The sequence below is a fragment of the Chelonus insularis genome, unplaced genomic scaffold (genome assembly GCF_013357705.1).
Source record: "Chelonus insularis isolate UGA/USDA-ARS -01 unplaced genomic scaffold, ASM1335770v1 contig_88_pilon, whole genome shotgun sequence".
NCBI classification, from domain to species: domain Eukaryota; kingdom Metazoa; phylum Arthropoda; class Insecta; order Hymenoptera; family Braconidae; genus Chelonus; species Chelonus insularis.
Window position 1 is genome coordinate 68488 of NW_023276776.1, and position 72089 is coordinate 140576.

The window sequence follows — 72089 nt, forward strand, 5'->3', positions numbered from 1 at the left end:
GAGTCTCAATAGTTGTTTACATGCCGCGCCAATTACCCGCGAGCTACTGATTACCACTGCTCCTGCCTTCTCTTTATAGTATCAACTACCAGCTTTTATTTGATGATTGGATAGTATATAATAACAGTCAATGTTTATACTAAAGTCGTTAAAGTACAAAAAAATCAAAAGTTTCTTTTTATTTCTTTTATTATTTTTGTTTTGAATTATTATTTGCCGTTATAAATTTTTAATTAATTTTTTTTTTACTACAACAAATATCTCTTTCTTTCTGACAATCAATAAATCTTTAATTATTTATTTTTAGCTAAATTTTTTTGTATTTAAATGAACTTGAGATTTAGATTTTCATTGCCATATAATGTAATTAATTATTTTTTAATGATTGATTGAAATAGTTTCTAAAAAATGTCTATATCAATAGATACAAATTTCTTTCTTACGTACAATCAACAAATCTATATTTCATACTTACGATGTGATTTTTGAATGTCCTCTCTTCATCCTTACAAAGTCAAGGATTTATATTTTTTGATCCAATAATTTTTTTTCAATGACAAAAGAGTTTCCCTCAAGAAAAAATTATTATTAATAATAATAATTTATAGACTAAAAATTATTTTAATTGATTCCTAAAATAAAATTAAATTTTTTTGAATAAATTTAAAGATTTGTATTATTATGTTTCATAAAATACTGATCTAAACTGATGCAATATTACAGAAAATTATAGGCATTTGAAAAGTTTTAAAAAAAATATACTCGTCTGAAATAGTGAAAGAATCGTTCGTGCAGTATATCAGATACATTGTACGTTAGAACGACACATAAACGTGATATGATTATATTTATTTTATTTTTTATGCAAAAGTCATATGGTATTTGCAATGTTCTAAGCCTATAGATAATCCGAGTATCTCTGGATTCGTGACCACTTTATCAATTTATAATTGTGTATAAAGAATTGATAGTGAAACTGCACGCTACATAATCACGTTCGAGTGGTGATTTTGTTTGAACATAAGAGAATAAATAGGTAGTGTTAGCACATGTATAATTATGAGATATCTATTTATATTAAAAAATAATGATGAGTAATTAAAAACGATAAATAATACTAAGGAATTTGGAATAATTAATTAATAACAATATTGTTAATTTTTTATCAATAACATCGAGATTCATTTTATTATACTATATATTATTTATAATTGAGTAGGTATTTGGAACAAAGTTGGACACGAAGTTTATGGTAAATGAGTTATGGCACATGATATGTACAATAAAAAGGGGGTGGGGGGCGACAAAAATTCACTCATACATTTTTTAAAATTTCTTCACACTCTTTTTATATAATTTTTCCCCCTTTTCTTAACATTGCGTGCAGTTTTGTTATTATAAACTTTTTTTCTCATCAATTATTCACCGAAATTGCAACGAGATATTTACTGTCCACGTGAATTTGATTGTAAAAGATAGTTATTATTTATTTTTTTTTTTTTAATAACTTTCTTTAGCAATCAAATATAATTTTTCAAGACTTTCGGTAGCTTTATAAATATTTTAAAGCCCAATTAAGATAAATTTTAACTAGTAAAAGAGCAATGTTAAAATTGCTGTTGACCAAAAGAATTTTTATTAATTACTTTTTTTGAAAATTTTTTTTTTTTTTTTTTTTTTTTTAAAGTTTTCTTTACATAACAATTTACAATAAGTACATTTACATTAGCCGAATATGTACAAATCTGAGTAGATTTATTTTATTATTTTTATATTCCACTCCAACTTTGAATTCTATTTATTTTTTCTAATTTTTGATAAAATTAAATTTTTGCACGCAATGTGTTCACACAAATCCTACTATCTTCAGGCAATTTATCTAATATTTATTTCTTTATTTATGATATGTCTTCGTTACATTCTTATACATCGCTTATGTCCGAGATTTACTCGCCAACAATTTGATAGCCATTACCTTTTTTATTATAATAGAATTATAGTTGTAATGAATTTTAATAAATCATTTATGTTGAAATTGTTCACGAGGAAGACCCGAACATTCAACAATTCGTTTGGCTTTGGTTTGCGAGTGTACGTGTGTATATGTGTACATTTCATTTATTTATTTCAATTAATTTAATCTGTATAAACATTTAAATTAAATGTATATAATTTAATGTTTATTTATAATTGATATTATTATTATTCTTCTTTCATCCTTCATACAAAAAATCAAACTATCACACACTTTCTCTTTTGCAATAATACTATTTTAATTCTCTATTTTTTTTCACAAAACATTTGGAACTATTTTATTAATTTAATTACAAGAAATATATACCTATATATTACAAAACAATTATTTGTCCACAATTGTGGGTGCATTTTAATTCATTTTTAAATGTCTTCCAAATTTTAATTGATAAACAAATTTAAAAATATAATATTAAATAAATACTGTAGATATTGATTTTTTTTTCCTAGAAAAATGATCATTCGAGTAAAGATTTCTTTTCCTAATAATTTTTCCGATAATAATTGAATTGATAAAATATTTCCAATTAATTTTTAAAAGTAATCAATAAAAAAATATTAAACTGACTAAACAACGTATCATTTTATTGTGACTATCAAGAACAATCTTTCCATTTTAAAATTATAATTGGATCAAATAATTAATTGCATTCAGATCATAAATAATTGACTTTCATACTTCTGTTATTGCTTCAAATTTTCGAAAGATTTTATTAATTTATCAACTTAAAAATTGTTCAGCATTCTTTATTTATTATAAATACATATGAATTATATACACATGTATTTGCAATAAAATAATAATCATATTTATCACTCAAAACATATTGTGATATGACTTGTTACCCTGTGTCTGAATACCTACGGAATAGATGCTATGAAAAAAGAATCCACTGATTCTCTCAAGTATTTTATATACAACCACTTGAATAAACAAAATAATACTGCAAGAAAAATTAATTGATCTTTCAATAATAATAAATAAATATTGTACAACTAAATAAATTCTATCTTTAGTATATTACTATCTTCTGCAATATTTAAAATAAATTGACAGGAAAATGTCGAATTATGTTTGAGATACATAAAAACATTTAAAACAAAAATCCAGATATTTCACTCTAAAATTCACTATTAATCAAACTTACAAATGTCATTTAAATGAAGAATTGTTTATATTCGTTTTAGCTTTACTAACACTGCTGTTATCATAAAAATATAAGAAATAAATAATTCAAATATTTTCAAATTATTTGGGATTAAAAGGGATAATATGAATTCTGAATATCACAAAAATGAAGTCGTTTCACAAATTATTATTAAAAAAATATTTAAATAATAAATAATAAATCATTTAAAAAGCAAACAAAAATATATAAAATAATTAATTCATTCAATGATGATTTGTTAATTAGAATCAAATAAAAAAGAATTATAACATATATTGCACTATGAATTCCCATTCATCCTTTCAGTTAAAGAAATTATAATAAATAAACCATTCAATAAGTCTATATAATCTCGCTAGAAAATTACTTATCTATTAAATTTGTACAGCTTACAGATAAATTATCTTGCATTGTATCAATTAAATTAATTAATTTTATTTTATTTTTAATCTCATAAAGTTGTTTTATCTCACATAATATCAATGTGACTTTCGTACTTAGTTTCGTACGATTTACGTTTATCCTCCCTCTCATCTTCTTTTGTTTTTTTTACATATAAAGACAATCAGAATAGTTGAGGAACTTAAATTAAAAATAAATAAAATGAATCACTGATTGTATTCGTTTTGCTGTAAATTATAAACAATAATTTTTGATGCATTGAAATGATGATAGATATTCGTTGATGATATTTTTATCGATGTATTTAAATTTAATGATTAACAATTAAGTAATAATATTGCTCTGATAATGTTTGTATAATACAGTCTTGTCACTGATTGTCCAGCATCACTAGATAACACTTGTCTTTATAGTTTTATTTGTTTTTATTCCATCACTTTCATTTCCAGTATCATCTCCAACGTTTGTTCTCGCATACCTTTATTTCTTTCATAATCAATTAATCATCACTAATTTTATCCAATACCGTTTATTATTATAATGAATATCACTTTTTATGCGGAAATAATTTTTCATCACGCTTCTAGTCTAATATAACAAATACATATTGTTTAAATTTTTAATTTTCATTTTCTTTTATTTTTATTAAAATTTTCAAACTTCCTTATTTTCCAAAGGTTATTTTCCTCCACTCTCTTTATTTTTTTTTCAGTTGTACTTTTTTCCAAATGATTGTTAATATTAATGTGTAATTTTACGTTTATGTATATATCTATATATATATGCAAAATACATATATAAATGCTTCCTCGTACATCCGTCTGTTTTTTTTCCAAAGGTTTAGAGTTTATAAAGCAAAGAAAAGAGCGTGGGAATAATATTTCTGTCAGTCTGTAATGCGCGTTTATTCTATTTTTTTATCAGTTTTTTTTTTATTTTAACTTGGAGATACATTTTTCTGTAACTTCCGGTAGTTATGATGGGAAAGGGATAGTGAGCTTTTATTTTGCTCATCGAGCTTTGTATTTTAGTTAACCCAACCTGTCTGTCGTTTGTGTATAAAATGACTCTATGGACGAGTAAGTGGGTTATATGTTTGATCGATTTGACCGCGAGTGTTTTCCTGCATTGGGAGAAGAATGATGTAAAGAAAACGAGAGGGAGAAATGGAGATGAAGAATAAAATAAAAGAGAGAGAGAGAGAGTGAAAGGCAAGACAGACGGAGGGAGGAAACTATCATCTCTCTCTTCTCAAACTATTTTATTTTACTTATTATTATTAATTAATTCATTAATTATCAATTATTACTTTTACTTAAATCTTTATCAACAATTGTCTTTCAAAATAATCACTTTCTTTCATCAACTCTGCACTGAATTGTTCACTAAGAGCATTCAAGTTTCATTTTCTAACTCTAAATCAAGATTTTTTAAGCTGTCTTCTTATGATATTTCTTGATCAATTATTTTATTACAATTAAACGATTTGAGGCTGCGACAACAATCTCATTTACCACCACCACCACCAGATCATTCGACTATTAATGTTTCACCTATGGCCATCCTTGATACTCATTGAGAGGCTCAGGTTTTGGCTCCAGATTGGTGGTCGAAGGTGGTGGAGGGTATAGTCAGTTTTGTTGTCACAAGCTGCTCTCTGGTCAATGTTGAGCGGCAAATTTCATACGTTTTTGCTTTTGCCGTTGATTACAAAACCAAACCCTCACAACATTTTTCTTCAAATCAAGCTTCTCAGCAATCGCTGCTATTTTTTCACCTGAAGGTCGTGGTTGCACTGCAAAAAACGCTTCCAATGAGCGTTTTTCCGGTGCAGCAATACTTGTACGTTTTCGTTTTTTTTCTCCAGCAGGTAAAACCGATGGAGCATCTGGATCACGTCTTTTATTTTTAGCTTGTGCTTCAGCTTCTTCTAACCATGCTTGAAGAATAGGTTTCAACGCGATCATGTTGTTATGTGAAAGAGTAAGAGATTCAAAACGACATATCGTCGATTGGGATAATGCTCCTACACCTGGTAGCTTCAGATTTGCCAATGCTTTCCCCACATCCGCTTGGGTTACTCCAAGTTTGATGCGTCTCTGCTTAAACCTCTCAGCAAAAGCTTCGAGCTCACGAGGGTCTGTGTCAGCATCCGGATGAAGTCCAGCTGCAGCTGCAGCCGCAGCAGCCGCAGCCATTGCTGGGTGGTGATGGGGATGAGGAACACTTCCTGCAATATTTGCATGATGATGATGGCTCATCATACCATTCATTCCACCGTAAACTGATGGCCCATGGATACCACCGTGATGACCTGGTGCTCCTCCTCCACCTCCACCTCCTTCAGACATTGGAGTTAACGTCGTCATGGAATTGGCTGGATCCAACATATCCAGACTCTCCATCCCTGGATGACTCATCTGTAAGTATTAAAATAAATTTTCATTTGAAAATGTCTTTATCTCATTAGAATTTTTTTTAGCAGAATAAATAGTATTTCCAAACTCAAACGAAGTTTAAGATTAAAAAAAATGGTGGATACCAAAAATTACCTCATTATTAAACGTAATTCTAAAGCATCTAAATTCATCATCGAACATGTGGACATTTTTTCATCATTTGAAAATATTCCTGATTCATTCTAAGTCAAGGTAATTTTTTTCATTTTAATTAAAAATTAATCATTATTTATTCGACTTTTCAAAGAGTAACTTTCAATAATAAAAAGCTGACAATCATTTTGTTTCTTACTCTTAAAATTAATTATGAACTTGCTTGATTTACTATTTTTATTCAATAATATTTATTACAAAAAAAGCATTCGTCAATATTTCTGTAAACTTCATCTAAAAATAATTCCTTCAGTACCTTATTATAAAAGTATCTTATTAATAGATGCTGATTGATGCAAAGCACTTAAAGATTTCTATTTTTATTCAATCGCAATATTCACCAAGAATATATCAACTTCCTCTATTCTCAAATGAATGTCTATTATTTGCTAAACTTGATTATCAAGTATATCCGGGAAAATTGTCATGCTTTCATGTGTAAGAGACGAATTTGATTATATAATTGAAATGTTATTCCCTTCGGATTAGTATGATACTAATTGTAAGTCTAAAAACATGAGTGAATTCGACTAGCCTTTTCTCCCAATCCCCATGACCCTTGGCCCCCCTCTATCAATGGCACGCGCCAATTTTCGTATTGAGAGGGGAAACAGTAGAATAAGAGATATTAACTTGCTCAACAATCGCGACAGTGTTTTATTATCTGATTAGTCTATTTTATTATTTCCAATCTCTCTTCACCATCTATACCTGTTTGTTTATAGAAGTGTTTAAAAGGATGGTAAAAAATGTAAAAAGCACAAATATTGAATTCCTCAGTTGATAAAGTTGATAAGGTCTAACAGGAGACATGAAATAATAATGAAAAAAGCTTGAAATATGTAAAGACATACGAGCTGTTATATATGTAGGAAGCAACGTCATAGCAGAGAAGTGCACACAATTATACTTCAGTGTGAGGCACGTGCCGTGACCGTAGGTAGTACGCAAACCCCCTTTACAAATTATTTATGAGCTCTCCTAATATTTTTAAACCCGCCAACTGGCAAAATGGAACACTTTGATGTTAGAGTCGTGATAAGAATTCACACTTTCATTTTATAAATCAACTCAATTATTTTCTGCTCTCTTCTACATTACTTCTCAATAATGAATCTCCTAACAAGTGTTCATCTTTTTTGTGATAAAAATTTACACTTTATTTAATTACGTTTTATAATAATTAGAATTCTTTTTCCAACACTCTAGAGTTAAAGTTAATAAATGAATAAAAAAATAATTGATTAATTTAATTGATTGAATTACAAGCAATTTATTTGGTTCAAGGTTCTTTAATCGAAATTAAATCTATCTCTTACTGACAAAAAAAAATGACAACCCCAAAATATTTGGCAAGTCAAGCCCTTGATGTTTTCTTCAGTCCAAATGGCACAATATGAATCGAATTGAGCCTGGGGTGAGCAATATAGTGGAAAACATGACCGGTCAGAGTGGTTTAATATTAGTAGTTGAAGGCAAAAGAGTGAGAAAGTAAAAGAAAGTAGAACTAGTGTTTGGACCTATGGGAAAAACCCACACAATATTTCATCATTATTCTGACACTATTTGATAGGGTTAGGGTGTACATTCTATCCTTCTTTTGCCCAATTCTTGGTTTTCTGTGTCGATCCTTCATCATGTCCCCAGCAGTCATGAATCGAAGTATCAAAACTCGTTACTGGAATCCCTAAACTCATGTCACTCGCTACGTCTATCGTTAGGTTATTGAATTCGTCAGCATTTCGACATTAAAACAGAGTTTATGCGACATTTAACTCTCTGGCCATCTGCGAGGTGAAAATATATAAACTCAGGGTGGTAAATAGACTAACCGAAGAGTTATATTTGTCCCGCTGGATTCGACTGCATGAAATTACAGTGAGAGGGTTCAGCTACACTCGTTTAAGGGTCGTAGAAACATACTAGGGTAGTAATATCATGCAGAGAGAATTTAATGCATGGTTAACGCACCCACGAACCTGTTCACAAGTCAACTCTTAGCTTAGCATAAGTTTGATGGAACATGTGATGACTGTTCTTTTTGATCGGTTCATTTTCTAACATTAAATTAATTATCAACGATTACTTTCATTTCCTTTTTTTTCTATCACAATAAAATAAAGGATAAATTATTTTTTTTAATATTATTTTTTGATATATTATCTCAATGGATCCATTAGCATATTTGATCAAAGTTGATGTTCATTTAAAAATAAGCTCGAGTTAAATCTACTTATTAACTACAAGCAGACTTACAGTTGCAGTTGAAAAGTATTTATTGTATGACAAAAAGCAGTTGATATATCACTGAAGTTTATTATATTATAATTAATATTTAATGTATTATAGCTTTCTAACAGTTACAAAAATGTATTAAACATCTATCTATTTATTTTAATATTCATAAATGACGTTTTTTATAATTCCTGAGTAGAATTAGTTTTGAATCAAATTGAATTGAATGGATGCATGCCATATTTAATTTGGAAAAAATGATTAATTCTAACAAAAGTATCTAAATACACGAAATTAAATATATTTATTGTTTAAAAAATTTTTTTATTGAAAGTAATTTTTCATTTAATCATGCAACGACAAGTCTTTAGAGTATGTATCAATAATTAATTTTAATAGTGATCAATTAACTCAGCTAATGTTAAATACTAAATCATGCCTAAGGAAATAATTGATCAATTTAAACTCACAAACAGGTGTGATTGTACCTGATGGTGCGGCCGATTATTGGGATGTGGACTAGGCATATGAGCTCCATGGTGGTAAACAGATACAGGATCATGCTTTAATGGCATTGGTGTGCCAGCATTGTGCTTCCCAAGATCTGCAGCTAAAGCTTCTGCTCGTGAAAGCAATCCATCCTGAAGTCCACTATTCAAGCCACCAAATAAATCACCCTGAAACACAGGTAAAACTTGATGATTAATTATTGAGTATATTATACTTAGTACATTATTAATAACATATACAATTCAATTAGCTATTGATATTTATATGATTAATAATTAAACTTATTGAGGTATAACAGTGTTAAATCTGTTTATATTAAATTATAGAGCTTATTTTTTGCCAATTACAATCTCTTAAGAATATTATTTAAAAGTATCTATTTGTTTCGGCTCAAAAAATACTATCAATCGTTGAGAAAAAAATATTAATGAAGAATAAATATGTAATAAGGGGAAAAAGATGTTAATCTCTTGTCATTCACTGTCGTTGATGTATAAACTGATGACTACAATTATCCTATTATTATTTTTAATCATACACAAATCAAAAGTATGTGGTTGAATCTAAAAGAATTAAATTCATTGCATATGAAGTGCTATAACAGCGATATATTCATTACAGTCTGTAACATCTATGTAGAACGATCAATGTTTTATGTGAAAAGCACTGGTATACCCAAGAGGTTTAGATTATTTATGAATTCTTCTTTTCTTTATTTTCTTCATTCTTACCTATTCTTTATCTAGTTTCTCGACATATACTCTACACCTTTTTTCAATTTGATTTCTCTATTTAATTAAATATAAATAATCCGATGATTATGCAACCCTTGAAATTATTTAATCATTTATTTTATTTGAAACTGACATATTTATGCAGTTTTAATGAAAATCACAGTAATTGTGTATTAATTTTTTATTACTTCACTTCTATTATTAGTGTTACTTTGAATCCATTATATAAATATAAAGCAATAAATATTCAAGGTGAAGAAAATACATTTAAAGAAATTGATTTTTCTGTATTTATTTTCATTGGAAAAAATGAAATATTAATGGATGATATATTTACTTTTTTATTCAAATTATCTTTCGTTCTTATTTCGAAAAATTAATTGTTGATAATTAAAACAATTTTTATTTAAATATAAAATAATAAATGATACTTATAAATAAATAAAAAAAAAATCAAATTGTCATATTTTCCACTCTAGAAAAATTATATTACTGTTAGAAAATTATTATTATATTTTATTCTACAAATATTCTGTATGCAAAAAATGAAAAGATAAAGTGTAGAGATGAAGAAGATGTATAAAGAATAATTTACTTTTTATAAACTTTAATTCGTTTATGAAAAATATAAAAATTTCGAATTTTATAATAATTGAAATTTTTTTTAAATTTTAACAATTTTATTATCTTTTAAGAAGATTTAATATATTTAATTCTTATCTTTTATGACAAAAATTTATCTAAAATTGATACACAAACAAAAAATTTGAATGAAAACATTATAAATCAATATTTAAGGAAGAGATAATTATTTATAGAATGTTATTTAATTTTTTTTGTTTCAACAAAAAAATTGCTGAACTAAAAAAATATCGTTAACGTATCGATAACGAATCTTAACGACTCAGTGATAAAGATAAATAGTATTTTTGTAGCAAAAATTAACTTTGCAGATAAGAAGAGTCGAAAACAAATATCAGTTGAGTTGGATACAAATGACCAGTATTAGAAGTTGTAGTTAACAGTCTAACAGTCTTGTTTAACAGACTTGTTGCTGTGTTTCTCTATTGCTCTTTTCATCTCTCACCCTTAAGCATTCAACTTGATCTCTCCCCACGTGTAAGGCTAATAGAGTCATTTTTCCCCGACGTATTTTCGTTTGGATCTTCATGCTTCTTCACCCCGAGAGAGTCTTGTTGTTAAGAATTAGCCAATTACAATTGAATTATCTACCGCAGTTTACTGGGATTATTTATTACCTTATTTACTCTCCAATGAATGAAAAAAAAATGTGAGAGTTGAGAAAAATTAGACTGTTGAAATATTATGGTAATTAAGCAGTAATAGATATAAATAATGGGGAATTGAAGACACATTCATTTCACAGCTTTACAAATCAGAACATTTTTGTTAAGTTTAGAGTTTAAAGTATGTTCTATAAATATTAACACTGTAAATCGATATGAATTACTTATAATTGAATTTCCCATTAAACTAGTTTCATTTTAATATTCTTTTCTTATTTATCTCCTGAAGGATTTGATAAAAAAAATCGTTCAATTAGATATAAATTGTTACTTTCTTCAAAAAAAAAAAAAATTAGAAGAATGCAATGAATTTTTTTTCTTTCTTAATTTTATGTATGATAAATTTATATTATATAATCACACTCAGTCTACAAATAGAAATTGTAAAAAATGAATCAACTAAATCATATTCTTTACTTATTCAATCTAAAAATTTTATCGGAAGATATAGTTTGCAATTTGATTACAGGGGAAAGTACCATGATTTTTATTATACTATGAATTTAATATATTTAGCATATCTCTTTATCCATGATAGATTCAATAACCCTGAACTTATTCTTTACGTCAATTTTACTTGATACTAATAAAAATTTAAATATATGCGTAAGCCTTGCAAATAGGATAATCGTATTGGAATATAAGGAACATCAAGTATGTTATCAAGGATACTTTCTTGGTCGACGACGATCATATGATAGTCTGAATGATGAATAAATGATAAAGTAATCTGGAAAATGTGACAGATGACATCAAAATGAACAGACTGCATGTCGTAGTGGCTAATGTCTAAGGACGTGAAAGAACGTAGAAATGAATAAAAAAAATTATAACAAAAGGAAAAAGGAAACCAATAAAATATTAAAGATAAAAAAAAAGATACAATGGTATAATGACACGGTTTTAGGTATTCAAATAAGTTAAAGATAATTTTAAATTGACCCGAGACTGTTCGATTATACATATTTTAATATTGAAAGACGTGAATAAATTTTATAGAGAAATTAAAAAAAGATTCAGACATCCAGACAACAGCTCTTACTCTAATAACCACAAGTTTTATCGATTATTTCAGTCAAAAAGTTTCTCTAAATTTGATTAATTAATTTTTGTACAGACATTCACGAGTTTGATGTAATATAATTAGTTTATTGGATTTTATTTCATGTTTATTTTTTCTGTGTGTTTATATATTGAAAAAAATGAAGAATAAAAAAGATAAGAATAATTAAATGAAAATAATTGTCACAAAATTAAAGTAAGCTTTCATTTGGAAACAAGAAAACATAAAAAAGATAGGTTGGTTTGTTGTTGATTGACAAACATACTTAGTTTGAGAGTAGAAATAATTATGATGTCAATAAAAATACGGTAACTTTGGGAAATAAGCTAGAAAAAACGAGTTTAATTGGTAAAACTCGTGAAAAAGTCAAAAATTCAGGAGTTAATTGAACTAACGAAAATTTTAGGGTAAATTTGTCGATGTTTAAAAGTATGTAGTTGTGCAGTAGCTCAGCAGATGTGTCCAAGTAATACAGAAAAGACACAAAACTGACACTCAGAGTGTTTTTACGGCTTACAAACCATCCTAGTAAACTGTCTTATCGTATATCTAAATAATCAATTTACCTCTGACCATAATCGTAACCACGAGTTAGTCAGTTTATGCCGGTCACACTGCAGTAACTACGTGCTGGTTTCGTAAAACATGGATGTTACGGTAGAAAGCGCATTTCGTACATGTATTAAAGCTCACAAGAACCTTTTGCTCTTCTTATGTACACGTACATATGTATCCAATATTTTTTCTCTTATACGGTAGTTTTTTTTTTTGTTCTTAAGCTGGGTTTTTAGCTCCAAAGCTACCATTTTCGAGTCGTCTGTGAGCCAAGAGCTTCAAAATCACCTCTCGTTAAACGAGTTTTCAAAAAAATTTACAGAAAATATGATAACAAGAGTTGAATAGCAATTTTAAATTTTCTTTTTTATTTATCTTCATTTCGAAAATGTGAAGACAAAATTTTTAATAACTGATCTGGGTGCTTAATATGATTTGTTTTTGTTACTGTAAATGCAACTATTCTGGACTTCTGGATGATAATTATTTATTTCTGTTATTGTAATACAAGTCATTAATTTATTTTATGATTCTATGAAATTTTATTAAACAATTTTTTTTACTTACGTTATGCCTTGGCGACCATGAATTGCACATTATGGAGGCATCGTCAAGTATTCGACTCTGAAAAAATATAATTATTTACATTAAAAATTCTAAATATTCAAAAACGTATTTTAATATTTGATTCAAGAACTTCATGACGATTTAAATACTTTTATTTTCCATTGTAATTTTTAAGAGTGATGTAATGTTATTTAAGATGACATTTAATGTAAGAAAAATGACTTGGGAATGGAATAAAGTATGAATAGAACACGGTAACCTTTACATAAGCTCTAATTTAAGTTGACAGTCAATATTATTGTTGTTCAGATTTTGGATCAATAGTTAAATTATGTTTAGGCAAATAACTCCTATTCACATCCTGTTGTAAACATAGATTAAGGTTAAAAAAACATTACTGTCATTGTTTATTACGTTAATGAAAATATCAATTGTATCATATGATCGATTGCAGTGAATTCTGATTATTAACCGGAAAAAAAAAAATAATTTCTTCTTTGATTTGGACATCTGCACCATAGGTTGTAAACAAATGTGTCGGTCAATAAAGATAATTATAGCTACACTGAACTAAAATGGGGTGCAAGTGAATTGTGATGACCTGCTTGTCGATCATTCACAAGCATACGTCTATTTGATATTTTATTAACAATGATGGTTATTCTTGAATAAATACTTATGAATATTAATATTTTTTATCATACGAAATCTCATAGGTATTTGTGAATTAAAGCTGTTCTATTTTTTTTTAATGCATTGAAAAACAAAATATCGATTTCGAATAAAATAAGGAAATGAATGCTAAAGTTTGTAAACAAATATTAAATAAAATGTAATACTTATGAATCATTAAAACATTTATGTCCGGAAATGAAGTTAAATGAATTAGCAAATTGTCGAGACTGTACGATGAAATATATATATATAAATTGATATGTACAGTGAAATTGATTTTATATGTTGACATAAAACTATTATAACACATTTATTCATATTGAATAATAAAAAAGATCGAATCTATTATATATGTATAAGTATATAAATAAATGTGTATATGAATTTAAAATGAATATAATAATCAAAAGATCGACAGAATCAGGACACACGACGTCGCGACAGTATTTCCAATTAAACTAGTTACTTTAGGAATCGCATTTATATCGGATTCGTTAATTTAATTCCAACATCCTCGATGTCTGACTGCGCTTTTCGCGTCGCAAAAAATTACTCACTATGGATCATCCAATCAAGTTTGACCTAGTAAAGTAAAAATGGAAAAAGTCAGCAAAGAAAGAATAGTTCAGTAAAAAAAAAAAATCTTTTTGTGTCAATTTTCGATTTTTCATTATTGCTCTAATCGTTTTTATTGAAAACTTCGACATTAGTTCATTGTTTTTTTTTTTTTAATCAAAATTACTTTACTAATTGCAAATCCAAATGTTTAACGATTACTTAAAAATTAAACACTTCAAGTGTCTAATGAAACATAATGAATTAATTAATTATGAAACACTTGAAAAATAATTTTATTAAGTGGAAAATATTTAATAAAATAATAAATGTTGTGAAAGAAACATTTTAATGTTTTGAAAGAGATTACTACTACGAGAGTAATAATATGGCATGTGGCATGCTAGCTTAATTACTATAATACATCATCCATATTGTATTGTTTCATTGAATCATTAGTGATATTTGTCTTCTTGTATCGAATGTAACCTTGTTGATATTAACCAGTGAAAGTTAAACATATGCTTTATAATTTCATCGTATAGTCAGCAACTGTATTTTATTTCAGTTGTTCACGCCACGTTCTTTTTACTTTTGTACGTACTACATATATGATTCTCTCTATTTCTTGACGTACGTGACCGATTAACCAACCGTCGGTGAACATTGATTGAATTCTATACTCGTATGCAATATGAGAAATTGCATCGACTTTGTATTATCCATGTATCTATGTGCACATATATATTTGTTCTGCTACGGAATATTTACTCAAGAATATAAGAAAATCCATACTTTTCTGTTACTTCTCAGTTTGAGTTTATTCTTGTCTGAATGTCTGAAAAAATATTAGCTGTCACAGTTTTATAAAATTTTTGAAAAAGTTTATGATAAAATAAATTTACTTAAGCAAATTTTTAATAATAAGTGAAAAATTTTAAAGAATAAATTTTTTTATAATTTGTAAATATAAATGATAAAATTTAAAGAACAAAATTTTTTTTTGAATTATTTTTAGAGATCTGAAAGTAGAATTATTTTGTTTGACTTTAAATTTTGTTCTCAATGTGGAATAATAATTTTTAATTATATTTTGAAATTAACTATTCTGATTAGAATTTTTTTTTTGCAGGGCCATCTTGAGGCTTCCATTCTTTATCTCTACATGATTAAAAATCGAAGGCATACATTTCTCGGAAATGAATGACAATAATCTAATGGTAATAATTTTTAATATTTTAAACTAAAAACGATATTGCAAATTTTCATATTAGACTGCTTCGAGTTTCATGTGCTTCCAATGCCCTAGAACTATAAACCATTCTATAATGACGTTTTTTAAAAGAAAACTCATTGCAAAGAATAAATTTTTAATTGAAATTAGAGTGCTTAAGACTATAAAGTTCACGAACAAAAATAAACAAACGAACTAAAGTTATTTTCTAAGAAGCTGTTAGATCATTTAAAAAAAAATAATAATTTTTCTCAAGTTAATTTGAAAGAGTTAAAGTAGTTATCCATGATACACACAAGAGAATCCAGTGGCGCGTAGCCGAGACTCGACAGGTGTTCAAACTTCTTTAAACGAATCTGTTGAATAATATAAACGGGTTGACAGTGACGATAAAGAGAAGTTTCTTCGATTATAACAAAAGTGCGAGGAAACAGGCTGGGACTTCATTTGTTATTAACGTGATAGTGATGGTAGGAGGTGAGATTGAGGCAAAAAGAGAAAGAAAGAAAGACTGATAGCTAAATAAATGGCAACAGAAAAAAGATAGAGTAAACTGAATTGGAAAGAGAAGTGTGTAAAGTGCAGGGGACCCTGAACACGACTTCACACTTTGACTCGCACGACGCCCGTAAATCTAGGTAATTATCAGTGAAAGTTTGCACTCTTCTTACTCATGAAAACTTCTCCCAGTTACTTTTCTTCTTCTCATTCTCTCGCGAGATTTGTACGATTCAAGGAAAAAAAAAAGATCAGATGAATATTTAAGACAAAAATTTCAACTTTTCTTGATGCAATATTTCTGGAGCATAAAGAAATTTAATCAAATTCCTAAATGTCTTTGAGATTAATTAATTGAATTCATTGCTTTATTAAATATTCATCAATAGAACTCTACTCTCAATCCTATAGAAAATAAATTAATTAAACAGTTATTTGATATAATGAAGCTAATGGATAATAGCACTCTCAAATTATTATGAAGGACATAAAAGCTGACATTTATTAAATATTCATTGATTATTCATATTCGACATAATTAGTCTTATATTTGTTTATTGAATTTCAAATGTCTATTTTTTCCACGCAACATGACTTCATCTATTGAACATACATGGTGATAAAAGTGAGATACCAGGAAAACACGATATGCTTGAAAGATCGAAGAAAAATATTTTTGTTTTCACCAAAGATTTTCTAAGTTCATTCAACTCTTGATTAAGTAATTGATTGATTTAAAATTATTATCTCCGAATTTCTTGATTTATTCATTAATCGGTTATTGGGCTAAGAATAATCTTGGCTAGACATATAATTCCAATAAGATAGATATAATATACTCCAAAAAAAAAAAACTCATTTAATCAATCATGAATTTATTTTCCTTTGTTATTGTTAATTACTACCATTGTACGAAAAAAACGTGAATTGTTTTAGTGAAAATAAATTGAATTTTTGATAGGTAACGGGTAGATCATGGAAACTAGAAACTACCAAGTAGTTGTTGCAGTACTTGTATATACAGACCGACGGATTTATATTGGAGTCTGATGCATTACTATTTCACGAGAAAAACACAAGTCATGACTAGAAAGACGAGAAGTATGTAAGAGCCCAGCTAAAAGGAATTTATGAAATTTTTTAATGTAACATTCTGATTTGCAAATGCCACGTGCTTTTACTCCACTTATATATCACATGATTTTTCAATTCTTTTTTATTCTGTTTTATCTTATAAAATTTTTAATAATATTTTCCACTTTTATTAAACATTTAATTAGATTTTTCTTTTAATAAAACAAAATTTTTCTCTATTTGCTGAATTAAAAATTTACTTTGTGACATGTAAAACATTAACAACATTTCTAAGAGCTTTTACAGAACATATCTATAATATTAAATTAAAATGACACTTTGTTTTTAATTAAAGAAATGTCATAAAAGTTGTATGACAAAATTTTATTTTGTTGCATAAAAAAAATTTTTCATTTAAAATTAATGTAAACGTTGAATGAATTGAACAATCAAATGAAACTTTCATTGGATGATTTATTCCTCATTCTTCTTTAATTACTGTACATTTCGTGCTCAATTTGTTTATAGAAACAAAACAAATTAAAGAAACTTGCTTAAAATTCTTTCGAGTTTCAAAGTTTTTATTGAATAATAAAGTTGTAGAAGAAAATTGTTTAAATACCGTCCATAGACTAAATCGGTTGAATGAAGAAAAATCGGTAATCGGTTGTGTTTTAGCAAGAGAAAAAGTGGCTGAAATGATATAAAATGTGCGATTTTTTACACAATGGATGAAAAAAAAACCGACAAGAAGATTTAGTTGAAAAAAAGAAGGAAACAGAAAACGTGTAAAAATCAGTGATTTTGTAGTCACTATTGAGGCCACCAACGCTGATTGGCCACATTGCGTTCCGCCCCCGCAGCCCCGCCAATCAGATCCAACGCTCTCTCACATCGATCGCATACCATCTACTATAGTCGGCCGCCATACTCTCAACCAACTTGCATGTGTCTCTCCATACCTTTTCCCTATCCTCTCAACGATATATAGAACCTTGTATCTACACTTGTAAGTACATAAACCATAGATAGATCCACACATCCCTCTACAAATTTCCCACTGTAGGCATCGCTTTTCTTCACAGACAAAGATGAAGCAGTCATTTAGAATGAAAAGTTACCATGAATAAATAAATAATAACTTTAAGATAGAAAAATGTACGAGCTTTAGTCTTTTAAGCTTTTTTTTTTTACATTTTTGAGTTTAAAAGGGTTTTTCCATTTTTTTTTTTTTTTTTTTCAGAACTTATACAATAATTCTTTTGTATATAGTTCAGCAATAATTTTTAAATTCGAATGATAAAACTCATTGAGGAAAATAACAATGTTTTATTATATTTAAAATCTAAAATTGTTAAGAAAATTTATTACTCTGATAGATAAAATTTTTCTTGCAATTCTATGCTTTTTTCATTTCTTTATAAACAAAAAAAAATTGATTAAAATAATGTCCCAATCGATCCTTTGAATATTATTTTTAAATAAATATTAATATTGTAATAAATTTAAATTTATACTCTACTAAATGAGTCAGTGAATATTAACTGATTCTCGGTGGTTTTCACTGATTAATTGTTGTTAATTAAGACATTTATTCTTTTAAAAAAAAATTTTTTCTCTAAAATGACATAAAGATTGTAGCATAAAATAAAGGAAAATTCTCGATTTGGTCCATTAACTTATCAACATAATCCTTTTTGTTTTGGTTTTACAGAAATAAGAAGATCGCAATTCATGGAAAAGTGATAATGATAATGAGTCGAGCGGAATAAGGGATAATAGGGATGATCGTAAAACCGTCATGACAGAACTGCTTTTGCGACCTTAATTGAAGAAACTGAGTGGAGTATTCTGGGGAAAATCTAATGCTCCATCAGGATACTCGGCAGTCTCGTCATTACTACTCCGCAATAACGACAAAATTCACTCTTGTGATGGTAAGTAAATACATATATACACAAAGTTACTTAGCTTCATCTCTAATGGACTCTTCTTTTCCTTTTATATATTTTTGTTGAAAGCAAAGAATTTTGAGAGTGACGATTTTCATATAATTTTAAACAGTTATAAAATAATTCATCTTTAGACCGTTGACTTTGCTTTACCTTACTTTATTCATTCGCATTCATTTTATATTTATTCTAACTGTTATTACTGTTGAGCGATTAAAGTGCTGAATTTAAAATTACTAAAAATATACTTGAGCAAAAAATTATTAGACCTTAACTAAGGACCATTTTAGGAATTATTTTATTTTTAATCATCTTTATCAAAAATCAGATTGGCAATTAATCATGGTTGGTCCATTTCTTAATTCCCAAAATTAGGCCAATTTAACTCATGTTGGTTCAATGCTGAATCTCAGATTGATTTGAAAAAAAAAAAAATTGATCAACATCCTTATGAAGATAAACATAAATTTTACATCAATGACTATTTTCATTTATAGTGATGAATAGTTTCATTATTTATTACGCAAAAATATTTTGAAAAAATCGCAAATTAGATAAAAAAATAACAATGTTATGATATTTAATTAATTGAAACGAATTTTTAAATTAAATATTTATGTAAACGAATGCAAAAAAAGAGTAATTAAATAATAAAATAATCAGAAAATGTGAATAAAATCAGTTATTCAAGAATGTTCAACCACAATCGTGTAACAAAATTGGCCGCCGTTGAATCATCAATACTGTATTGAGTTTGTGGCTTTTTTCCCTTTCTCTCATTTATTGAATCGGTCGAATGGTAAACTCGATGCCCACGCGATAGGAAAAGTTAAGTACATACTTATTACTCCTGAATTGTGGGAATCCTGTGAAGTCGACGTACTATAGATTATATAGTCATTCTATGAGCTAGTGACTTATATCTAATCAATGCCAATATACACAACTCGTACTTCCGTCATATTTCTTGAGCTGTATGTCATGTATTTGAACTGTATGTGTAGTCCATAAGCTGTAAGAGTATACAGTACGACCGTGAACTCTAGTTTAACCAAACAAAGGATAAAGGAATACAGAAGGTAAGTAGATGACCTTTATCATTCTTATTAAATATTTAATCAATTCTTTCAAACGCCAAAATAACTAAAATATTTTCCTAAACAACTTTTAAGTGCTTTTGATTAAGTTTTATCCTTTCATTTAAGAGTTTTTCATTTTATAGGAATTATTGATTTACTCGTTAGTCTGGAGTTGAAATGCATTTATTGGATATTGGTGTAGACATGAAAAAAAAAGAATTGGTGCCCAGAGGAAGATGGAATAATATTAATTACGGAAAATATTGATCAAATTAACAGTCATAATTCACATTGTAATCTTAAAGCAGCAAAACAATCATAAAAATCCTCTAATTTAATCATTAAAAATTAATATTAAAATTATCGTATTCACTTCAAAAAAAATATTAATTTTAAAACCAAAATAAACTTTTTAAATAATAGAAATTATTTTTGTTTTATTTATTTTTTTTTTTTTTTTTACTGTCTGACAACTGATCTGTTTATTCTACTTTCACTATTTCTGATCAGATACAGAAATTGTCAGTCCAGTAATTTAAGTTATTTAAAGTTATTTAACTAAAGTAAATAAAAAAAGTGAATAGCATTTTGTTCAAATATTTAGAAAGAAATTTTTAAATAATAATAATAATAATAAAATAATAATTGATTTCATCTTTGAACCACTTAAACTTTTATTTAGCACCTATTTTCTGCATGTACCAATATTTATCAACGGATAAAAGGATCATTTAATGCATAAACGAATCAAAATTAGAATGCATCCATCCGGAAGGTAATCTAAATTGTGACAGGTTGGTCGCGTGGCAAGAACACAATTGAGGACAAGGGGACACCGCACGTGTCGGCAACACCCCAGTCGTTGGAACTCGAGTTGGAGAATGACACTATCAGCAACCACATCTACAGCGAACGTATAATATACAGCAGACGCGAGTATATGTACGGAAAGACAGACAGGGAGACAGATAAAAAGGGAGAAGAGTTATATATCCTTACGACAACTGGAAAGGCTTTACTTCTCATCGTAGAGAGACTGTGGTCCTCTCCCAGTGGGACCTAAACGAGCATTAACAAAATTGAAACGTCGATTTGTCCGCGGTGATCGTAACCCGACATGACGATAATTTTATTAAGGGATCTCGGAGGAGAGAATAAAGCCAATTTCTAGCATCCCAGATTCCTTCAAGTCACGCCAGTTATTTTTACTCAGGATTGAGTACACTTATCAAAACACTTGTGGTAATGAAAACTTTTATGGTTATAGAAAAAAATTTTATTTGACACTTTTGAATTATATTAATTTTATTTTTTCTGATTTCAGATATTCACCAATTATTGATAAAAGTCTGGAATTTTTTCTATCATTAGAATCTCAGTTTCTAACGATCATTTTATACGAAAAGAAAGTTATATTCATTAAGAAAAAAAAAAGTGTGGTAAACTTGTAATTCGTTTTCATGATTGTTAACGAATGGTTGAAGTAATGAAGCGTATAAAACAAATGTATCATTTAAAATGTCATTCTACTATTCTCTCTCAAAACATATCAATCAGAAATACTAATATTAAATTTGAAATCGGATCAATTATTTATGAGTATAAAGAAACATACATTAACCAGAAGTCGATATTTTTTTTTTCAAATCAAAGATCGATGAGCTCTACCTACAACAGTTAAATATTTTATGAGAAGAATTGTAGTATCATCATTTCTCACAATATCTATATATCAATTTCCTTTAAAGCATCAGAACGCGATGAAACCTCGAAATGTCCTTGAAGTTATTAAAAGGATTTGTTGAAGAATAGAGAATCTGTGGTGGTGGGTTTATTTATTCCAACATTTTTACGAGGTAGATTGATTTACCAGACCCCGATGAGGAGCACTTTCGCTCATATCAAATTGACTCGCGAACCTGAAGATATTTTGATATCGAGACTGCGCGGTTGAAACGTAGCTCTTCGATCGTCTAGTTGTATTTTCGCCTAGATGTTTTGTCATTTCTTTAAATGTGATATATCTACTTGCCATTACATTCACGAGTATATATTTGTGTAACATTCATAGAGATATAGTACACAACTGTTGGTCGTCATACATAAAGTAGTAGTGACTAGTGATACAAACACAAATGGATTACGTTGGATGCGTGCGTATTTGAAGAGTGACACACATCCAGTGGACTTGATGTGTTTGCCTAAAGCCACCCGTCTACCTTTGCATACGCACCTAATAATCAAACAGGTGCACATGTACACTTTATTTTGTCTTTCTTCTTTTTTTCATTCCTACCTCTTCGCTCTTTTTCCCTTTTGTCATGCTTGCTATCAACTATTTAACGACCCTAGGGGACAGACCACTACGATATCAATCGAAGAGACAAAACATATGGTCGTGATGATAGATTCTTGATTTTTATGAGGGCCACTTCAATTGTATTACCACGAAAACAACCTGTGATTGCTTCTTAACACTCACCTGTTCTTTCACTTTTTTATCAGTTAATAATTTCTGAGTTTTATCGTTATAATTATTAAGCTTGTTTGATAATAATATCGTTTCAAAAAAGGGTAGGAAATTTTTTAAACGTGAATTTTATGTAGATTGATTGATAATGTAATAACAGTTGACAATAATAATAACAATTAAAAGTAAATGAAAATTTATTGACTATCAAAATTGTTAACTAAAATTTTAATTATGAAATAAATTTATTTTACCCATAAGTTATGCTGTTTTATCGATATAAATTTTTTTTGGAGCAAATGTATAACTCTTTTATGAATATAATGAATGATAAATGAAAAAAGATCATCAAAGAAGCAGATCACTATAAAAAAAGAATAGACTATAAATAAATTTTATTGTTTATTGCTTAATAAAATTACTAATATAAAAATAATTGAACTCATATGTTGAGTTCCAGAGCTTGAACTCATTTGTCTAGAGGCAGCATGACACAAAAATGTGTTGTCATAAAAATAGAGCACAATTATCAATCATTATAGTATAAAAGAACCACAGAAGGCCATAAGTGGATAATACTCAATATTCAGAAATAATACTATATTTATTATCATGTTACATATTATTATCTTATATAAGAAAAAAAATATTCAAGTTTTTTAAAAAGAAAAAAAAAACCCGATAATTATGTCAAAGATAAAAAAAAAAATGGAATTCAGTTCTTCTCAAATTCTAATTTAGGACCAAGGTTTTTTGGAAGAAAATCTAAATATATATTTTTACCTCATTCTTGGAAATGAAATTAAAAGGCAGACAGGTATAAAACGAATGAAAGCAAAAAGAGAGAGAGTAGAGAAAAGCATGTCAATTTGAAAGATTCTAAAAATAAATTATCGAATTATTTCATTGGGACATCATTAAAAGTGTGACATGAGATAGATAAAATATATATCTATATACTCGTTGTGAAAGAAAAAAAATGTTAAAAGTAATGGATTAGATTATCGTTAATGTCATTAAAAATAAAAGAGAAACTTTTCATCTACTAATCTGAATTCTGTTAAATGCTAATAATATCGATATTCAATGGAATTATTAAACAGATACTAAATTTTCCATTCATGGAATGTGTTTAATCTTAACTTATAAAGGTCATATTATTTCGATAATATTGAAATTAAATGACAAAACAATTATTGTACCTAATGAATTCTTAGTGAGTTAGTAATAGTCCCTTCCGTGCTTGCTAATATTCACACGCATGGTTGAAAAGCACGCACACTAGTCATCAAAAAGGTTAGTGTAGGAGACAAGGGTCGAGAAGGGGAAGATTGTAAGTATTATTGTAATTATACACTTGGGTTTATTTCCGGTAAAACCTACCCCTCGAGAGCTGGTATGAAGGAAGGATAAAATGAGAGAAATAGTTAGGAACTCATGCTTAATAAAATATTACTGCCAACAGTAATAAAAATCAAAATAATAAAACCGTAAAATCTCATTACCGGAAGTTTAGTGGTGCTCTTGAGTAAATATCATCTAAATCCAATTTTATTTATACAATATTACAATTTATATCTCTTCGTTCCGTAAAATCGTAATTGTATGAAAAAAAAAAATGCATTAATTAATAAATCATGACATAAAAAAATATTTCAACACCACAGTGCGTGATTACAAACATGTAACTCTTTTAATATTTCCATCATATTAAGATTTTTTTATTGCTTCAGTTTTATCTCCAAAATTTTATTTTTATCAGTCGTAATTAATTGATATAAATAAGAAAGATTTAAGTATTCATGCAACTGAAAGATTAGTGATGATTCTATTAATTACTTAAATCAGAATTAATTTATAAATAAGTTACAAGAAATTATTTAATTTTTTAAAATGATTTATTTGTGTTAGTAATTGTCATCTTTGAAATTTCTTAAAATACTTTTAATTACGAAAGTAGTTACCAGGTTTATCTTTTTTACCTGACAAATCGACGCATTTGATTAATAAATGACAAGAAAAAAAAAAATGAAGAGAAACAGAATAACACTCATGTAATTGATAGTAAAATTAGAGTAAAAATGAACGGAAGTAAATTAATTTGATATCATCTTTATAGTTATGAAACTATAAAAGATATTAATATTTAATCAAGTGTAATTACGATTTTTTATCTTGAAACCAAAAATTAATTGAGTTATTTTATTAATTGAGAATGATTATTTTCCAGTATCTAGTAATTAATTAGAGTCATTAATTCTTGTGTCTTTAAAAGGTATTCACTGCAACACTGCAAAGCTGTTGTTCATTTAATTTGCTCATTTACATTTTCTTCTTTCAATTTAATTATCATCAATTACACAATTGCATTCACCAAATTATAACATTTTATATTTAATCTAATGTAGGAAGCAATGATTTAATTTTTATTTATTTAAATCAAATGTTTATTAATATTATTTAATTCTTAAATTATTAAATAAAGATATTTTTGATAGCTAAAAGTCAATATCTAATTAAAAGTGTGTTTGACAGACAAAAAAAAAATTAAATAAACAGAGTTGTGATGGTACCCTAAAAAGTTTCAATAAAAGAAAAAAAAAATGAAAGAACTTATTTACTTTTTTCGCGTGTTCTGTACCTTACCATTATTTTCAATTCGACTAAATTAACGCTACTATTCTCCACGTCTCGGTAAAGGACAATAAATAAGGGCAAAGCGAGTAGTAAATATAAATCAGGAGTGATTGGATGTAAGTGGGGAGTGTTATGTGTCCCCAGTGCCCCGTGTGCGGAGTCGACCATGGGCATTTCTATGCCCGAGAGTATCTACTAGAGTTGCTTTACTCAGTGATCGCTCTCACACGCTATACGTACTATTTCCCCTTGTAACCTCCTGCTTCGTCAATTCTTGACTTTTCTACTTCCAAGTGGAAGAAACTCTTGGCGGTCAGACAATCAAATCTACTCATCCATTACTCACTCGTAATAGTTTTTTTACAGTTATTTATACTCTTTTACTATTTATCGTAGATAATAATGTTATTTACTATAGACTTTTTTTTTTGGAATAAATATTTCAAAACACATACAATTGACTTGATCTACAGTGACATCAGCCAATTTATTTGGTCCAATTGTTGCATTAGATTGCTTTATATCTTAATTTATAGTATATTGGAAAATAATTATTGCAAAAATTGTCATGGATCTTAATAGGTCCAGTTATGTCTAATGAGATTAATAGAATATTTTTTGAAGATTCTTAATGATTTTATGATGTTGCTGGAGACCGAAAAATATCAAGAATCTATCAATATTTGTAGCAAGCTTTCTAAAAATATTACAAGTGATCTATACTGATCTATTTAAATCAATTTTAGAATCTGTAGTAATTTTATTAGATTTAATAATGGATTAATGTAGATTTAATCATTTTCCTTGAGATTAACAATCAATTTATTCATCTTTGGTGTTTTTGAAAAAAAGAATGAACATAGATTATATTCTGGATGATGAATAAATTAATAATAATTTACTTATAAATCATAGCTTACACAATTATTTGATTGTTTAAATTAAAAAATTAATTAAAATTTATTATTAATTTTAGGGAATTTATTTCTATAAGGTAATCATAGTTATTTTAAATTGCATTATCCTAACCCAGATGAGTTATAATAAAGTCAATTTTTTTATTCAATTTAAAAAAGAAAATCTTGAATAAATTCTTCATTGTTGAATAAAAAAAAATTGTTTTTAATAAAACGTTTTCTGAGAAAATTTTTAAAAAAAATTACAGTTCTCTATAATAACCCATTCTGAAAAACGCTTCAAAATTATATGTATGTACTCACAAATGTCACAATGAAAAATAACACCTGTGTGAAGGGTATGAATATTAGTTTGTGGGGTATCGATTATGCGATTTCAAAGCAAAGTTGTTTTCATTATATTCTGATGACACCCCACCATTTGAAATGCATGTGGGACGGAAAGTACTTATTTTCGTTATGTATCCTCTTGACGTTAATGTGCTTTTCATGGATCATACCCGCATTATATCAAATATAATATAATAAAGATAATGTAATATCCTCAACTGTATTTCACATGTCAATTCCCATATTCTCTTACTCTTCAATGATATTTTAAATGAATAAATAATTTATCATTTATACAATAAACTATAATTTATCATACTTATATCTTAAAATGTACTTAAAGACAAAAAAATAATCGATGTCAACTTGAAACCCACAATTAGTTTGTGACTCAAATAATCTGGAAAATTGCAACGATAATTTCATTGGGTGGACGTTTGAATAATTAGCATTGGACTCATAAATATGTAACGTGATAGCTGCATTAATTTCCATGCATAATCGTTGCCAAATTCCCACAGACACGCTGACTGTGCATTCATTTATTTAATACTAAAGTTTCATAGTTTAGCAGAATATTAAACTCAATCTAATATTTTAATGATCATTTTCTCAGAGAAGATCAGATTCCAATAAACAGTTTAAAGTTCTTCTTAAAATTGCTTAAATTTGAGAAGAAAATATTCATCATCATTCCATCATCATCATCATGATTAATAATACAATTTAATAACCTTCCTTTTTGTTTTGTTTCAGACTCAGTCATATCAAAGTGTGGCAGAAGATAAAAAAATAAAGGGAAAGAAGAGACGATTAAGCCTGGATCATGTCTTATTGAGTGACTGCATACACAGTATACTACTGTAATCTCATCTACAGACTTGAGATTCTGACGGTTTTTATCCCATTACGTCGCATGAATAAACGAAAGAGTCTGTGGTATAGACCACAACAGATTGGGGGAACAACTATAGAGTGGGAAAATGTGTACAGGTATCAAATAATTGCGGTTTCGACTTTTCATTTTAGTACCTAATTTTTAATAAATGAGTTTAATGTCCATCCATATCATGATAATGATGATGACAATGACCAATGAATATCTTCAATCAAATTATCTGGTAAAATATCATATAAAAACAAACGTGGGAAATAAATAGCTCATCAATAGAATATCAAGTTGAAATGTCTGGTATGGAAATATATGACCTTTGTATTATTTTCTCTTTTCACTTCTCCATGCTATGAATATTTACTAATTGAATTTCCTTTTATTACATCAAGCTCCGAGCACTGTATAAATAATTGTATTTGTTTAATTTGGACTCTATATAATTTTTTCCCCTCAGTTATACTTTTGTTTAATCTATTACTCTACTCTTTATGTTTGAATGAATGAAAATAATTATTTATTTATAATTTCAAGTTTATTGTGATAAATAGAATCGAAAAATAAATTTTTAAATTTTAGGTTGGAATGATGAAAATGTCTCACCGGTGGATTTGGCATACATCGTCTTGGCGGCGGCGGTGGTGGCATTGGATCTGGTGCTGTACGATAGGAAGGTGGTGAATATCTTCCGGAAGGAAAGCAACCAGGTGCTGATATAGGTGTCCCGTGGAGACCTTTACTTCCCATCATCTTGTCAGGTGAGTACATCATTTTCACTAGAACACGGCTATCACTTTCTTCGTGTCTTTTTACGTCCTTTGAGGCTACAGCTCAAGGTCTAGATTATTTTTTGTTGGAAATCTCCAACTGATAACACTTTGTTCACATCTGTTTTCAACTAAATTCTATTATTTAATTTATCCTCATTAAATAAGATTATTTTAAAAATATTTCTGCAATATGACTTTTGTTATTCCTTTTAAAAATGCACTATATCACTTGTGAGCTCGAAAATCGAGCCACGATTTACTCGAATGCGGAAACCGACTTTCATTTTGACTCATTTCAATTTTGATCTATCAATAATATCAATTAAATAAATAGATGTCAGTAAGTGATGAGGATTCAATTAACAACTGTGATAAATCCAATATATTGACTTCATATTATTTGAAAAAAATTTCAAACACTTGCACCAAGAACAAGAACAATCCTTTGTGATGCTCACTGATAACAATAACAGTTTTGTTAATGAATATTTATTAAAAAGTTAGTGAAATAAAAGGTATAAATAGTAAAATAGAATAGGAATGTCTTCAATTGATGATGAAATAAATAATGAATAAATAGTTATTTAATAATAACAATAACAAAGTGATTGATAAAACTTGATATAATCCAGCGTACTGATGACAAGGTCAAAGATCGGATGGATATTACTGAGCGTCTGGTTGGCGAGAGTGCGCGACATGTTCTGCGGATGAACCGGCTTCCACCACGCCACTGCGGGGGGTGGGACACTCTAGGGGTTCGTGCGCGCCGACTAGAAGCACCGCGGGAGCTGCATACAGTTGCGAGGGTAGTGAGTCGTGCGCACTCAAAAGCTACCAGTGGATGTTTCGTATCACATCCCTCGCGATTTTATGACTGTGTTGGTATTAATCTGTGTGTCCTCACGGATTGCGGGAAGAGGAAAGGCGCGTGCCCACGGCGTGGTTGGTTGACGACGACAACGACGAGCTGATACTCAAGAGAGAAGGAGATGGCGCATAAACATCAAGGGACAAGAGGCAGAACTGAACTGAGACAAAGGGGCAATGAAGTCTGGATAGACTAGAGTGAGGGAGAGAAAACAGTAGAGTAAAGTGAAGTGCTTAAGCGACAAAGGGGTGAACACAAGGAAGGCGGAGCTTTGCAGATGCTACGCTTGCGCTCATGTTTATAACGTCGGCCATCTTGTCACCCCCTTACACCCCCTCACTTTATTATCAGTGTGCGCAGCTACTCTGTGTAACATATATGTTTCTCAACCGCTACCCGCAACCACTGTCCACCCGTTTTTATCCATCCCATCCCTCCGTCACCGTTCCCTCGTCGTCGGTTCAGACTGCAAGGACGCACTCGGACTCTCTTCTTGGACTCAAATAGAACTCCCTTTTTATACCTTTTTTACCTCAACTAAATGTCAAAAGATGTTTAGCGAACACATAAGAGGTTTTTTAGTTAGGGAAAATTCTTGGAGAATAAATAAAAATCAAACTTTTTCTGGTGGAAAAATAAGAAACAAGTAGAAAACGTGACAGACCGAGATTTGTGTGTGCCCGAATTCGGGGATGAATTATTAACATTAGTCGTGGTCCCTTCTTTCTTATGTGGCTTTCACCCTCTCGTATATACTTCTTCAAGAAGTCGGATTTTTTTTTTTCTTTCAAACGATACCACATCTGTTCGATCAATGACATCATATTTTTTATTTCAACCCTTCCTATTGATGCTACTCCACAGTGATGTTATTTAAATTCCTCAATTTCACGTGAAATTGGCCAATCATCATAGAATTCACCAACTTGCTCTTAGATATGGATACTCGTATAAAAATGAAACGAGAAAAATACATATACAGAACGAAAAGACGTGAAAAAATGTAAGGGTCATATGCAGGACGTTGGCATTTGTGGAGATGAAGTTGCAGGAGAGAGTAAAGAAGATGTAGGAAGTAAAGGGGATGGTGGTTAGCTCGTTTTTCGAGGGATGTTGGCCGGAAGGTTCCCGCGGGGCCCGTGTTATCGCCTCGCCAGGATGACCAGCAGCCCGCGTTATCAAATATTAAACCTACTTGCACCAGGCTGTCTCTATCCTCACAACTATATCTCCAAGCCTCTTCCATTTTCATCCCCCGTACCCCTGTGGCCTTTAGACGTGCTTCGTGTGGTCTTGCAGTACTGGACTCCTCACCAAGGATCCACTATTGTTTTAGAAAATGCACACGACGTAGATGTGGATTGAATGCTAAATTTTCTCTCAAACTTTATTATTATTACAGCCATTTTTTCCTTTTTCCAAAAAATGCATCAAAGTCAATGAAATTTTTATTTTTTTTCCATTTGAACATATGTTTGAATTTTATTTAAAAGAAACAAATGAGTAATGAAAAGGACTTGGAAGGAGAAATATAATAAATACTTCTAATCAAACTAATGAATATAATCAGCAAGACTGCGATGAGAGCAGGAAAAATACAGTGAAATAGATTATACCCTCAAAAAGAAGGGAGGATAAGGGGTTACGTGAACTTGGCGGTGAAAAAAAATATATAAGGCTGATATACCGTGTATAAGAAGAGGAAAAAAGAAAGGGGTGTGTAAAGCACCTGGCTCAAAGCCTCATGATCAACACAAGTGGACACTATCAACCCAACCAGTTGTCATCCCCTTCTAGTTACCGCGTGTGACATAAACACGTGGCATTTCCGGAAATATTGAACTGCTGTAAATTAAAATAGAAAATTATTCTTTTCATCATCTTTCAACCACTAAATGAAATTATTTTTTCGTTATCTTTTTATTTATTTTTAAATTCAAGTAATTATTAATTAAACTTTAAATAGTGAAATAACTATTTTTTCATTGCAAATTATTGCATTAAAATAAAACACTTTTAAAATTGAGATTTACAGTATTATCGATTAATTTTTACCTTAAAATAAATGTAAAAATTTTAAGTAATTTTTATTTAATAAAATTATTTTAAAACTTTTAAAAGTTATATGACGTAAATTAAATTAAAAAAGAGTAGTGAAAAACTATCGTAAAACTCTTAAATCTGTAGCAAAGCAATGTGCCAGCACCCGTTTGACCACCCTGTCATTGAATTTTTAACGTAACGTCACTCATTGTAACTGGTGATACAGAGGGGAGACCGTCTGTCACGTCGATTAGGTGAGCCGACGGATACTACTTTTCTTTTTTCTTTGCTCCAAAACTCTCTTTTACTTTCTTACGGAATTAGAGAAACATGTCGAGATGTAATGGATCCATTTGAATTTTTGTTGAGTTAATGCTTAAACGTAGAAAAGCTCTTTTGTGATAATCATCGATAAAATTTAAATATTCCTCCATATTTTTTGTTGATAAAAAAGACGATTTATTGCAATGACTTATTATCGGATTTTATTATCAATTTGTAATGATTTTAATTTAAAAATGCAGAAAGAATGAATATATTATCAGTGATAATTTTTTATTTAAAATATTTAATCATTTATATAATGAAAATAATTGTGTTTGTTAATACAAATTATATTATTTATTAAGTATTAGTCTTTTGAAGTTAATATTTAATTTAAATTGATAAAAATAAATTAAAAAATTTTATTGCACTGCAAAGTAAATAAATTAATTACGAAACTGAGATTTTTTTAATAGCTATAAATAATATATTATCTTCCTCAAAAATCAATTGATATAGTCAACTTTAATAACATTTTCAAGTAATTATTTGTTCATTATAAAATTTTACGAAAAGTATTTTTACAGAATAATTTGTTAAATAAATATTTGTAGTTTTTAAAAATTTTCTATCAATATAAAATGTCTATGGAATGATATTTTTTTATTATTATAATTATTAAATTTTTTTTAAAGCTTTATAATGGTCCAATTATTTTATAATTGTATAATGAGGACTTGCAATGATGACAGTTGATTTGCGACTGTCGTTTAGTATACCCTGCACCCCTCAACCTTCATCAAGCTTCCCCACTCGCTTAATCTAATAGTTATGTTAGTCTTCAGCCTATCTGTCGATTCCACAGGACATCAGAGTGCAGTTTGCTCATGTGGACCCATGATATTTGCCAAGTTTGATCTATTAGATTAGTTTACAAATCTACGTATAACAAACATTATTTTGACAAGCCTCACCATCTAATGAATTACTAATAACATCAACAACAACAATGGTGATGGTGTTTCAGTTTAAAATGAATTTTCATATGTTTAATAATGATGCTCTTTCGTAGAGATATAAAAATAATTTTTTGAGATAGATTGGGGTTAGAGACAGTGTCAGTTTCATCTCCGACATTAGTCTAGAGTGTTTAAATAAAACATTTGAAGAGTTTTAACGCTTAATAGGTGAAATAAAATTTTAATGAGATACAAGAAGTTTTCCACATACAGCGCTGTCAAAGTTGGACATGATGAATTACCTTCTGAGTCACAGGACCCAAAATATAAAGGAGCAAATGATATAAATTCAAAGTAGGTCAGACTGTCTCGACTGGCTAAATTCATACTACTCTTTTGGACGCTCAAGTTTTGGTATTCACCACGAAAGGAAATAGTCAATTATTTTACTTCGTGTAAATGCATTTAAATTTAAGAATATCTTAGAAATATCTTGTACAAGTTTGTTATCATATTGATCCAGACAGTGTTTAATAGTTAATGAAATGTATTGATATTTATATCCCAGAGAGACTAATCATCATCAGATTTTTGATTAAATTTAGAAGGAAAAGATAAGATGAATAAATTATTCAGCAAATTTTTTTAAATCTTAAAGACATTTTTAGTTGATTTTGATTGAAATTACGACAGTTGTCATTGTTGGGAAAAAATGACAATAACACACTTGTTAAGCCGGAAATTAGGAATGAAGAGGTACACCCCTAAACGATAAGATGGATTAACCGCACGCACGTACTCTAAAGACACGCAACTTTTATCTTTATTTCCACTCGACATAAATTTGTTTTTAAGCGTTCTTATTATCGTTTCACCATAATAGCTAGCAATTTACGCCCTCATAAGTGGATTAACCCAATTAAATTCCTCCAACGTAATAATATGGCTACTTGGATTCTAGCTTTTTATTGAATTATCCCATATGTGTTTGGGTATTGGACTTTGTTATTAGAAAGCCATTATAATGTCTTTAAGTGTTGGATTTCAAATTGTAAACATTCATTACTGGACACTAATTATATTCTATTTTCATAATTTCTTTAATTAATTCAGAAACTTGGGGATTGTTTTTTGAGTTTAAAATTACCTACAATATTAATTAATTTATACTTTTATCAAATCATAAACAATAATTTCATGCAAATTATTTTTTGTTTAAATCAAACTAACAATTTAAGGATTGAATTTTGGAATTTTTCAAAAAAAAAATATATTATTAATAAAAATAAATTAACAATATTCTATAGAACAATTTTTTTTTCGACTTGATAATATCATGTTTCTCTTCTTAGAATAAAGTATATCGTTGGACCAACTGAGTAAAGTTCAAAGAACTAGTTTTTAAAATTTTATTTAACTGTAAAAAAAAAAAATATGTAGCTTTTGCAAATATTCAAAACTCTTTCTAATCTCTTCAGTAATATTCCAATGAATTGTTCTAAATAATTAGTCCTATTAACAAGATAAATAACTAATTTAAAAGAATAAAAGAAGACTTTATTTAATTTAAAAAAATTTTCAATTCGACCTAAACCTTATTCGCATTTACAAAAACAAATGCGCAGTGTAGCTGAAGAATAGTAGACGCCATACATTTAAGTCAACACAAATAAACGTAACATAGACGGAAAAAAAAGCAACAGCAGTAACGGAAGCAGTAGCACACTTGGAGTTAGCAAAAGGCAAGAACGAATACACGACGAAGCATAAACCCGCACAAGGAGATCGCATACTTATGCCGTCGGTGCGCACATAAAGTTGGCGGGTAAGGATAGGAAGAAGGGTAGAAATGTTGAGTTTCCAGTGTTTCTTTCTCTATCTTATTCTTGGCTGGCGCACAAGAATAAGAAACACCGGAGCATACATAAACAAGGAGGTTGGGGATGCAGCAATTTAAAACGTAGCCCGGAATTCCTCCCAACGGGGCCGTAGAGCGGCCCTCTATATTACGAATTCTAGCCCTCTTGGTATGTGTTCTCTTGGCCCTCTTCTTCTCTTCACGTTTCTTGTTTCCTTTTCACTCCACCTCCTTGCCAGTCTCTCAGGAATTTCCACGGTCGCTTCAAGTGAAATATTACCTCACAAAAGACAGTGAATTAGCATTGCTGGGATTATTATTTGTACTTCCTTCATCTTTTCACTTGTCTTACATGTCACGTGTGTTCCAGACTCATGTAATAATCGAAACAATAGCTACCAAGTCAAATAACCTTCAGCAAAAACAATAGAGCTTCGAGGGAATGAGCCAAGTGAAAATGATTGGATGTTTGAACATTCAACGTTGCTGCCTATAGGCATACAGTACATGTTTGCAGACATTTATGAGCCAAATGATTGAAAAGAGTCGCCTAGCTATGGTATAAGTTAACATATATGTATAGGAATAGAGTGAAGAAAGGTAGATTTTAAAGCTAAGAGCTTCAAGATACTGAAAATGGTGACTTTGGCAAAAGCTTGACGTCAAGGGAGTTCAATTGGTAGCAGCAATCCCAGTAATGTACCCTAGGGGCTGTGTCAAAGCACACCTTGGTCCTATGCTTCATGCACCTACTTCTTTTTCAATTTCTGATCTTACAGATGCACATTTCATACTTAACACTGGGAAATCATTCTCTGCCAAGCAACGTCTAGCAAACGATCAAATAAATCTTCATGATGCTGGATAGATCTTGCACTTCAGATAACATTGAAGACTAATTTGATTGTAGTTAAAAAAAAATCATTCATGAAATGAATTAGAATATTTGGATACCTTTAGTGAATCCAAGAAATAAAAATGATTATTTTGTATTGAAAGATAAATTGAAAAAAATACATAGAAGAGACAAGTGGATGAAGAAAAAAGGGAATGTAAGGATAATAGAAAATTCTTGAAAAGCGTCTAGTACCATTTGCCAATAATCATGAAGTAAATCTCAGCTGGTTGAGATCTTACGTCCTTTCTCCTGCCTGGGACCAAGAAGAGATATAACAGTGCGCTCGCGGGTTTACATTTTTCATGAAGACTGCCCTTTGATGTATTTCTCGTAGAAATATGACCGTGGCTTCTTCAGAGCCAGAACAATTGTTTTATCGCTCGATCCTCATGATTTCTCTTACTCTACTTGCTCTTCAACAACTTATATCACCTCTCTGACTCTACATAGTATTTCATATCAGGATTTTAGTCAGCTCATACTCATTCGTCTATCATCTTTATAGATTTAGAATAAATATTTACTTGAAACTTGAAAAATAAATTATTTGACAGGTGTAAAGTGTAATCCAATTTAAGATTGAGAATTAAGTTGATGTTATGTAGAGATGAGAATCAGTTGGTCCTGATGGGGGAAAAAATATAAAAAAACATTGCTGAGTATATACATATATAAATTTATAATTTGGTGGGCATTTTTACAATCTTGGGTGAATTGTACGTTTAGCTGTTTCACAGAGATGAGATTGTGAATAAGTAATAGTGAATTGGTGGAAGAAGTAGAAATGTTCAACTTATGCATCGTTACATTCAATATTAAATTAGCTAAGCGTAAAAAATATTGTAATATTGTGAAAAAAAAATTCTCAAAGCTCTTACAAATGATTACATCTTTGATTAATATTTAAATTTTTTGTGATGTATTTTTAATATTTTTTTATTGTTTCATTACTTCTTTGATCGAGTGTTTATATGAAAGAAATGTGCTCCAAAGTTGATCTTTATGAGGATAATCCAAAAATCAGATACCACTTTTAGAAATATTTTATTGAATGCTCCGAAATGAATTCTTTAACAAAAGAACAATTTATTTCAATCATTTAAAAAAATATTGCACTAAAATCAAACAGAAAAACTCCAATTCGAAAATGTTGATGAAATAAAATAATGTTTTAAAAGGTTCACAATTTCGAATCCAATGATTTTTATTAAAATATTGTAATACAAGACTTTTTTTCAATTCAGAAAGATGTAAAGAAACAGACGAGATTTACAGGTGCAAGTAGAGTAAAAATGTGTACAAGTAGAGTGAGAATGTGTAGAAAAAAAGTTAACTCATGACCAATTCTATCAAAGGCTAAATGTTGGTGTAATTGATAAATAAATAAATACGTAAATCCGACGACAGCTGGCCTTTATTTTAATTTTTCAGACATTCAGTAAGACGTTGGCTTGAGAACTCTCTGTCTTTTTTCTCGTCTTGGTCCATTCGCACCTCAGCGCCTTGGGATTTAACTTTAAAAACCAGCAACTAAATTATACACCACGACGCCAACATTCGACGATAAAACCGTTATAAAAACAGCGGTAACTATGTTACAATTAATTATTTAAAATGAAGTGTTGCGGAGATAGAGAGGATGTGAGTAAAACCGAGGTCGTTCTAGTCGTAAAGGTTCCTCTGTTCTCTTGGAGCATTGTTAAGGGTTTAGTTACAGTGAATTTCAAGTATTTGAAGTGCATAAAACACTATTTAAAAATAATTATTCTGTATTTATTTTAATTTCAATATATATCTCAGTTAAACTACAATAAAATGTTTACATTTATATTCTATAAGACTCAGCTTTTTTGTTGGAATAATAATTTTATTTTTTAATCATCGTATTCGAAGTTTTTATTAGTAAAAAAATAATGGATTTTTCTCAACAGAATTTTCAATATTGTAAATCTCTTGTAAATTTTTTATTTTATATTTTTTTTAACTTTTCTGAAGATTTTAACAACATTCATTTATTCAATAGCTACATTAAAATATTTATTATAACTAGTAAAAAAAAATTGCGCTTTTTTACCCATTGATTACTTTTCAAGAGACTGATTCATTTCATAGCGCACAATTTTTATGTAACAATCAAACAAATGTAGAATGATATTTGAATTGTAAATTAATTTGTCAGTTGCAAATTAATTGATTCGCAGTGCAATTTTTTTTTAGCTTATCGAATGCTAAATTGTGACCTGAGGATATTTTATAATTTTTCCGATAGGGAAATATCATTAATTGACAAATTGTAATTGAATTTGAACGAATACCATTGACATGTGTATTGTGTATAAATCTATACATGCATGAAACAGTTTCACGAATCCGCTAGGTTTTTTCAGGGAAACGCGAACTCAAGTGACCCACGGGGAAATCAGTCCAACCTCGAACTCTCTCTCTCTCTCTCTCTCTCTCTCTAACTCTGACCTTTTTTTCTTTTTTTTTTTTCAACTTTTTTTCGCTCTCCTGGTTTTCTTTCACTGTGTGAATATACACAAAGCCTCTCCAATTTTTACCCATCGTCGAAAGACAAGAGATCTAGGTCTTCTTCTGGGATTTCTTCTTCTTTAGTTTTTATTACTTTAAATTTATTTGTAAATGTTAAATAAATAATATTACTAAATTTCTAGTAATCACATTAATATATATAAAAATTTTCTTTCAAGTATATAAAAATTAATCTAACTGTTTTTTTTTTTTTAATTTTTAATCATATTTTCTAAATTATTTATTAAAGCTTAATTTTTATAAAAAACATTTTTTAATAAATAAAACAAATTATTGAATCATTTATGATAATTTAATACAAATAATTATTATTATTGTTCGTTACTTGATACTAAACGAAGAAAATCTCATGTTTCATTTTTTAATTACTTTTCAAACAATTAAAAAAAGAAGTCAAGTTTAATGACACGTCAATATTTGTAATGTAATCACATGAATTTTGCCAAATTCTACAAAAGAGATAAATAATTCTACAATTTAGACAAACATTAAAAAAATGGATTGCATGAATAAATAAATGAGATAATAGTACTATTATGTTATCATTTTTTTCGGATTTAGATTGAATCCAATTCTTGCAACCACATTGCATGCTACCATGACACACATTGGGTATATTTGTGTGTGGAGGCTCGACTTGATTGTTTGCGGACGGTTACCAAGGCTACGACACCGACAGTCGAGGTAGCTTGTTGGTCTAGTTCTATGGGCCACCCTCGACAATTCTCATTCCCTCCCACAACCGACTCATCTTCGACCCTCTAGGTTTGCTTCCAAGGAGAATTAATCGAGTTACGATCGAATTTGGTGTTCAACTTCGACATAACATTCATAACTCTTCAATGTTATGAACCTGCCTGCAATCCAGTTCCCACAATTGCTTCTTAAGATGATTAAAATCTACTCAAGATTGATATTTGTTGATTGTCCGAAGTAAGAGTCTTTATTTTCGGTGAATTAATTCGATTAAATTCATTTTTGTCTGGTAAAATAAACTAAATACTGACAAAGAAACTAGTAGTACTAGTGGGAGGGAGAAAGCAAAGAGCATAAATAGGTTGAGAATGATATGAATAATAAATAAATGTAGACTAGCTAGAATAACGGGAATATTCACTCGCATGTTTCTTCTGGTCAGTGGCCACTCTACCCTTTTCAAAGCTACAGAAACGCAAGGATGAACCTCGCGCCTCGAGATATAGGATATAGCTAAGAGCAACATCAACGACTGTACTATCTCACCCATTCGTTAATTATTTGCACTGTTGGACGGACTAGACTTGGTATACCTATAAGAGAGAACAGAAGAGAGAATTTCGGTAAACCTCAGTACAAACGGTTCCCCCCAAAAGAAAAACTAATTGTCGAAAATTTTATTTGTTGTTTTTAGATGTTTTAGAAAATATTTTTAAAAAATTAATGATAAAATTTTTTATTCAATTTCAGTCTTGAGACATATGTCTTATCTTGATAATAATTTTCAATATAACTTACTTTATTTATCATTATTTATTACCTCAAGATATCGAGGATTTAGGGAATTATGATTTTTCTTTGACAAGTAATGCCAAGTAAACATTTGAGTTGTCATTTATTAATGCTTTAATGGAAAATATTCTGAAAATTAATTTTATGATAATTGTAAATATCAGAGTTGGCGATTTTTAGAATTTTAGATTTATAATTTTTATTAAGAAAAATAATAAAGCGTGTTATTTTATATATTAATTTGTCAATATTAATTAATTGTGAAAAAACTTATTTCTGATTAATCACAGATACTGTCAGAGAAGATTAAGATTGAAGTATAATTTATGGTGGAGTTCGATATCGATTCTTCTTAAAGAGTCAGTCGAATTGGAAGACGATTGAGAAACAGTTGACGAGGTAAGTATTTAATCAGTCTCTTGGAGATACTAAAAATAATAATTTCAAAAATAATTATATTAATAATCGATTTTTTCAATACCACTAGTTACATACTAATTGTGGTGGATAGAAATTCATCCATTATGAAGTTGAATTGTCTATTATTGACATTTGTATTGACAATAAGTCATCATTTTGGTGCTACTGAAGTTATAATAGAAGAAGAAAACACTCCAGGAAAAAAATTTTTCTTGTCTCTACCTGAAGAGGGTATCATTTAGTAGTTCTTGTAATGAAAAATAAATTATAATAACATAATTGATTTATATATTTATTTTTAGAGAGAGAAGACTTTTTAGTTTTTTCCCTTGGCGACGGTTATCTTCGAAACTCTTCAAAAGTGTCACGAAATCCTGACTTTCCATTCCCAGATGCTCTGGGGATCGATGAAGATTTACTCAGAAAATTTCAAGTAATTTCTTACATTATTTAATTATTTTAATATTCTTCCACAACGAACGTAAAAATAAAGTCATTTATTATATCATTACAAGTTAGAACAAACAAAATTTTAGCATGTTTAATATTATTTTATTGTATATCATTTTCAAATCAATTATTTATTGTTTCAGAGTTTGGAAGCTCCTCAAAATTTTACGACAAATCTTTACGCTTTGATTAAATCGAAATATAATTTAGATCATCAGGATTTACGTGAATTGATTCTTCGACGAGAAGTGTGTTTTCCCAATCGAAAATGTCTAGATATGGGAGATGTTGGATCCTTATGTTGTCCTTTTTGAGTAAATGAATATGTAAAAAATGATTAAAACCAAAAAAAACTTCTAATTTTTAAAGGAACTTTGACAGCTCATCCTTCTTATAACATAAATCATATTCATCTAGTAGCTTGAAGACTCAGATGAGAATTGAGGAAAATCATAAGAATAAAATAATATAAACAATAAACTTTCTCATCCGTAGAAAAATATTTATACACAATATCAGTATGGGGCAAAGATTGAAATTCAATAATCATGAATAATACATTAATTTTAATCATGTATTTTTTATATTTCTCTATTACGTTACATTGTTTCGTTTATACTGGACATTGTTATTTCATACACGATAATCACTTTGTGTAATCTGATGATAATTGTTTAGAAAAATAAAGTGATTTGTGATATTTATTGTATTGAACATTGAATTCTTATACCTGCCACATTTTATTTGGCCAAACTTTTCACGAATATACAAATTTTCAATTGGTTTGTTTCAATTATTTCCAAGACATTTTTTTTAGTAAATTCTTCTTCTATTATTCACTATACTAAAGGAGTATACACAATCATCTTACATTTATTGTATCGAACGATTCTACTGTGTTAAAAAAATTGCAACAAAAATATATTACTGTTTTTTTTTTTTCGAAAAATCTACTTCTTTTTCTTATTACAACATTTACAGCAGATATGATATCACAACCAGAACAAAAATATTTCAATTCGGCTTCTTTCAGGTTTCAACTTACATTAAATAATTAAATAAAGTAAAAAAAATATATAATATTTATATAGTTAATGCAAACAAAGTAACATTACATAATCATATTTTTTGGCATCATTGCTACAAAAAAATGTATATAGAGCACACAAACAATACATAAAACATGAAAAGTTACTATTATCTAGTCTTGACATTTTCAAAATAATTCAGTCGAAATTGATATCCCTTTTAATGTCAATAACAAATTATAAAGTAATCAAGTCAACTTCTTATATCATTCAGTATCATTTTAGAGTACAAAGACAGGTTACAAAGGTTATTTTTTTATAGAGAAATATTTTTTTCTATGTCCAATGAATCACGTTTAATAAGATTTTTTTTAATAATTATCATGGTTTTGCTTTTTTTGGAGTGAAAATTTTTTTCATGTCAATGATATGTTTTAATGAATATGTTTACATTGTAAGAAATGACTTGAGAGATTGGTGAATTTTCTATCACGGCGTTCATCTTCTAATAATATGCTATATATTGCTTTAAACGTTGATAAACAATTTGTAAAGCATTTATACATATTCAATATATCTAAAGCGTGTAGTAAACATTAGACTTTAAAAATAATTTAATGAAATAGTACTCTATAGATGTAAACTTATGTTTAGATAGAAAATGTTATATTAATTAATAGCTATTTATCATAGTATTTAATAAATATCAACAAAATTGAAGCTAAAGTTAAAAAGTGTAGTAACTGATAAAATTTCACTTTGTCATAAATGGAACTGATATTTTTTATAAATAATCGTTATATGAGTATTGTTTGTTTATATCTTTTAGCATTACACATTTATATCTAATGATATGCCGATTCAAAAGGCAAGCTAACAGCACAACATTACAATATTCTTATTATTTAATATTACTCCATTCATTTTTCAGCTTTCATATAATATCATTCAAATTTTGCCAAAAAACCGATTTATGAAAAATTATTTCATCACGTCTTATTTATAAACTGAGTCCTTTGGTATTTTAGTAGTATTTGAAAAAGTCATTAAAAATTTTATTATCACAAAAATATTGTGACATACTAATAATTATACTTCATTGATTTAAAATTTTATCAAATAATTCATTCATTCCGCAACCTAAAAAATTTAGAATGTACAGAATTGACAGAGATATTTATTCTTTGCTGTAATTATTGAAAGCCTGTAGACTTTTTATTGAAAAGTTTTTCAAAAATGTGTTGATTTTAATGTTGGTTCTCATTTTTTTTTACAATCTTTACATTACATAATCTATAATTGACAGTCTTAGACACGCAATAAGCAACTTAATGATTAATAATTAATTTAATCTATTCAATTAATTACTGAATTACTATTTGTTCTGATAGTTCAATTTTCATTAGTTCAATATCAGATAAAATTATTAAAGTAATTTTTAATTAAATCAAAGTTTGGAATAAATTATTTTATAATTATCAACCATGTTACATTTCTTTCCTGATGTTTCTATTTATGATTAATAATAAATAAACAACAGAATCTTAGAAAGTAATCATAAATAATAGAGAGCACAATGTGAATAAGTTGTTATATTAAAGTTTTAGATTAAAAAATTATTGCTCTATTATAACTATCAGTGACCTATCACTAATCAGTAGTGTGACATCTGCATTGTTATAAATTCTAGTACCATAGCAATAAATTAAAAACCCTTGAGCTTAGAAATTTTCAACTATCATTTTTTACCATCTTCTATTTTTTAAAATTAATTACTTAAAAATTTTCCTCTCTTCTACAAAATATGGCAGTGTAGAAATTTCAAAAAATGGTAATATTTTACAAATCAAGAAAATTGAAGTACAAGAAAACTCAAGGATTCGAAGTTACATAATTAGGTCTTTGCAAAGCTCTGAGCAGCTTATGAATATAGAGAATTGCTTTGAATGATCAAGCCTATTATTGTTTTTAATTTTTTTTTTTGGCTTATGAATTGGCGTTCTTATCCAAATTTTCTGTTGCTTGTAGTGCCCAACTTGAAGCATCATACATTGAAAAATATGAATTTACCGTATTAGTATATATTAGGTAACATCGAAAAGCTACTGATTATTCAAATGACATGAGGTTTGCCGGAATTGGTTTCTTGTCGATAACTCCACGTACAATATCACGAAGTTCTTTTATCCATTGCTCAGCACTATCACCGGAATTAGCTCGAAATTTATATATGTTTCCTAAAATGTCAATAGACATTAAGAATAGTTGTCAAGAAAGATTAGAATAGAAAATAACTTTATAATGAATGCTTTTATGATTACCTTTATTCGGATCAGTCAGTAAAAAAGTATCACGGTGAAATATACTATCTGATGATTCAACAATCCACCCTAGTATTGATACTATTTTATATGGTTCTCTTTTAAAGTCTGATCGATCAGATCTAAAGCAAAACAAAGATCTAAATTAATAGAAAATAAGAAAATACGATAATAAATACTTACGAGTAAAAAATATCTTACCCTTTGAAACATTTTGGTGAAAAATAAACTATCGAAGTAGCCCACAATTGAATCCAAAATCTCTGCCACGTCGTAACTGCAGGCTTTTTACCATCCCTTAAGACAACCTTTCGTCTTAAAAGACCTTGCATTGAACAACGAGGCTCTGTGATTCCGTCAATCTCACATGGTAAAATGGGGTGTGTACTGAATAAAATTGTAACAAAATCGATCATAGTTGTAATAAATAGCAATGATTAATATTTAGATTAATTAGTATCAACAGAAACATGTGTTAATTACCTTGTTCGAGATAATAGGCTACAATCATCATTGAGTGAGTCAATAGGCGTACCAGGCGAATTTTGATCTAAATCAATAGTTGGTGATATGAGATGAGGCTCTTCGAGTACTGAGTCATCTAAAAGATGTCTCACGGTCACTTGACCCGGTTCTGTAGTGATACCCGTTGATTTTCCGAAGACACTGTAATATAACAATTTAAACTAATATTCATTGCTAAATAATTAATTATGTAATCATGGTTTTTTTCATTAAATGATGTTTTTTCATGCATTGAAATAACAAGCATTGAATTATTTTGTTCTCTTCTTTTATATTTTTGACATTCAAGACAATACTTTCGCTAAATGTAATATTTAAAAATATTTTTTATAAAAAGAAAATTGAATGAACGATTAAATCTAATAATTTACATCAATTAATATGTTAAAATACTAAAACATGCTGTGGAATTTGAAAAAAATGTGACAAGGTTTAATTGAAGAATGAAATGATATAATATTTCTAATAATTATAAACGAAAATATTGTCATTTACTAATATGGTTTAGTTACCTATGAAATAAAAATTAGATTACACAAATGATACATAAATGTTGGAATAGTAAATTATAATTATTATCAATGACTTATAATTGTGGATGTAAAAATATTTCACATGCAGAGCCTATGTTTCCACGATGCCTCGATCCAAGGTGCGACAGATATTGTATAAATGTATAATAATAAGCCAATCAATAGATTTATTAAATAATATATGCTATGATCCCTACTGATGATCCCGCGACTCACCCAGATGCTCCAAAGCTAGTTCCATATCGCCCTCCTTGCTTATGGAAGTTGCGTGGAAGGCTCGTACTACGAAATCTGACAGAGCCATAACAACCACAAGATTTTAATTCGATTAACCAAATTAATTGAAACAGCGCCAGATAAATATTTATTTAACGTAATCAAAATATTTTACTTTTAATTCTTTATTTGCTCTCAAACCGAATGTTATTTCATAATCGCCGGTAATTCTTTTGTTGAGTAGGTCGAATACATTAACCATCAATTAAAAATTATATTCTTTTGTTTCTTATCTAACTCTCACAACTGTAATTATTGTACTCACTTTGTTCCTAGACTTCTACACTTGCGATGGCCAGGGACAAATTTATTGGCAGCAGAGGCTGCATGTAATCGTAATGACCCTGCACATCCTCGTGCTGGAGATAATGAAAGAGCTGCCACACCCGTTACAACATCTCCCACAGACTCTTTACTGCTGCTTGACGATGCTACGGGAGAATTAGGTTCGAGTTTTACTGATAATCTGTAAGTAAACAATAGAAATTCATACAATATTCTTATTCGAAAACATGAATTATAATTATTTTTATTCTATTATTCTTACTTGAAATGATCATCTTCTAAAAACTTTTGTAATTCTTCAATATACCGCACACTATTAAGATATCTTTGAACATCAGGTAGGGGAATAATACCTGGATATTCACTAGCTTGTAAAACTGTAACTCTAGTCAAAACAGTATTCATTTTTATAGCTCTTTGATGGTTGTCATTATTCTAAAAATAAAATTAAACAGTTTTAAATTAATTATTCATACTACTTCAGCACATTATAACTTATGAATGAAGAGAAAACTGACCTTTGATGAAGGATGAGCCATATCAATATAAACTAGATCTGTTAGAAATAAACCAAGATAAGGAATGCATGGTAATTTAATAACTTCCATGTGTTCTCTTAAATTTGTCCAGTTATTTTTATCACTAAAAACTTCAGCAAGTTTATCAAACGTGCATTTTTCTTTCTTCGATAGACATGACCATGTTTTATTAAGCCTACAAAAAAAGATAATCATGTGAATTATTTAATAATTATTCTCATTATAATATCTATAGTCGTTATAGACTGTTCGTATACGTTCAACAACGTATAGTTGTTGGTCATAACTTATTACCGATATATTGGAGCACTTTGAAGACCGGATATGATTGCAAATAATGAATGCATATTATTTAAATCATATAATTTCTTTGCAACTCGAATAAAATGAGCAATCATTTCTGAACGTTGTTTTGGAGTTGAAAAATTAAGTATTTCCTGAACTGTCCAAAAACTGACCTAAAATAGTAATCATAATAATGAATTGTTGAAAAAATAATTATCTTTTAAGAGCTAATTTTAAAAGGGCCACTTACATGATTGAATCTTCTAGTAAATGCTACCACATTCGGAGCAACGAGAAGTTTATTCTTCTTATTCCAAGAACAACTAGACAATTCTTCTGGCCTGATGGCCTTGAAGACACTTAAATCTAACAATGTCAATTGTGTGGCAAGATCTTCTGCAGGAATTCCTGTAGCCACAAGTGGCTCTGAGCCATTTAAATTTGTATTACATCTTCCAGGCAAGGAGTTTGATTTGCTTGCCAAAGAATTTCTATTGAACATAAAAGTTTCATATAGTTAATTTACAAGTAGAATAATTTAGCATATATAATGTAGCAGAAAACAATATCATGCTTGTTAATTAGTGTTGGTTATACATTAATAGTGAAAGTATATGAAATGATTGATTGACCAACCCATAATTATCATAGCAGGAATGTAGAGTTGGTGGTGTCAATTCTGAATACTTCCTGTAGGTTCTACATTTGTCTTTATGTTCCTTACGCTCCTTGTAATTTTTATCGGCTTGACTCATATCACCAGGCAACAAGGGACCACTGGAGGAGTTAGTATCATTGGCAAAAGATATATCCTGACAATTCAAAGAACCAAACTTGCAGATAAAAACGAAACAAGCAATAATTGATTAATTAGCAATGGATAACTCGGTAAAAACCAAAAGACGTGAAGGAATGTAGAAATAATTTTCAAGGGAATTAATGACACATAAAAAATTCATATAACAAATTTAAAATATGCAATTGTTTGTTATACCTTTGGTGAGCGGTAGGAAGAAAAAGATTCACTAGACAAATTGCGGGATATCGACGTGTAATGCATCTCAACCATGTAATACTGCTCCGTAAAAGTCGCATCACATGTTTCTTCAGCTACTTGTTTAATTTATTTTACTGTTCTCACTGAATGAAAAAAATAAACGTTGATTATTAATTGTATTCACTAAGCATTCCTAATGTTGAAAAATAAATGAATCTGTATATAATAAAAATACATTAACCTTGAAAAGAGTTAGAATAATTTTTTTAATGGATATATCATTTGAAGAGAGGTCCAAAAATAATATGAGATAAGTGTAAAAGAGAGATAGAAAGAGATAAAAGTACGCAGAGAGAGAAAAGACGCAAATATCATCAACAAAACATTTTTACAAAGCTTGAGATAAATTTAAAAATAAACTTGATATCATCTTCTTCAATTAGTAATTAAAAAACACAAATGAACCACCAAATATCAGGAAAGCGAATTTAAAGTAACAAAGACAGCAAATAAGAATAATAAAATAAAATAAGATTTTTACCCTCTTGTCCGCCTTTCACATGAGATGAAACACGTTGAGATAACAGTTGCAGCTTTATTTACAGGTTAAAAACTCTCAAAACAACAGTCAATGAGTGGTATCACTGGACGTTGGTTGACGCGATTTCATCGACTGACGCATAAAACTAGAAACAGCCGAGGACAAATTTTGAGTCGTCGCGGTTTATGAATATTATCGTAGTGTCTCCGGTACACTCACGCGTCACTCTCTCCCTTTCTCTCTACTATAAACGATACTATTGAGTGACGACATTCATAAAACCGCCGCCTCTTTGACGACATTGACGTACGTTATAATGAACATAAAACAATCGCCTAATCAACTAACCCCCCACTATCAAATGGTGATAAAAGTCACGAACATTACGCACTTGAGATGAAATTGCACAAAACACACTTGATGTAGTCCTAAAAAAACGGTAAAGATGAGTGCACTTTATGTCTACCAACGGAGCAAACGTCAACTCAACGCAATAAAATGTATCTGATATAATTTATTCAATCTCAACGGATATTAACTTAGTAACTTATTACATTCTGCATTCTTTCCTCTTACTCGTTGCAGCTGCACACGAGAATTTGATTAATTATTATGCAGAAAAAAACAGAATAATTACGCTTTGATCGGCATCCATTTTATGGGGATGGGAATTTGACATAGAACGCCCTCTGTTAGAGACATTAATAATTATATAATTGATTTATTTACAACATTACCGATAGATCACGCTAGTGGGATTATTGAAAATTTTGAAAATGACAAATTGATTAAATCAAACTAAAACTAATTTTTATTATTTTTAAAAATAATCAATCGAATTTCTTGATATAATAGAGTTATCGTAATCAATTTTAACCAAATATAATTATCTCATCAATTGATAATAAATAATGATAGTTAATCGAATGGCATTGAGTTTATCTTGACGATTTGTTACTACATATGATTATTCTTCACACTTGGTACTCATATGTATGATGTGACGTAACTTTTCATTATAGGTCACACATTTTAGCAATGATTAGTGCATTACAGTAACAATTTTACGCCTTACTTCTTACAAGTTACCGATGCACTCGTTAAATATGTTAGCTCTTGTAATAAATACAAAACAGTTAGCAATAATTATAAACAAATATTCTAATCTAATCATTGAATAATATCGACATATTAATTATTTTCATATTTATCACAGTATAGAAAAATAAATTATATCAATAATATTACCTACAACTATCTTATCATTTGTATTTTATTTTACAAAATTAAATCAATTAATTGTCATTGCGTGCATTTTAATTTTTTTTCAGATAAGAAATTTCTCTGAAGTAGTTTAGATGAATTTTTTAAGAAATGTCAATACTTGGTCAGTTTTTTCCACCTTCGTTTTATGAACACATCAATAGTAAAACTAATAAAATAAAGAAAAAGACAAGAATATTGAATAAAAGGGTGAGACAATAATTTTATTTGACGTTCATTGACTTGATAATAAATATTTAATACACTACAATTGCTGCAGGTAAATGATACAATAAAAATAGCGGAAAAAGCGTATTATTTACATTGAAAATAATGTACATAAATTTAACTGTTGAAAATACATCTTATCCTTCATCGGCCTTGCCAAGAGGTAGTTTGAGTTGAGACTATGGAAGCAAAGTATAAAGAGATAGAGAGAAGTGTAGTTACGTTCCTCCGGCCAAGCACTTTATTCAGGAAACAATTTGTCATTTGACTGCACTGTTAGGCCGTCTCTTTATTTTTCCATCTCTTTCTTCAGCTCTATTCATGATGCACATATTGATGCCCAACCCGACAAGAGTTTTGCGTGCATCAAATGTGTACATACACATTGAGCTGACAGGTATAATGAGAACATTAATTCTTGAAGGAAATGCTGAAGAGATATTGATAAAGATAATGGCGAACCAGAAATACTAGTATTAGGATAAGCTTATGTGAATATGCGTAGGTGAATAGGCGTAGGTAAGAAGTAAAAAGGAAGCTAGAGGACATTACAAGTATGTACTACAATCTTACTCACTATTATCTATCAATGTTTCCTTGATTTTAAAATGTGGATAATGTTCAGAATGAATTGATGACGGTTAGAAGTTTCACGATGATTGTGTCGTTTCATTTATTTTTTTCAATACTTGGAGCATAAATTGTTTTAGTGTTTGGTTATATTATTATTAATTCATTCGATTGAAATTAAGAAGTCGAATAAATTTGATTTATTGATCAAATTTTTTGGATTACATTTTTTTCGAAATTCTAAGGAGCTTTTCAAAAAAGAAATGGAGTCTGAATAACAATTTTAAAAATGTCTCAATTATTTTCATTATTTGTTTCTCAATAAAATAATAGATCTATCAGAATATTTATTGCTCATCCATTTAAATAATAATATGATAATTAAATAATTATAACAATAAAATGAATTTAAAATCAGGCATGTTTTTAAATCAGAATGATTTATTTTTAATAAAATATCTATCTAAATAATGATAAATCAACTAATTAAATTACCAAAAACATGATAATTCAATATTGACATAATTTTTTTAGCATTTTATTCTGATTCTTAAACATTCGACCTTCCGACTTAAATTCCCCGGGCTAACGAATGGGATGCATTTAAGGGTCAATTTGTCCATTATCCCATTGTCACGTTATTTATCACATGTCACGAATGCTCCCTCTTATGTCTACGAGAAATTATTCGCTCCAAGCATTTACAATAAATTGATAAAACATATTCACATCTAAATTAGCGATAACAAATGATAAATCATACATCAACGCTTATGTTGGAATCTTTAAAAGAATATTATAAGCATTTCATGAAAAACGAAGAATCATCAGCTAAACTTGAACAAGATGAATCTTTAATTGTTAATAAATTAATATATAAAAAAAAAAATGTTAATGTTAAGTGAAAAACAGTTTGGTTAAAAAAATATTATAGTGCTCTTTGCACCCCTGGCTGTAACTCAAATGGAGTTTCCTCCTCTCTATTACCCTCCACACATAGCTTGCGTAGGTAGAGGGGAAAATCCGTTCAGTTACACGACAGACGCAACTCTCCAATGATGTGTCAGTCGTGAGCGCGATTTCGTCGCGCCGCGCACTTCATTTGCGAGTTTGTTCGATCAAGTTTCTTTATCTTTGTTCAAGATTTTATTAATATTAAAAAATAAAATCATTTTAAAAAGATTTCTCAACACAAATATAATCTCATATGCATATTTTTAAAATAATTTTACCATTTTTTTTCAAAATGAAAATTATTAACAAATAACATTTGCACAAAAGACTAGATAAATAGGACAAGTGTTTAGTGATACTAATTTTAATTATTTCTATACAATAAATAGTAATAATAATAATTAAGTAATTAACTATTCTAAAAAAAAAAAAGTGATTATAATTAGCAGTTTATGATATGAACCATCGACGTGTCTATTTTTTCTGCTTCATTGATTTTTAGTGACTAAATTCTATCACCAACATATCGCTGGGTTTGCGGAATCGTATGACGTCGTAAGTAAATAATAAAACATGTAGATTTTTTTTTTCTTTCAAATTATTAAGCCATGAAAATTGGATAAAACTAAAAAAAAAAATATCTCCTTTAATATACAAAGATGAAGATGTAGCATGCATTTATCCAGCTGGTTTATTTCTAACGAATGAAAAAATTACTTTACAATGACCATCATCATCATCATCATAGTAACAAATTATCTTCTACATCGTATAATTCGCGCAATAGCACCGTTGTACATGCGAGAGGCGTTATACTAACTCATTAATCAACTCATTATTAATTTTACTTCACATCCTAATTAACAAAAAATATTGCTGCTCTTACTGTCACCAAAATCATAATAAATTTTTTTTACTTTTATTATTTTCCCTACAAAAATTAATCTCGGATAACAAGAAAAAAATTGTTCACAATTTTTTATAAACAATTAATAAATATAATTAATGACATTGCACAGAGTTATTTTTTGTAATTAATCCGCTCTCGTGTCAATAAAAATGAATAAATAATTAATTAATAATTAAATGTAATGGAATATGATACTCAATGAATTAAAAGTCCTTTCACTTGTTTTAATCGTTAATCAATCAATATTATTCAATCACTTATATTAATTTTTTTCTTCTCTATAAACCAATCGTAATCAGTACAACTAAAAACCACGTGCTTTTTAAAACTAGTCACGCGATTTATTTTAAAATTGATTAACCTGCTGTATATATTTTATTTCTATTTATATACATAGTAAATAAGTATGAAAAAAAAGAGAATGATAATATTTTCAATGATGTGAAGAAAGTGATCTCATGACTGTGAATCATTTGATTTAAAAATAAAAATAAAAATTAAAATGCATCGGTTGTAAAGTCGGTATTGAAAGGAAAGTTTTTTTTTCACATCACGTTTTTCTTATTCATATATATTCATTTATTGTTTTTCTCGTTATATCATTCATTATTGCAATCATATGAAATATCTAGCCAATTTATTTCATCCTTTTACCGAATGATGTGTCGCGTGCCTCTAGCATTGTCTTCAGGAATAAAAGAACCGGCTGATCATGATCCTTGTTAAAAGTATCGTCACGTTTATTGAATAAACCCAGTATAAGGTACAAAGATGAAAGAAAAATAGAAAGAAAATATATTAAATTCGAATTTAGAGGCATACGCATTATGATTGAATTCATCTCACGTGTCATCTTGACGTGCTTAGTGCTCTACTGTTGTCTGTTTCAATTTGCACGGCCAACTTCCGCTGGACAAACGATCTGACTCGTCACTTGCTGTCACAATTTGTTCTAAAGATGTTTTTTAATCATTTCAATGATTTAAAATATTTCTTATTGATTGATTTTAATAATAATTTTTTGATATTTTTGATGTACACAATAATAATATGTCGTCAAACAACTACTAATCATTTTAAAATGATGGTAATCTAAAAATAAAGCAATTATTTTGAATAAAAAGAGCTAAAAATAACAACATATTCATTTTCTCAGTAATATAATTAACGAGAATACCTTTATTCATATCTTACTCCATTTTCCACGAAGAAACCAGGTCGACTGTTCGATGTATCGATTCCCGAGCTCCGAAGAAGGTCATGCGGTTTGCGAGGCCGCGAAATGGAGCCTTTAAAGAGAGATGAACCCTTCAACACCAAAAAATTTCAATCAAAGTTTTAGCTAGAATGTGATCTAATGGAATTGATTCTAATTAAATGGACCTTTAGACCTGAAATGATCACAGAGATTTAGAAGTGGCCTATAACTAGAGACTTTTAAAGATTGTCAATGAAAACATTGATGAAATAAAAAGGGCAAGCAAAAAGACTTTGGTTACTTGATGAGATCTCACAATGAAAGTCAATAAACTAGGATGAGTAACGTAGTAGAGTGGTCGGAAAGTGACATTAATAAATTACTGTCTGCCTCTCTAGATGTAGTAACATTCAGGCAAGCTACCATTAAAGAGAACATTACATTGATAATGCTTACAAGTTAATCAAATCTAAAGTTGTATATGCTACTCATCAATATGAGTACATTCATAGAATTTGATTCAAGACAATTGTACGCTTGCCAACTTGGTCTAATACTAAACACTTGGTAAAACAATACCAAGTGCCTATGCTTGGACCCTCATCTGTACACACATTCTTTCACAGATGACTTTTTGACGTCATATCCTGCTGAGATATATTCCTCATTTGGAGCACGGCTTTCTTTAATGTTTGCCTAGCTTTTCAAGGTTTTCCGGACCACTTTCCTTGAACTTGATCCTTATTTGTCCTTTCCTGGGAATATGTTCCCTGACATATTTATTCAGTAAACTTTTATAATTTAGCATAAAATATTACTCAAAAACTCAATATTCAAAAGTAAATTTTGCTATCAATTTTTACTTATAAATAAATATCTTTCAAGTACCGGCAATAGCAAAAAAGATAATATTAAATATTTATATTATATGCATTAAACAAACATCTTTATAAGACCAACTTTTAATTTACTCCAATTTACAACAATAATCTTTTAACAATATGTAAATCTCAAGACTAGAATAATCAATAAAAATACACCCACTATGATAATAAAGGACTGGTATTGTTAAAAACAAGAATTGACAAAAACAATTAAGTGTTTTCTTTCAAAGGTATATATACTTGTGTATCTCAAGCTACAAGTGATATCTCTATTTTCACTCATATCAGTCGATTAAATAAGAACTCATTCAAATAAAAATACTCATATTCTTACATAGACAGCATTAAGTAATATCTAATCTCTGCGATTTGATTATTAGACAATGATTCCTTTATCAAAAAAAAAAAAGTGAAATGATTTTTAGAAGTAGATATTCACATAAATCTAAATGAATGCATATTGTAACTCGGACGACCTTGAATAGAAATTACGAATGTGATTGAAAAAAATAAAAATGAGCGGAAGTCAGTTGGTGGTCCAGTGCGGTTCCGGACAGCTTAGAGATTGAAATGAAGATGTGTAAAGCGTCGGTGTAACCTCAGATTCAATTGAATACTCTGAGGAAGAGGGCCTAGCAAGAGAAAATTGACTCACATGACTCGTGAGTAACCCATCAAGAGGCTGACTGTCCCATGAACATCCTTGTCTAACGTTTTGACTTTGTAGTCGCGATTTCGTTCCAACTACTCTTCCATTTGACTGCAAGAAGATTGATCATGTTGATTTCATGAGAAGGAGTGGTAAAGAGTTTATGTATTCTCATGCCAGTAATTTCCTTTATGATTATATCGATGACAGGACACGTTCAGAAAAGTCGTGTACACTTTTCAACATTCTTTTCTCTAAAAACTTTAGAAAGTTTTCTACCTGTTTTCAAATGCTAAGAGCCTTTCTATGACATTTTTTTTTTTAATATAAAAAAATAATTTTATCATTTTTAACATCAAAGCAATCACCTGGAGGGATTCAACTAATCTCCGCTTTTATAGCATCAGCTTGCAAGAAGAATTGAACCCTTAGCCAGACACAGAAAGTCAGGAATTATTATCAGTTCTTATCAATCCATGGTATAGCAAATATGTACACCATTTGCTTTTTTTTTAAAAATCAAACATCATAAATGGCGGGCTTGTTATACATATATAACAAACTCAATAACAATTTATCCATGTTTATTCTTTACCCAAGATGATAAAATCACTGACAGAATTTTATCATCAGACTAAAAAATATTACCTAATTTCATGTTTAAATCCCTGTAGCTATCTTATCATCAAATACTCCTATTCTTTATATTACTAATTCCAAACAGAAGCTGATAGTAATCAAGTATTGAACGTTTATACCATAAAATACAAATCGTGCTTCCAGATTGAAAATTAATAAGAAGTCGTAAATCCAAAGAAGGTGATCACATTGAGCATTTATAAACTCAAGTTCTCTTTGTAGCAGGAAGAATGGCTCAATCCTAATACTTAAAGTTACTTGTGTGGGTAAATGATTGCTCAGAGAGACGAGAATATCAAAAAGATGGTTCTGAGAATTTATTAAAAATTCTCGAAGCTCTTCGATATCTTCGGTAACCACGTGCAGGTCTTATCAATGATCAGAGGAATGAGTTAAGAATTTTTCTTGAATTGAAAGCAATACCAGAGACTATTTGGAATTTCTAATGTATTGAGATGATCAGCATGGCTGAAAAACAGAATTATTTTATATTACTTTATCTTTTGTCTCCACAATATTGAAAAAGAAAACTTCATCCTGAAAGGTCATCATTGTTTTATGATGAGCTTCTGTTTATCGAATTTAATAATTAATAGAAAAATTATTGTTTATATTTTTACTTGAATCTTATAATTATATAAAACATATTTATTGCGAAAATGAAATATTTATTTACTTATTTATTAGTTTTTGTAGATCTTCAGCGAATGAAGAACGATGACAGTCCAATCGAAGGGGATCCTAGTGATCCTGAGTTTATTGAGTGTGATTATTGAAGTCCAATCTAGTATTACTGATACATCAGATTTAGATTTATCTGAAGACACAGAAATAGTCACCACAACCACTAGGCGTATTTTACCTGATCGTTGTTTAGTTAAAACAGATTCAGGCCCATGTAAACATTATATTCACAAGTGGACCTTCAACAAAGCTGAAGGAAAATGTAGGACCTTCGTTTACGGTGGTTGTTTGGGAAATGAAAACAGATTTAATTCACAGCTCGAATGTCTCCACTATTGCATTGGTGGACCCAACTGTAAGTTAAGATTGATCTATCAAAAATTTTTATTATGATACATTTTATTGTTAAATAAAACTAATAATTGAAATCATTTGTTTTCTAATCAAAATAAATAGATACATTAAATGCATACATGGTCACTAAAGGAAGTGTTTTTGTCACCACAACTACTACTACAACGAGTACAACACCAACAACAACACTACGTACTCTTCCACCCACTTTATTCCCTCCAGAACCAACCAGGCCTCCTGTACCCAAGTATCAACGAGGAAAAGTAAGAATAAATTTAGTTAATGAAATATTTCTGTTTGGACAAGAAAAATTTTTAACTTTAAACAAGTATTCAATTTTAAGTCTATTGTCTACATGTAAATAGGTATCTTCAGTGCATCTAAGATCGAAAGCAGATAAAATTAAAAGTTTAAAATAGACACGAAAAATGTTTCTTCGCCAGAAAATGTCAATAGCCACTTTAGATCAGATATTTTAAAAAGATTGAATACTTCCTTTTTACAAAATAAAAATCAAATAGAATAAATTATTGGATATTTTTAATTAATAATAATTGATTTATTTTAGGAATTGACATTTATGGAGTCTGGATATGAAAAAACATTTATGTTTGCGGAAAGTAACACTTTTATCCAACTTGATGGAAGTGGAATTAAAACCTTCCAATTGCGATTGTGTCGAGAAATATCGTTCCTATTTCGTACCAAGTTACCTCATGGTCTGCTCGTTTATCACAGTGTAAAAGACCGCCCGGAGAGTTTAGACCCTTATGCTCTTTACGTAATCGTTGAGAAAGGTCAACTCAAGGTTGTTCATGTCTTTGGGAAGTTCTCTACAAGTTTAACAGTTGGAGAAGGGCTTAATAGAGATGAGTGGCACAGCGTGTTGGTTCGTATTGATGTTCATGGAGCCAAACTTATTGCTCGAGTTAATGATAAACAGGAAGAAACAACTCTCGAGGTGTTGGAACGAGTTGTTAATTATGGAGTGTCAGAAGACTTGGCTTCAGTTGTGCTAATTGGAGGCAAGTCATTTATTTGAGAAAAAAATGTATTATCTATCACCATATATTTTGTAATAAAATATTTCATTCTATTGATCGTTGTTTATTTTTCCACAGGATTAAGCTCCGAGGAAAGATTGCATGGTGTCAAATACATTATTGAATCATTTGTAGGTTGTATTAAAGATATGGTATTGAGTTCAGGAAAGTCAGCCAGCGATTTATTACCAATTCAGCCATTGATAGCAACTAAACATGAAAATGTGAAAGAAGGATGCATCAACAAGTAAGTTTAAAATTGCAAGAAGAAAATAATTAAAAAATAATTAGCTTAACAAATAATTGATAACTCTTTGCAGATGCTGGACAAGAGAAAATTTATGTTTTATTGGCAGTCAATGTGTTAACCATTATAACAGTTTAACATGTGATTGCTTTGGAACCAGATACGAAGGAGAACGATGTGATGTTTACAGTAAGAATTTTTTTTTTAAAGTCAAATTATTTTATATTGAAGCTAATTTTTAATTTTTTATTTCTTTATAGCTGCTACGATTTTAACATTAAGAGGTTCTTCATATGTATCTTTTCGAGTTTATGACTGGAAAGACAGAGTTCATTCATCAATGAACCGAATAAGCTTAATGTTCAAGGTAGATAAATTAACAATAATTTATTAATATAAACATATTTACCTTAATTAGGAACTGAGACAAAATTTATTTTTAGACTCGTTGGGATGATTCCGTACTATTCTATGCATCTGGAGAAATAGATGGTACTCCTCATTATGTAGCTGCATCAATAATCAATAGAAAAATCCATATAGAAATAGATTTTGGTCATAACACAAAAATGAATACAACTCTTGGAGAAGATGTGTCTTCAAATCTTTGGAGTAATTTAACAATATTTCATAACGGTTCACAAATCTTTGTGAGTCTTGATTTTGAGCATAAAGTACTCGAAATACCTGGTAACAATCATTACATGATCATTGATCCGGAAATTTATATTGGAGGAGGTCCAGAATTGCACAAAAAGAAAGGGTTAAAGTCCTACAATAATTTCGCAGGTAAATATCGAAACAAAAATTTTTATATTCAAAACAAAGAAATTAAACAGTACAATAAAACCTCTCTTAGTTCTCTGCACTATCCCCACTTCCTATTCTTAGAAGAGAAGATTATCCCCTCTTTTATGCGCGCGCAGAACAACGTCGCACATGACTGACATGTGTGAACTCGTTGAATATGGTCACTTATTAGTATTATTCTAGTTTCCCGCGTTTACGTAAGCCACGCCTTCTAATATAAAAGTGGGGATCTAATGTCTACTTTCGAGAATCGAGAGCCCCAAGAGGTAGAACTTAGAGAGGTTTTATTGTAACAAGAAAGGTAATAATAAAGTTTTATTTTAAATGTGGATATCTAGGAGTGTTGAAGTATGTTTTCTTCAACGATAAATCCATAATATACGAATTGAAGAAATCAAATCCAATGGTTCATTACATTGGAGTCCTTGAACCGGAATATTATGAAGTTGATGTTGATGTGATACCAATCACATATCCTTTTTCCGGAAGTCATATTTGGTGGCCAATAGCTAAAACTAATTCTCTATTACTTCATTTCGATTTTCAAAGCTCTAAACCTGTCGCTGTTGTTGCTTCTGGCGATGTAAAAAGTGATCAAGGTCTTGGATACTGGGAGGTAAATTTTTTATTAATTCTGTAGAATCATAATTGATTAAAATAAACGATTTATATTATTAAGTAATTAAACTCTGTTACAGTTGAGGCTTGTTAATGATGAAATGCGGTTCCAATTAATACCAGTTCTAACAGATAACATTACTGTATCAGCATCAGTTAAATTCCCACCGAACAATCGAACATCCTGGCATGCAGTTGAATTAAATTATACCAAAGGAGAACTTAATATTATTGTGGATTATAGACATAAACAGGGAAAGCTTTTTGCGATGACATTTGAACTTGGTGACAAAGTTATTATTGGAAGTGGAAAAAGTGATGCAGGTAAATGATTTTTCTTTTTTATAATTAAAGTATGAGTAAACTTAAAAAGAAAAATAATAAAGCTAAAGATTTGGTTAATCTACCATAAATTGATATTGAATTACAGGTTTAGTTGGCTGCATGAGAGATATAAAAGTTAACGATGAAATAATAGAACCTAGATACGTAATAAATACTGAACGAGTCGTGGGCGAGGTTGCTTTAGACAACTGTCAATTCGTTGATCCTTGTACAAGGCCGAATACATGTGAACATGGTGGGAAATGTTCCGTAAAGGAAAATAAAATTACTTGTGATTGCACTGATACTGGTTACATTGGAAAAAATTGTCATTTTGGTAAGTAAATCAATTAATCACCAATAAATGAATTCAATAAATTCCGTCGAAAATAATTAATTTATGTTCTAAATTTTTTTTAGCACAATATCGAAAGACTTGTGAAGAATTAGCTCTTTTAGGATATACCCAAGATGATGTCTATAAAATTGATATTGATGGAAATGGTAAATTTCCACCAGCTTTAGTGAAATGTGAATTTCAATCAATTGAAGATGCAACAAAAACAATTGTCGAGCACAATTTACCATCTCAAGTAGATGTTCGGTCTATCGCTGAAGATGACTTCTCATTTAATATTACTTATCGTCAATTCACTGCTGAAATGCTGCAAGAACTAATTTCTCATTCATTGTACTGCAGTCAATATGTCAAGTATGATTGCTATAAAGCACCATTGGATCTTCACAGTGCTACTTGGTTTCTCGGTTCAAAGGAAACCATCGTTGATTATATTGGAAATGTTAACCGAGGATCTTGTCCTTGTGGAAGTAAGATATAATTTTAATTACCATCAGTATGAATAAAAAAAATTTTTAAATGTAAAATTAATCTCCATTAATTATTTAGTGAACAGAACCTGCGTCAATCCAGACTTAAGTTGTAATTGTGATGTTTCTGCGGGAAAATGGCTTTCAGATGAAGGTTATTATGAAACTCCAGAATCCTTAGGCATCACTGGAATGGTTTTTCTTCAGCAAAAGGAACTTGAAGAAGATGCTCAAGGAAGGATTACTCTTGGACCATTAGAATGCGTTGAAACAAGTAACAATCTATCAATTAATATATTTTATTGTATAGTAAACTTCATTTTTATAGTTATTTAATTATAAAATATTTTTAGATACACAAAAGTATGTCGTCACTTTCACAACATCACAATCTTACATTGAAGTGCCAGGATGGAGAAAAGGTGACATTGCTTTTAGCTTTCGAACGACTGGAGAAAAAGCAATTCTTTTATATCAACCACCTATCAGAAGCAATTATCCATCATTCATGGTAGTTTTAACGTCAGATTATCGACTTACTTTTAATTTTACTCTTAATACTGGCACAAATAGAGAAATGGAAGTAAAAAGTCGACGAAAATTAAATAATGGGGAATGGCAAAAAATTTGGATTGATTACAATGATTATCATGTTCGGTTTATGATTAATACTGATTTCCAAATGGTTGAATTACTTCCTGAAGAAGAATTTGGTCCTTTTGAGGGATCTATGTTTATTGGAGGTGCAACTGCGTAAGCAAAAAATAAAATATATTGACACTGGAATAAATTTATATGAATTTAGCGACATTAATATAAAAATTTTTACTATATTTTCAGAGAATATTTGAAGACTTCAGAAGTACAACAAGGATTAATTGGCTGCTTCCGAGGCCTTGTAGTTAATGGAGAGATCTTAGATATTCACAGCTACATGTCAGTTCATTTGTCTGAAATTATAAAAGATTGCAAGCCTTCCTGTCAGCCAAATAAATGTCAAAATGGTGCGAGATGTGTTGAATTATGGAGTAATTTCGAGTGTGTTTGCGAAAATAAATGGGCTCATCAAGGAACTTTTTGTGAAACAAGTAAATATAAATGTTTCCATTCATTTTAAATCCATAAAAACTAATAAAATGTTTTTTTCTAGACATTAACAATAAAGCGTTGACGTTTACATCACCTGGGGCATTCCTGAAGAAAAACTACTTCGGCACGAGTGAGGACGAAGAGAAATTGTTGCTGAAAAGTATGCTGCTGGAGAACATTCTGATAAATCTGAGGACTTACGACACCCACTCGCTCATCCTTTACGCCAACGATCATCTCAACAACTTTGCTCATCTCTATATTTCCAATGGGTCCAGCATTGTCTATCTCTTTAACGCCGGGAACGAGATCAAGAATATCACCGTCCAGTATCCAGGTGGGCAACCGTTTTCTTCTACGAAGGAACTACTTCTACTACTACCCAGACGAATTCCAAGAGACGCGAAGAATTGACTGACGTAAGATCGAAACCCATCGAGCTTGTAATTGTGTCGATTTTTCAAGTGGTTCTTTGCCTCTCATTGCAGGTGTAAATACAGGGATTTCGGTTCAGATTGCGATCGTCAGGGGTGAGACATCAACTACCCTTCATGTCAATGATCACAATATCACTTTGGATGCAGTACCGTTACTGTTGGATTCGTATTCCAATAAACCTTGGATCAATCCAGAAAAAGAAGTATTGGCTCCTCAAAGGCCTCCTGCACCTCCAACTGATTACTTTCAGGTATTTTATTATTTTCTTAATTTTATTTAATAATGAATTAATAGCCACAAAAATAATAAAAAAATATGTTCAGGTAAACTTGGGTGGCTTTGATCCTGATAATCTTCTCCGAGTTGGAGTGGAAGGACAACTTATTCAAGGATACGTTGGTTGTCTTCGAGGATTAATGATTGGAGAATACTTGGTTGACCTACCAAATTTAGCTAGTGAAGCTAATCACGAAGGAAGTAAAGGAGTTTTACCTAATTGTCAAATGAAATGCGATACTACACCATGCAAAAATCTTGGAATTTGTACAGAAGACTTTGGAAGGCAAGAATCTTCATGTAATTGTGAATTAACTTCATATTTTGGAGAACATTGTGCTGACGGTAATAGACATTTAGTATTTCTATTAGAACTTATATTTATTACATTATTAGCATACTTTCTAATTAATTAAATTTTTTTTTTATAGAAAAAGGTGCAGATTTCAGCGGTGAAAGTGTGCTTCAACGAGCATTTGAGTTTGAAGGAGAAGTGAAACAGGTCAAAGTTCAATTAGCATTTTCTACAAACGATCTACGTCAAAGAACATCAGCTTTATTATTATTACAAGCTGCAAATAAGTAAGCTGAAATAAAAATTTATATATTTACTTATCATTTATTTATGTTTATCTTTAATTATGCAATTGTCTTATTATGAATAGAAGTTATTATCTTTTGGTGGCATTAACCTCTGAAGGTCAACTGATTTTTGAAGAAGATAGAGATGGTTCAGCTTACGGAGTTCGATTAAATGATAGAAATTTTTTAAATGGCGCCAGACATAGTGTATATTACGTTCGAGAAAATAAAACTGCTACTTTATTGGTAAATTTTTAATTAAATCGTTAATTTAAAAATATTCATAAATACTTTAATGGACGATTTGAATTAAAATTGTAAACATTGTTAGATTGATCGAGAACCAGTACAATTATTACCGATTCCTGTCTTGAGTATTGGTGAAGACGATGATAATAATCCAGAAGAAGAAGAAAGTCCTGGAGCGACAGAAATTCAACTGGGAGGACTTAATACAACGGATCATCGGTTCAGTGCTTATAAAGGATACACTGGCTGTCTCAGCAGTAAGTAAAACAATATGAATATTCGATCAATCTGTATTAATAAAAAAATTAATTAATTATTAAAAAATTCATTTCAGACATTGTGGTATCTATTAATGGTGGTGCTACAATGAAACCTCTCGAAGAATACATGGTATTTACAAAAAAAGGAAGTGAAACTGTAAGAGCAAGTATTCCTGCTGGAGTAAGAAGTGCGCAATGTGCAGCATTTCATTTACAACCTCGAGGATTGGATCCTCCTAGAAATGATAGTATGGTAAATATCAAATAAAAAAATAAAAATTGTAATTTTAGAATGTGATATATAAGGAAATAAAATAATCTTATTTTTTAGGGCCGTGACAGAGCTTGGGTAGAAGATCCTCCAGCAAGAGTTCCGTATAAATCACTTTATAATGATGAAACGAAAGAAGAGCAAGGTGCAACAACGTATATATTTATAGCCTTATGCTGTATATTTGTGTCAGCAGTAATTGGATGTGCTTATGAAGTTATACGAAGTGCAAGACGAGATCGTAAACGTAGAAGAGCAAGAGCTGCTGCTGCAGTTTCAGGAAGTGGATCGCCTGGAGGATCACAAAGATGGCAACCGGCTTATTCAGATTCAGTTGTCGGACCTTCTGGGGCTAAAACAGTAGGATTTAAAACAGTTATTGAAGATGAAAAGAAACCTAATGGAACGCATGCAAAGGGAGTTACTAAAGAATATAAACCTCTTCCTAACTCGGAGTTAAAGAAAGATTTAGTTAATGATAAAAAAGTTAATATCAAAGGTACTATGATTATAAATATCTTCTCTTAGAGTATTACGAATAATATTTTATGTTATGATGATAATTTTAATACAAGAATTTTTGCAGAAGAAGAAGCAGAAAAGAAGGATCTTCTTGGGGTAAATACAACTGTATCGAAACCTGCGAAACCGAATCCTTTTGTAAAGACTTTTTATCATTTTAAATTATGCATATTAAATTAATTGCGATGCTTATGTGATATATTCAAAGTCCGCTAGTATGAAATAAATTTTCGAGTTCGCATGTTTATATATTTTAAGCTTTTAATGCTACTAAAGCTCAATTTTTATTTATAATTAATTAAAATGGTTAACAAATTTCTAAAGAGAACGATTTTTTCAGTCAATGGAAGACTTAACAGAGGAGCCAGAGCTTGAAGAGCGCGAACAGGAAGAAGATGAAGAATTAGAAGAGGAGGAAGAAGAAGTTGCAGAAGAAAGAAAAAACATGATGAACAGTCCAGAAGCTGAAACACTTGTAAAACCAACTCCGGTAAGAAATCAAGTATTAAAACGTGATTTTAGAGGATTTGGACCTTCTGGAAAACGTTTATTGGAGACAAATTTTTCGATTACTGGACTGAATGAAATCAGAACCAATGAATTCATTATTGACAATCCTTTCAAGCCAAAAAGTGGTATTGAAGCTCAGAGGCCTTTAAGTTTAGAAATCAAGGAACCTGTAATCGACCACAAAATACGTCCTGAGAGTTTTTATATGGAGAGAATCACTGCTAAAATATTTGATGCACCAAAGATGGAAACATAACAGAAAAAATATAAAATAGAAACTCTACAATACGTCAAATATTGTACTTATAGATAAGATTAATATTTTTAGCATTAAAAAATGGAAATTTTGATTATTATTATTATTGATACGTACTGATTTAACGTCAATATTTATTATAAAATATTTAATCAATTTATTTTATACATATTTAGATATGGAATTTATAGAAGGAGCGAAAATAAGGCTGGTACAGAATCAAAAATACAATATGAAAAGTTTTCTTTTCAATTTTATTCTTTTTTTAAACATAATTTGAATTTGTTTATATTTGATTTATATTCTAAATTTATTATTCATCAAAATCACAAGAATTGAAAATGTTCATGTCAATTTATTATTATCGCTTATCAAATTAGCACTAGTGTATTTAAAAATTTATCTGCATAATTATTTAATTAATAATTTGGTTATCAATTAATTTATGCTTATTGGTTTCCATTCAGTTACAATTGTTTTTGTGTGAGCTTAACATTGGTGGTAAAAAATCATTTTTTATCATAACAAATTTTAAACAAAAATTTATTTTCATCAACAAGAACGTAATATTAAGTAAGAAAATAAAAAGGAATTTAATTATCTGTTATCGCGATATCGACATTTTCAGATTAAAACTTGGTCTAAAACGAGTATAGAAGGGAATGTGATACCATTAAACTCCATTTCCAATCAAGATGAAACAAATGCAACGTTTGAACTTTAGAGGTATCACTGAAACCATTATTACCAATAATGATTGACTGATAATTGATAATTGATACTTATAGAATTGACAATAATATAAATAATATTAATGTTATAATAATCAATAATGACAATCATATTTATAGTGATAATAGTAAGAAACTCATTAAATATTTTTAGTGGATATTAAGATTAAGAATTTTTCGAACAAAAAAAAAATATATTTTATAGCATGTTAAACATGAGACAATTTAGATAATATAAAATATAAAATTAATGAAAAATGCTTGTTGTTCACAATTGTCTACATTGATCATCACTAATTGTTCAATGAATAAATTTAAATTAGCAAACTGTCATGTCATTGCATGTTACTAAGCTTTCAACTGCTGAATACTATTATGCACCGAAGAAAAATCACCGACAGCTTTTAATTTAACTTACAAACTAAAATATGACTCAGGGTTATCAACGTAATGCAGATCATGATTGTAATTTTGATTTTTTTATAATTTTATACGTCTTCATGCGATTATAAAAATATCGAAGTAAGTGAGCTTTTTTGATACTAACACAAACATCATTAAAACATACATTATTGTGTTTTTTCTTAGCTTTTCTTTTATTCATTTATGTTTGTTTCTTTACAAGACTTTCTGTCCTTATTCTCGCTGGACTTCTACTTTTTCTTTGTTTATTTTTAATTCGTAAAAATAATAATGTTATTTCTGATAGTAATCAAGTTATTTTATAGGTAGTTCGTATTTTTGGAGTTAAACCATCCTCAAAATCACAAGCTCTGAGCCCAGGTATTTTTTTTGTCAATTTATAATAAATTTATAAATGAACAAAAAAAAAAAGAAATAAATCATTGACAATAATTTGATTAACTGATTATAGATGGACAGAAATTTAAAATGCTCAATACGACTCCAATATTTCTGGGTGAAGACATGCGTACTTTTGCAAATCCTTTGAGTTATTTGGGTGGACCAAGATTATTAAATTCCAAATGTCGAACATCTAATGAATCAGTTTTATCTCTTGATTGAATAAATATAATGTATGAACGCATGAGCTGTGAGAGTATGCATTCATGCATTTAAAACAGAAAAGTAATTAATAAAAACATTACCCTAGTCAGGCTGTTTATTTTTTTCTGTCAATGTTCCTTGTAAAATGATTTGTTTGTAAAAATAAATATTAATAACTTATCATTAAGTGTACAAATTGGTATTAATATAAATGTGCGAAAGGTTTTAACTATGTAGTAATAGAAAAATAAAATAAAATTATTCGAGCAAAATGAACTTAAAAAAAAATACAAGAGCTTTGTGATGATATAAATTTAACTTAGATAGAAAAGTTGTAATGAATCTGAAAACCAATATTAAAAATTTTAACGTTTCGTTGTATTTCAAAGTTCTTGAGATTAACTTACAACTATTTTTGTAAGTGTATATGGCTCGATTCATTCAGATATTTGATTTGAACGTGCGTCAATCGACACCTCTATAAATATGTATGTTCACGAATGTACGAATATATAATTAAATTACTATTACAGTTAAAAGAAGAAAACCTAAAAGAATGAAAATATTTTAAAGTTCTAATTTTAATTCTCAGATTTATCATAACTTTTTTCTCTCAAAAGTTACCAAATTTTTAAATTTTTGTATCAATTTTATTTCGTTCGTACTTTTTAATTTACCAAAAATATGGTTACATTTCTTATCTTCTTTACATTCTCTATTAATATTATTATATACATTTACATGGTATTATTCTAAGTAAAATAATATAGTAGAATTGATAAGTTAAGTCTATATTTCTGAAATGTTAATATTTTTTTTATCATCATCAATCTATTTCAAAAAAAAATTTAATAAATAGTTAGCTATTTTGATAATTTATTAATGTGTCATATAGCTTATGAACAATGAGTCTAGGCGTGAAAAACAAGCAGGCGGGTTGATGAGCTTATCTGATAAGTTAGAAATGTATTTTCTAGGTTATTGATCTCTTCAGTGTTGAAAACTATCTTTCAGTTGTATCAAAATAATCATATATGTAATCATCGAACTCACGATCTACATAAAAAATTATTTTGTTAAAAAATAATTGTTATTATTGATTTTAGAATTTTTATCAGAAATAATACGTACTGATGTTAAGAGACTTTTATCAATATCAAATAATCCCCAAGCAGTAAACTGAGTATTCCGATGTAATAGCTCAACCGAAAAAAGGTGAAGCTAAAAAAATTATCATTTATAGTATGTTATCAGATTTAACTTAATAATTTTTCTTTTATTTTAATTACTCGATTTCTAATGGCTAAATAAGATAAATATTCATCCATTGCTCGATGTAATATTGCTCCAGTCTTTCTCATCTGAAATTTATAATAATTATTAAAAGATCAATTCATTAATATTATTTAAAAAAAAATAATAAAAAAGCTATTGATTATTTAAAACTTTGATTTCGTTTTTAAGTTTATCAAGTATTACTTGCTTTTCTGACTCATTTCACATATTAAATTTATGATCGTCATTCAAACTCAAAGAGTCTTATCTACATGTTGATTTTCATGAATGTTTACTATTCAAACTAAAAAAAAACGGTTTTACGTAAATATCAATTACTTCTGAAATGGTCTTGTTAACGTAAAAACTTAAGCAAATAATCGGATATAGATATTTAATCATCCATAGAACATTTAAAATATGATCAGTTAATGATATGCTCATCGAATCTGAAATAACTGATGCGGATGATCTGAAAAAATTATATGTTGTTCCAAGAATAAAAAATGAAATCGGTAAACAAATCACAGGTGAATAGAAATCGATTATCAAACGTAAATTCATATAACATTCACGATGAAGCTCTTGCATGATTTCGATTTCTCTCAGTATTACTTTATTTGACAGAGTTTTTGTTACTGAGATAAATTTATTAGTTATCACTGCTTGTGGAGTTCCTAACAACAGTAATAGTTCATTTGTTTTGAAAAATTTTTTTTCAAAGTACACTAACACAAGTGAATATTGAATTACAGATAGTCCCAAAGTAAATGCTGGAAGAATATGTCCAAGAAATCGAGGGCTAAATGTACCAGCATCAATGACTTCAGATATACTGAAAATTGAGGTAATCAGAATGAAGCCCATAAAAATAATTATCTGTTGATGTTCTCCAAATCCACAAGCCTCATTAAACTTTTCTTTAAATTTATTCTCCATGTGTAAAATTCGATTTATGATTGTTATCAATTTTTTTTGTTTGAAACAATAAGTTAATGTCATATTCACTATAGCTGCTGATTCAAAAATTGTCAGAGTTACTCTGATAAGACGTTCCACTGAAGAAAATCCCTGATATTTTTTTCTCGACAAGTTCACCAAATTATATATTGAGTAAAAAAGATAAAATGAAAGGATGAAATTGTAAATGGATCCTCTTAAGGAGTAAAAAAAATTAACTGCCAGTTTTCGATGATTGTTCCGAATCCTTGATGATATGTTTATTGCAAATGGTGCTAAACCAGATGATTTGAAAACTATGTGTACAAAGTAACCGAAAATTAAACAAATAATTATATAGAAGCTATGGAAATTCATTGATAATAGTTTATAATAACCGCACTAGTTATTTCAAGTTGTAAAAACAAATTATTTCTTGTATAAAAAAAATACTGAAGTGTAAACACAAAAATTATTGCAGAGAGAAATAAATTTCCTAATATCCTAATGGAGGGAGTTTAATCGATTTTATCTTTTGTTATGATAGAATATTAATTGTTATTATGAGTCATTATTTTTACTTATTATCAAAGTAAAAAACTACCATGTATATAATTATATATAATCTTAATATTATACAGATATCCATTATATAAGTGATAACAATCTAAAATATAATGATTTTTTTCGCGATAAAATATAGAAGCATCATACTGGGTTTGATTCTTCATCAAAATTTTATGACTGTGACGAAATATTAAAGATAATATTCAAATTATAATCAAATACAAACCATTACCACGCCTAAATATTTTTACAAGTTTTTTCGTTCAACTTATAATAATAAACAATCTATTTCAGTCATCAGCTTAAAATGATTTCTTCAATATTAAAAATTTTCAATAATATTTCTAAAATTTTGAATCAAAAATATTCCTTTTGATGATTTCATCAACTACCAACTACCGTATTAATCTAGTTCATAATTAAAAGAATTTATTTGTACAAATGTCTTGCTTCCCGGAAATCTAACAATGTCATGCATTAAAAAGTATATTTTAAGAAAAGTCTAACTATGTAAAAGTAAAATTATTCTTAATAGCATAAAAAAGATAAAAAACCAATAATTCATAGATGTATAATTAAATTTTTGAATATATAATGACTTGTTTAAAATGAATATAAATGTGAATGAACCTTATTAATTTAAAGAATTTTTAACACTTGTGCCTTACTAAATTTCGGGGCACGTGTACTGATACACAGACACTATCAAAATATGTCTCCAAGGTCAATAAAGTTATATTAGATACATATAAAGAATAAGCAGCTCATTCGTACTTCAAACTCAAATACATGAGTGTGAAGCTCCTAAACACTTTCTCTAAGTACCAAAGAAAAATAAAATGACGTTTAATATATTTATTTTCACTGTACTGAGCAGTATTTTATTAAGTGACGCAGCGTTTATTTTGTCAAATATTCATAAAGAATCTAAACCGGCTTCCAAAAAATGGATTCTTAACATAGTGCACACAAATGATATGCATTCGAGGTAATTAGAATAATTTTTTAAAAATATATCTTTATTTGTACATTTTTTTTATTGAAATTCGATAATTTATTGCAAAGGTTTGAAGAAACAAATGCTATGTCTGCAACATGTACGGAAAATGATAAGAATTTAGGCCAATGTTATGGAGGATTTCCAAGAATTGCTACTCTCGTAAGAGAAGCTAGAAAATCACCAACTCCAGCATTATTTCTCAACGCTGGTGATACATATCAAGGATCAGCATGGTTCATTAAATATCAATGGGAAGTGGTTGCTAAATTTTTGAACATTTTGAAGCCAGATGCAGCTGTAAGTTGACAATAATTTACATATTTATTTCGGGAATTGTAACAAAAAATTCACAATAATTGTTTTGTTTTTTAAGACGTTGGGAAACCATGAGTTTGACTTGGGTCCTAAAGGTCTAGTCCCTTTTTTAAACAATGCTGCATTCCCTATAGTAGCTTGTAATTTAGATTTTTCTAAAGAACCTGAGTTAGCAGCAACTAATGTCACTAAAAGTATAGTTCTTAATGTAGAAGGGAGAAAAATTGCTATAATCGGATATTTAACACCTGATACTAAAGCTATCTCACATCCTGCGAACGTAATTTTTCATGATGAAATTGAATCACTCAAAAAAGAAATAAAAAAGCTGAAAAACGAGCAAAAAGTGGATATTTTTATTGGTCTAGGACATTCTGGTTATGAAGTAGATAAAAAAATTGCAAAAGAAGTAGAAGATTTAGATCTAATCATTGGAGGCCATTCACATAGTTTTCTCTATACTGGAAAGATACCGAGCTCAGAAGTACCAGCTGGTTTATATCCAACTGAGATTGTGCAAAAAAGTGGAAGACGAGTTTACGTAGTTCAGGCTTATGCATTCACTAAATACCTAGGCAATATTTTTGTGTCTTTTGATGAGTATGGTGAAATAGATCATATTGAAGGTCGTCCAATATTAGTAGATAAATCCATAAAAGAAGCTACTGATGTTTTGGATGAACTTAATAAAATGAAGCCAGCATTAAAAGAATTAACTCAAAGAACTGTAGCATACACCAAAGTGGTTTTAAATGGATCTAGAGCTTTATGCAGAAATAGAGAATGTAGTATGGGAAATTTGATTACTGATGCTATGATTGATTACGTAAGTAACATATCAAATATATCATTTTATATTTACTTCGATTTCAATTAATTCAATAAATTTAAATCTGATTAAAGTATCAAACAGAGTATGCAGGAGATGATGGATGGACTGATACAGCTATAGCCATTCACAATAGTGGATCAGTAAGAGGTTCAATCATAAAAGGACCAAATCAACCTGTAAAAATCTGAAATAAAATATAATTGTTCTAAAAAATTATTTAATAAAATATTCTATTTCTTCCATTTAAGATAACATACGATGACGTGCTGACAGTACTTCCGTTTGGCAATGTTATGGGTAAAACAATATTGACAGGAAGACAAATATTCAAAATGTTAGAACACAGTGTAGCTGAATTTGGACCAGGTCGAACAGACTTTTCAGGGCAATTTTTACATTTTTCGGGACTTCAAGTTGCATATGACATAACACAACCAGTAGGGTCAAGAGTTCTTCCTAATAGTGTCTATGTAAGATGTGCCAAATGCAAAGAACCAGAATATGAACGATTACAATGGAATAAAAAATATTCAGTAGCCATGCATAATTTCCTTTATGAAGGTGGAAATGGCTATAATATGTTTAAAACCCCTTTTTCTACATGGGCATCTTCAGGTATTTTATTTATAATGTTATAAAAATATATGTAAAGGATTTAAATACCATAAATATATTTATTGATTATTAATTTATGATCTATTTCTAGGTCTTCCAATGGATCAAGTATTAGCTCTTTACCTTGAAAAAATTAAATATTTAATTCATATGGGAACTGAGAGAAGAATTAAATTTGCCAATAGATCAGATTGTGATGCAAGAAGAAAAAGAAGTAACAAAATTTTCAAAACACAACGACAACACCGGCCGACAAAAACTTCATCAGGAACAAGAAGAGTTCATCATTGATTCAACTAATAATTTAATCACATCAACAAGTACATTAAAAATTTCAAGTTGTAAATTAAACATTGATTCTTAAAATCATCTGCCAAATAAACAAATCAAATTTTGTATGTATTGTAATTTTTTATTACTGTATTTATAAAAGTTCAATTTATTTTAGTTTATAAACATATTACTGTTACAAAAAGTATGTAATCAATAATAATATTTTACAAACAATAAATATTCATACGCTATCGTTATATGGCTTATACTTTTTTAACAATCAAAAGTTGGTATCACTTATTTAACTATGCATGAAACCAAATATCTTCGACAGTTTTGATAATGTTGGATGTATTGAGTGTGCAACATGATATACCATAATAACAACCATAACAATTGTAAGTTAATTTGATTGTAAATAATTAACAGTTTTTGTACATACAAATTTCTTTTGGCAGGAACAAAATCGAAAA

At 29.1% G+C, this 72089-nt stretch overlaps 6 protein-coding genes across 13 annotated transcripts in view; 3 read left to right on the plus strand and 3 right to left on the minus strand.

Annotated features, from left to right (window-relative positions):
* Nucleotides 1-4190: 4190 nt before the first annotated feature.
* Nucleotides 4191-28476, minus strand: acj6 (abnormal chemosensory protein 6). The gene is made up of 4 exons (XM_035091744.1): nucleotides 28105-28476; nucleotides 13189-13245; nucleotides 8923-9129; nucleotides 4191-6025 (listed from the first exon to the last, which is right to left on the minus strand). Exons 1-4 carry the CDS (start codon nucleotides 28270-28272, stop codon nucleotides 5267-5269), a joined length of 1191 nt encoding a protein of 396 aa, XP_034947635.1. The 5' UTR covers nucleotides 28273-28476; the 3' UTR covers nucleotides 4191-5266.
* An 11031-nt stretch (nucleotides 28477-39507) lies between these two features.
* On the plus strand, nucleotides 39508-40526 carry LOC118072121 (uncharacterized). The gene is made up of 4 exons (XM_035091743.1): nucleotides 39508-39604; nucleotides 39693-39856; nucleotides 39928-40058; nucleotides 40219-40526. Exons 2-4 carry the CDS (start codon nucleotides 39730-39732, stop codon nucleotides 40387-40389), a joined length of 429 nt encoding a protein of 142 aa, XP_034947634.1. The 5' UTR covers nucleotides 39508-39604; nucleotides 39693-39729; the 3' UTR covers nucleotides 40390-40526.
* A 109-nt stretch (nucleotides 40527-40635) lies between these two features.
* Nucleotides 40636-48059, minus strand: LOC118072120 (ras-specific guanine nucleotide-releasing factor RalGPS2-like). Of its 3 annotated transcripts, XM_035091739.1 has the most exons (14): nucleotides 48043-48055; nucleotides 47406-47550; nucleotides 46862-47007; nucleotides 46504-46679; nucleotides 46118-46358; nucleotides 45877-46040; nucleotides 45562-45757; nucleotides 45306-45478; nucleotides 45024-45224; nucleotides 44699-44773; nucleotides 43908-44090; nucleotides 43626-43811; nucleotides 43425-43546; nucleotides 40636-43340 (listed from the first exon to the last, which is right to left on the minus strand). In XM_035091739.1, exons 3-14 carry the CDS (start codon nucleotides 46934-46936, stop codon nucleotides 43213-43215), a joined length of 1920 nt encoding a protein of 639 aa, XP_034947630.1. In that variant the 5' UTR covers nucleotides 46937-47007; nucleotides 47406-47550; nucleotides 48043-48055; the 3' UTR covers nucleotides 40636-43212. The 3 variants fall into 3 exon arrangements, with proteins under 3 accessions (XP_034947630.1, XP_034947632.1, XP_034947631.1); XM_035091741.1 differs by lacking the exon at nucleotides 46504-46679 and having other exon boundaries at nucleotides 47406-48059; XM_035091740.1 differs by lacking the exon at nucleotides 44699-44773 and having other exon boundaries at nucleotides 47406-48059.
* On the plus strand, nucleotides 45147-65905 carry axo (axotactin). Of its 6 annotated transcripts, XR_004690986.1 has the most exons (27): nucleotides 55418-55739; nucleotides 55841-56001; nucleotides 56307-56763; nucleotides 56860-57028; nucleotides 57102-57217; nucleotides 57289-57395; nucleotides 57472-57817; nucleotides 58177-58454; nucleotides 58537-58780; nucleotides 58887-59117; nucleotides 59201-59608; nucleotides 59688-59882; nucleotides 59962-60361; nucleotides 60449-60696; nucleotides 60759-61034; nucleotides 61186-61385; nucleotides 61459-61756; nucleotides 61843-61993; nucleotides 62077-62239; nucleotides 62325-62499; nucleotides 62577-62755; nucleotides 62834-63272; nucleotides 63360-63433; nucleotides 63636-63785; nucleotides 64690-64787; nucleotides 65521-65575; nucleotides 65667-65747. XR_004690986.1 is itself a non-coding variant. In XM_035091738.1 (26 exons), the coding sequence occupies exons 1-26, from the start codon at nucleotides 55418-55420 to the stop codon at nucleotides 65816-65818; spliced, it is 5994 nt and encodes a 1997-aa protein (XP_034947629.1). In that variant the 3' UTR covers nucleotides 65819-65905. The 6 variants fall into 6 exon arrangements, 5 of the variants coding, with proteins under 5 accessions (XP_034947625.1, XP_034947624.1, XP_034947629.1 ...); XM_035091738.1 differs by lacking the exon at nucleotides 64690-64787 and having other exon boundaries at nucleotides 65667-65905; XM_035091734.1 differs by lacking the exons at nucleotides 64690-64787; nucleotides 65521-65575; nucleotides 65667-65747 and adding an exon at nucleotides 45147-45226 and having other exon boundaries at nucleotides 55388-55739; nucleotides 63636-64061.
* A 698-nt stretch (nucleotides 65906-66603) lies between these two features.
* The window catches only part of LOC118071616 (putative gustatory receptor 28b), a 9079-nt gene continuing 3593 nt past the window's right edge, over nucleotides 66604-72089 (minus strand). Inside the window, exons 2-4 of the mRNA XM_035090836.1 lie at nucleotides 67090-67161; nucleotides 66932-67021; nucleotides 66604-66856 (exon numbers count right to left, since the gene is read on the minus strand). Of these exons, the coding sequence (XP_034946727.1) occupies nucleotides 66791-66856; nucleotides 66932-67021; nucleotides 67090-67161 (228 nt within the window). The 3' untranslated portion in view covers nucleotides 66604-66790. The remainder of the gene's footprint in view (nucleotides 66857-66931; nucleotides 67022-67089; nucleotides 67162-72089) is intronic.
* LOC118071611 (protein 5NUC-like) lies at nucleotides 69257-71856 on the plus strand. Its single transcript, XM_035090832.1, has 6 exons — nucleotides 69257-69569; nucleotides 69647-69878; nucleotides 69955-70722; nucleotides 70800-70904; nucleotides 70977-71343; nucleotides 71435-71856. Exons 1-6 carry the CDS (start codon nucleotides 69421-69423, stop codon nucleotides 71632-71634), a joined length of 1821 nt encoding a protein of 606 aa, XP_034946723.1. The 5' UTR covers nucleotides 69257-69420; the 3' UTR covers nucleotides 71635-71856.

Excerpts from the sequence above, each read along its gene's own strand:
- acj6 (XM_035091744.1), bottom strand. The coding sequence starts at position 28,272 with ATGATGTACTCACCTGACAAGATGATGGGAAGTAAAGGTCTCCACGGG. Across the intron at positions 13,246-28,104 it reads GATGTATGCCAAATCCACCG|AGTCGAATACTTGACGATGC; the intron begins GTGAGACATTTT and ends ATATTTTTTCAG. Across the intron at positions 9,130-13,188 it reads CATGGTCGCCAAGGCATAAC|GGTGATTTATTTGGTGGCTT; the intron begins GTAAGTAAAAAA and ends CCTGTGTTTCAG.
- LOC118072121 (XM_035091743.1), top strand. The coding sequence starts at position 39,730 with ATGAAGTTGAATTGTCTATTATTGACATTTGTATTGACAATAAGTCAT. Across the intron at positions 39,857-39,927 it reads CTTGTCTCTACCTGAAGAGG|AGAGAGAAGACTTTTTAGTT; the intron begins GTATCATTTAGT and ends ATTTATTTTTAG. Across the intron at positions 40,059-40,218 it reads ATTTACTCAGAAAATTTCAA|AGTTTGGAAGCTCCTCAAAA; the intron begins GTAATTTCTTAC and ends TTATTGTTTCAG.
- LOC118072120 (XM_035091739.1), bottom strand. The coding sequence starts at position 46,936 with ATGGTTGAGATGCATTACACGTCGATATCCCGCAATTTGTCTAGTGAA. Across the intron at positions 46,041-46,117 it reads TTACTAGAAGATTCAATCAT|GTCAGTTTTTGGACAGTTCA; the intron begins GTAAGTGGCCCT and ends TTACTATTTTAG. Across the intron at positions 43,341-43,424 it reads ACTGACTGATCCGAATAAAG|GAAACATATATAAATTTCGA; the intron begins GTAATCATAAAA and ends TTGACATTTTAG.
- axo (XM_035091734.1), top strand. The coding sequence starts at position 55,418 with ATGACAGTCCAATCGAAGGGGATCCTAGTGATCCTGAGTTTATTGAGT. Across the intron at positions 59,883-59,961 it reads ATTAGAATGCGTTGAAACAA|ATACACAAAAGTATGTCGTC; the intron begins GTAACAATCTAT and ends AAATATTTTTAG. Across the intron at positions 61,386-61,458 it reads CTCCAACTGATTACTTTCAG|GTAAACTTGGGTGGCTTTGA; the intron begins GTATTTTATTAT and ends AAATATGTTCAG.
- LOC118071611 (XM_035090832.1), top strand. The coding sequence starts at position 69,421 with ATGACGTTTAATATATTTATTTTCACTGTACTGAGCAGTATTTTATTA. Across the intron at positions 69,570-69,646 it reads ACAAATGATATGCATTCGAG|GTTTGAAGAAACAAATGCTA; the intron begins GTAATTAGAATA and ends TTTATTGCAAAG. Across the intron at positions 70,905-70,976 it reads TAAAAGGACCAAATCAACCT|ATAACATACGATGACGTGCT; the intron begins GTAAAAATCTGA and ends CTTCCATTTAAG.